General features: G+C 39.1%; 4 protein-coding genes across 5 annotated transcripts in view; 1 reads left to right on the top strand and 3 right to left on the bottom strand.

Annotated features, from left to right (window-relative positions):
• ccdc138 (coiled-coil domain containing 138) overlaps positions 1 to 3,095 on the bottom strand; it is a 19,246-nt gene extending 16,151 nt beyond the window's left edge. The window contains exons 1-7 of one of the 2 annotated variants that reach the window (XM_082508663.1): positions 2,479 to 2,833; positions 2,055 to 2,094; positions 1,178 to 1,280; positions 992 to 1,080; positions 699 to 862; positions 447 to 584; positions 142 to 261 (exon numbers count right to left, since the gene is read on the bottom strand). In XM_082508663.1, coding sequence (XP_082364789.1) covers positions 142 to 261; positions 447 to 584; positions 699 to 862; positions 992 to 1,080; positions 1,178 to 1,280; positions 2,055 to 2,094; positions 2,479 to 2,559 — 735 coding nt within the window. In that variant the 5' untranslated portion in view covers positions 2,560 to 2,833. Of the gene's footprint in view, positions 1 to 141; positions 262 to 446; positions 585 to 698; positions 863 to 991; positions 1,081 to 1,177; positions 1,281 to 2,054; positions 2,095 to 2,478; positions 2,834 to 2,965 lie in introns of those variants that run through there. The other variant, XM_082508664.1, reaches the window with a different exon arrangement.
• Positions 3,096 to 24,413: 21,318 nt separating this feature from the next.
• On the bottom strand, positions 24,414 to 27,672 carry vgll3 (vestigial-like family member 3). The gene is made up of 4 exons (XM_082507143.1): positions 27,171 to 27,672; positions 25,940 to 26,291; positions 25,254 to 25,793; positions 24,414 to 25,131 (listed from the first exon to the last, which is right to left on the bottom strand). The coding sequence occupies exons 1-4, from the start codon at positions 27,273 to 27,275 to the stop codon at positions 25,091 to 25,093; spliced, it is 1,038 nt and encodes a 345-aa protein (XP_082363269.1). The 5' UTR covers positions 27,276 to 27,672; the 3' UTR covers positions 24,414 to 25,090.
• Positions 27,673 to 40,376: 12,704 nt separating this feature from the next.
• chmp2ba (charged multivesicular body protein 2Ba) lies at positions 40,377 to 49,661 on the top strand. Its single transcript, XM_082507776.1, has 6 exons — positions 40,377 to 40,602; positions 43,320 to 43,411; positions 45,365 to 45,559; positions 46,478 to 46,580; positions 46,840 to 46,946; positions 47,996 to 49,661. Exons 1-6 carry the CDS (start codon positions 40,569 to 40,571, stop codon positions 48,107 to 48,109), a joined length of 645 nt encoding a protein of 214 aa, XP_082363902.1. The 5' UTR covers positions 40,377 to 40,568; the 3' UTR covers positions 48,110 to 49,661.
• Positions 49,662 to 51,887: 2,226 nt separating this feature from the next.
• pou1f1 (POU class 1 homeobox 1) lies at positions 51,888 to 60,848 on the bottom strand (the record flags this gene model as incomplete). Its single annotated transcript, XM_082508934.1, has 7 exons — positions 51,888 to 52,128; positions 52,227 to 52,287; positions 52,858 to 53,022; positions 53,168 to 53,428; positions 57,827 to 57,925; positions 58,781 to 58,942; positions 60,713 to 60,848. 7 exons carry the CDS (start codon positions 60,846 to 60,848, stop codon positions 51,888 to 51,890), a joined length of 1,125 nt encoding a protein of 374 aa, XP_082365060.1.
• Between the last annotated feature and the right edge of the window lie 11,241 nt (positions 60,849 to 72,089).

The following is a 72,089-nucleotide window of genomic DNA, read 5'->3' as shown; positions in this document are numbered from 1 at the left end:
CATTTTTGGGAACATTTGAATGGTAATTTTGAAGATGCCATCATCTTCATTTTGAATATGACATTCAAAAGTTGGAAATAATCATGCTTATGAAATGTTCAGACCTAGATTAGAAATTTTACAAATGCAACCAATTCCAACCTGCTTCTTCATGTTATCATTGAGCTCCTTGATTGTCTCGAAATTGCTTTTAAGCCTCTTGTTTTCTTTGTTTCTCTCTCGAAGAAGGTCCTGCAGCCGGCTCAGTTCATGCTGGTGTTTCTGGTGAGATGCACACATAACTGAACATTCACACAAAATGAAGATAGCAGTGACACCTTATGGAATAATCCATGACCTGTAAGTGCATGGATGGTTATGTAGAAGGTGGAAGGAAAGGGAACTATGTGTGGTGAAGAACACGTCCCTTCTTTTTAATGTAATATGATGTTTTATTCGTGTCAAACCTCCTCTATAGTCACAATGCGACTGTGGACCATCTCTTTCATCCCAGCCAGCTTCAGCAAAGCCTCTTCTTGCCGTTTTAGCCTCCTTTCTCTCTCATGCAATTCTCTCTCCCGCTGCTGCTGATTTTGTCGCTCTGCCTGTGAACACACAAATGCATGCTGAGTCTACAGCTTCAGCACAACAAAAACCGAAACAATTCTGGACATAGAGCTTTATTTATTCTATTATGAGAGGAAGAAATATGTGTAAACCTTTAGCTGTTTGTGTATGGTCATCATTTCATGGTAAATCTTGACTAGTGCAAAGGAAGATGAGTCACATGAGTTGGGAAACTGGAAATCCCACTGCAGCTCTCTGTCACTCTCAGCTTCCTGGGACCCAGAGCTACCATCCAGATAGGAAGGCAAGGTCACATCTGGACAAGAGTATCAAGTTATTAAAAGAAAACTTTAAATCAACTTAGGATATAATTTCAGCTTCTGAGTGAAGCAGAAAACATTTGCCTTGGCAACAAAGTGGACTACTACCTGTGAAACACACATACCCATTTCTGTAAACAGCACCTGAGACTCCTGAAGTGGGACTACTGTGGAGTCTGCACTCAGGTCCTCATTGTTGCCATGCAAACTACAACTGTGCCAAATTAAACCAAACACAACCACATACAGGTTTTGCTCAAAGAAGTCATCATTAACATGCAAACACTTCCATGGTGTTACTGATCACTTACTGCTCAGGATGATTGGCGACTGCTTTGAACAGTTCATGCAAAGCTCTGTTGTAGCATTTCAACTCTTTGGACCCACCAGTCAAAACAAGTCTTTGTGCAAAGTCTAAAAAAAAAAAATATTAAAAATAATAATTCTAGTCATTCAATAATTTCTTTAATTTGTGTAGCACTGTCCGTACATGTGATGTGGCAAGTGCAATATGTGGTCTAACTTTAGAAATGTGTCCAAAATGGAAAAACTAGCTCTCAGTGAGATTTTATATCAGCAATTGGCAATTTGTTTTCTCAAGGGCCTACATGAGATTGTTGTAGGCGGCCGCACTAACGAGCTGAACTCAATTCTGCTAAATATGAATTTTATCTCTTTATAAGCTTTCCCATGAATGCCTCCACAGCAGCGCCAGTTTCCCATGTGACCCTTGGGAAAATCAACCGCCCACTCCTGTTTTAGAGCTTCAGTAATTTGCTTAGACCAGTTCAATGTTTTTCAAAACACAAAATTTTTTGCAATGGGACAATTGCGCTTGAAATTTCTTTTAAAGAAAGCTGGGCTACCAGCTGCAGTAGCTCTATATACTTTGTTTCACTTAAAAAACAAACAAACAAGAAAACAAAAACAACAATGTAATTTCCCCAAGACTCTCTGAACTGCATTTTGTTATGTACAGAACATTGCAACCCACTGTGTCAACAGTAGCATTTGGGGCTTGCTTTTAAGCTTTTCACCATTTTTAAAATAGAAAAAAAGCTATAATTCAATAATATCATGTTAACCAGTGAAGACAAATGTGGTGTGACGTGCAATATTTAATAAATATATAACGCTTAAAGATCTGTTGGAACCCAAAAGGGCATGTGACACCCAGACTACACTTACCATCACTGGTTCCTGTGGTAGTTCCCTTTGGAGGTAGAACCTTAAAGACAGTGCAACATGTTTTAGAACATCGGTGCAAAAAGACAAAATGTCATATAACTATTTGTCAAATAACGTGGCGACTACTCTTACACGAAGCCTACATACACAGCTGGTAAACCAGAAATACAGAGGCTCGGTGTTCAACTAGCTACACGTTAACCTAGTCTGTTTCTTATGAATTTAGATACAGGGATGGGAGACCAGATATTAATGATTTAAACGCGTAGGTTAACGTACATTTAACCAGTAGTAACTATGTGAACAAGCTTGGTAAACGTCGGTCGGAGAACAAACAGAAGAATGGACAGGCAACTTTTGCACAGGGTAGCGTTTCCAAGATACTGCACCACAAAACTTAACTGTGTACTTCAAATTGTCAAACCTGCTTCCTCCTCTCCAAATATTGCTGCCCAGGCTTTTCCACTGTGTTATTCAAGTCGGCATCCTTGAAATGTTGGTTCATAGCTACTATTACTGTGATTAGAATCTTCCTCCTCTTCACTTTTATCCCACGAGTTTACGTAAAATAAAAAATAAAACCAACTTCCGGTTAAAACTTTCGAATTAAAACCTCTTCATATCATGGATAAAGGTACTTTTTCTGAGCTGGTATTCTGTAAAGTCGTAACATATTCGACATTACTGGTGGCATGTTGGAAAACTTTCTTAACCAACCGTGTTCGCTAACTTTAAAGCACCATCCAAAATTTGGCGGATGATTAATCACGTGATGCATTTTCTTCAACGCCACCAGCGCTGTTTAGTGGGGGACAATGGCGCCAGCTAGTGGCTTTTAAATGTAATCAATATGCAGACAGGTATAACAGCTGCAAGGAGCAGAGGCAGTGAAGGTGGATGAGTTTAAATACCTGGGGTCATCCAAGCAGGTGAAGGAGAGAGTGCAGGCAGGGAGGAGTGGAGAGGACAAAAGGAAGACCTATGAGGAGTCGCATGGATGTAGTGCTGAGGACATGCAGAGGGTTGGTGAAACAGAGGGGCATGCTAGGAATAGGGTAAAATGGAGGCAAATAATCCTCTGTGGTGATCTCTAAAGGGACCAGTCGAGAGAAGAAGAAGAAGAATATTGCTCCAAATAAAAAGAGAGAAGTACAGGACTATAAGTGACAGCAGGTGCGGAGGATGAATGTATGATTAGCATAGTCATCAGTGACTCTAATTTCTCCAGCAGTGTGTAGTCATTTGATCCACCCTTTCTGTGTTCACTAGTTTTAGGCTAATGCAAACAGTAAAGCACAATTTTTTCAGTAGCTTTAAAAAAAAAAATCAACAAAGCTTATCAAAGTTGTTTTAATTCAGCAATTTAGTGTAATCGTGTATAAGTCAATCCTCTAAAGCCCTTCAAAAATCAAGTACATTTGACATAACTCCTCTCTTATTACTTGCCTTTAAATCGCAATATTTGGCTTAAAAAGCTAAATTTTATACAGTGTACGTTTCATCTAGATTCAGTTTTGGATTGCCTGAGGTGAGATCTCTGCGACTGATGGATGAAATCTTACCGGCTCAGTTACAGTGTAGTTACACCAATCAGCCACTAAGTGTCAGTGCTTCATCAAAGACAATAGACACCATCAGCAAAGACAATAGACACCATCAGTCTTTAAGCTTGTCAAATCAGTGCACAACGTCAGACTGAGCAACTCAAACATCCCACTTTCACTTACAGTTCATTTACAGTTTTTCAACGGCTATCACAACATAAATATTTGTCTTTTATATTATTACTATCGGTGATAGCTTTGTTGCATGCATTCCCTAAAATCCTGAAAGGTCACCGAAAGCAGACACTGTGCAATACAAAACTTTACATTTTTAAACAACAACAACAAAAAATATTGCATATTGTTTTCTTTTCTTTTCTATCTGACTGTATGAGCTTTAAGAAATTAAAGCTCAGTAAATATGATGACTGAATAACAAATATCAGTTGAATTCTGTGGGTTTTTAATTGCAATTTTGTAATAAAGGTGTGAGAATTAAAAAAAATGCATAATGCATCACTATAAAGTCAATAAAAGTGCAGAGGTTAAAAAATAAAGATAAAAGAGAATCTTTATTGTGTATTTCCACAGATTAACCTTCCTGCAGCCCTTTAAGTACCCCTGTGACTCACAGTTTAGATTTTAGCCATTAGGCAGTGCCAAGTTTGCTTTAGACTTGAATAGTCTAAAATAGCCTTTAAGATTAATGTCCCCTCTCTCTGTTTGGCCAATTAGCAGCCTTCGCCATTAATACACATTCTCTTGATTCAGTCACTTTGTCCCTGCAGGCTTTTGCTTGATGCTGTGAGAAATTAGCCAGCACGCATAATAACACAGATCTTCATTAGAGCTTTTTCCTTTGTCCACTTTGTATGGAAATGACTCTTCCCATTATATTAATTGATCATAGACGTTCTTCATTCAGCGGTATTCTATCCATTTCGGCCAAAAAGAGACTGTATAAGGCAGTCAGTAGTGCGTGTAAATTTGTGAGTAGTTTTTGTTTGTGAAAGTTAAAGACTGCATAGTTGGGAGAAAAGTGCTCAGTACTTTAGTAATGTCCACTTTTGATTCATTTACATTCACTAAACAGTCCCCCCCCCCCCCCCCCCTATTTATGGATATTCTAACATCAACAGCTCTCATGGAAGCAAGCAGTTTGTACACAAATTTTATGAAGAGCAGTCATGAAATTCTGGGGACCCACTCAAGATACGATAATTGGGTTTCATTTTCACTAAACAGTGGGGCACTCATATAAAGAACAATTCTGCTCTTTATTATAGCAGAGTGTATGAACTCTCCAAGCTCATGTTTTAGCATGCGGCTCTATTTATTATTGGGAGGGAATATTTCTCTCTTTAGTGGGTGAGTGTAATGAGTGTGTGTGTGAGGCAGTAACAGATATAGCGCAGACAGTAAGAAAAGATGTGGCCAACATAAACACGTGTCACCCCATGGGACACAACTAGACAAAAGCAATCAGCTCTAATCATTGAATTACCAACATATTGCTGTGTTGTATTGCACAACCAATTATCTCCCGTCTCATGATACAAGGCAACGCACATAGACACCCAAGTACTCTCACACTCAATTAAAGTGGCGATGGCAGTGCTCTGCTGTGAAAATGATTGCTTTTCAATTGGCATGACTCGTTGAGTCCACAGAGCAGTATTATGTATGCTAATGCAAGCTGTAAAAATGGATTTGCAGTTCAGGGGGTGGACTCAGAGCAATTAGAGAGCCCCAGACAAGACACTGCTACCCAGGGCAAGCAAAGCAATTTTATGAGCTCTTCCATATTAAAAAATATATTTTTTTGAAACATTTATAGGGACACGCCTGTAAAAATGTGAAGGCCAGTAGATACTGTAGCAGTAGACTGATGCATAAAAGTAGCCTTTTCTTCAGTGGGAGAAGCATGACTTCTTCAGTCTCCTAGATAATTATCCAAGCCTAAGTTAGGGGTCAATGAGGAGTAATAACATATACATATGCTCTGGTCAGCGTGTTTTCAGTCATCTCCCAGCTCTCACATTAATTGGACTTGGAATAAGCATCTAACATGCACACGACCGAAAGATATGGCTCTTCAACTTTGAGCAGCAGCTCATTCTTAACTTGGAAAGAGCGATCCATTGTTCTCTATAAGAACATGTTCAACTCCAATGCACCCTGAAGGTCACATGTCAAATAAAGCCAGTGGAAGAAACCCAAAAAGCAGAGAGGAAACTCTAATGTTCTCAAACTGGAGGCTTGTCAGGCAGGAATGGTCGGCATGTATCATAAACCCAAAGTACTAAACACAAAACTCCCTAAGGAATGTGGTTGTAAGAATTCTCCATTTCCACAGAGCAGTCAAACCCACCCCTCGGTGGTGACCAGTTGGCCATTGGGCTCTTCTTTTTCACCCCAGTGTCCAAGCTTACACTCCACTTGAACTTTATGGCTATCTTTGCAGTTTCCGGCCTCACAGCGTTCCCACTGTGCCCCACAGGTAAAGGCCCAGCCGCCGGAAATTGACAGTAAGTGTCTCTTTCTCTCTCACTACAAGTTGGGGCCACTGTCTTTCTAAATTGGTCATAGAGACAGATCATAAGAGGCTATCTTATCTTACCAATGTTGGGGTTTTTTTGTGACTAAGTTTGAAATATTCCCACCCTCGCAGACTGAAGATCAGTCCCCAAATTTGAAAATGTTAATCTACATAAAAAAGGAATCAAAAGATCACTTAAAACTGCAGCGAGCTATCTAAGACAAAAAGAGTTCAATACTTCTAAAGTATGACACTGAAATTAAAGTAAATAATTTATTCATAGCTGAGAAGGGTCAGTGATACTACTTCCTTGTCCAGCCCTATACATTTGCATTTGTCAGAACTACTGCAATCAGCAGCCATAAAATGCCCTGCAGGATTTATCCTTATAATAACTTCTACTATTTAAGAGCCTGTAATAGCTTTGTCAGGTTATATTTATTAGATTAATTTCTACAGATTTAATTGATACATGAATATTTTAATGTTTACCCCTTACTTAGTCTAAAAGGCTCTTGGTTTCTCAGGAAACCAGGAGGAAAAGTAAAGTAAATCCACTTCTGGGGAAGCCCCTCGATAGCCACTTTTTTGTAATGGAAATGCATGAAAATGTTTTAATTATTCAAAGGATTCATAGTTTATTCGGACTTTTACATTTGTCTAATCATTATGGTGCTGAAACTGAAATGGGATTTAGTGATTATAGTAAAGTAGGTGACGATAAATCTGGATAAAGTCGGGCAGAATGTTACAGTATTTCAGAGAAACTGCCTTTCATTGTTCTCGCTGTAATGCACTTCCACTGATACTTTGGAAAAGTCAGCGGTGTATAGGAGTAAGAATCATTTTTTCAAATAAAATGCGGGCACATTTAGCATATATCTGCATATAATGTTTGCAGATCACTTTCTTATATTCATTTACCTATCCATCAGCGACCACGTGCACAAACAATAATATTAATGTCCTATCATTCCTATTTAAAAAAACAAAAAACAAATCACAACACTGAATGATCCTCACCCCAAAGTGGGTATGTGCAACGTCACAAGCATACGCAGGAGATGAGTGGAAGGTGATCGGCCCCTTTAAAATGCTTTAATGATCATTTAAGTTGCGTCAAAGGCCCTTAAGTGTCAGTGGCCCTATTTTCCAGCAGAATGAATGGAGCCACTGTTAAACAGCTAGCCTGCCTTAGACAGCCTGTATAGAAACCGAATACATCAACACAGTCCGTGATAGTGAAGTTTGACCTCAACTCCCACTCACAAACATTCCTCTAAGTGTGTGTGAGTGTGGTTGTGCACCAGTGTTTTTGAACGCCTGATGCAGACATTAATATCTGATAAGTTTACAGCACTGTGCAAAAGTCATGAGCCTGTCTACATTTCTTTATATTTTGCTTCCAAGGAGCCTGACTTTGTTGTGGACTTGAGCAATAGTACCCCAGGCTTTCTAAAGGGCTGTCAGAGTTTTTCCTTGGACACTGGCTTCTTTTACCTGACTCGTTTCAGAAGATTTATTAAGCCACTCAACAGTGACCTAGAAATCATTCAAGCACAAGTGTGCCCTGCAAAGATTTGAGAAGACGGGATGATTAGAAAACAAAAAGTGGTAGGCCTTAAAAATCTATCGACAACAGATGAAGAGGATCTAAAATTCATGACTGCAAGAAACAGGGGAAAAAACTGAGAAATGACCTGACACGTGACCTTAGAGATGTATTTGACCCCTCAGTTTATCAATTTTTTCTGTTTAGCGAGAACTCATCAGAAACGGTTTTAGTGGATCTCCTGTTTTCCTTAAGGAAGGAAACAAACAAGATTTTCCTTAAGGAAGGCAGAAAAGGCAGACGTATGGCAACTGACACAAGACTGAACTGTAATCATTGGCAACAGGTGTTGGGAGGTGATGAATCCAAACTTGAAGTTTTTGGGTAAACTCATTGCCAGTATATACAGTGGAGGTCAGAAGAGAAATACAACAGTGAGTCTCCACTGTCATCTGTAAAACGTGCATGCCCGTGCATTTCAGTCAGTAGTGTTGGGCCTCTTGTTGAAACTGATGGAATTGTGATTGCAGAAAGATGTAGTGAGATGCGATCGGCCACAGCTTCATTTTTCAGTATGACAATGAGCTCAAACATACTGTTACTGCAGTAAGGAAGCATACCTGGATAGAAAAACACACAATGGAACACTATCAATCATGAACTGGCCTTCCCAGAGTCCTCACGATTGTTGAAGCAATGTGTTCTTGAGAAAGAACAAAACAAAAGACCTCCAACATCCAAAGAAGAGCTTTGGGTGTCCTTCAAGAAGCCTGGAGAACTATTGGTGAAGATTACTTAGAGAAAGGACAAGGTTGCTTAAGAATAAAAGTGAGTATACTGAATATATCAAAATATCAAGAAATAAGGAGTGGCTCAAAGCACAAGACTGATTTTTATGTCAGAAAATCATTTGAAAAAATTTATAAACATTAATCATACTCTAATAGAGCTTATGTTTTTTACAGTGGTTAATAAAACATCCCACCCTATTTCTGGGGTGGAAGGGGGGTGGGGGTGGATTTTATCTATATTAGACATAGTTCTGCAACTGCCCCACAAGCGACCAAATAAGTTGAGCAGATTAAGCCATCATATGTTTTAAACCAACTGATAAGGGAGCAATCTTAATGCACCCAATCTAACCACAAAATTAAATAGCTGCTCTCAGATTGATATTAAATTTTCATGGGTACAGGAGGCCTATTTGACATTTGATAAGGAGAGTTAGGGTGGGAGACTCCACTCCTTTCCCTTGTGGGCTCAATATTCACTCATTCAATTTAAAGCTGTAAAGTACATCCTTCTCTCCTCATCAGATTTAACTGCAGGCTGACCAGGTTTGTGACCGATGTATAGAATTATCACTGGCCCATAAATTAATTTAGGAAACAAGTCCTGCAGATATCTTAAAAACTTCCCTGTGTCAAAATCAAACCAAACCATCTTATGTCCTTTTTTGGAAATGTTCCAGAAGGAAGACAATTAAAGGGTTAGGGGATTATTGCTTTTACTATACTATTGGCACACTGCCTGATACTTCTGAGATGAAAGGAGGCTGTTACATCCACATCACTTACTGGATTAAGAATCTAATCTCAAATCTGACACTTAAAAAAGAAAATCTGATGCACTCTCCAGACTTCTGAGCAGAAATCCTCATTCGATTGCAGAGGTACTCTTGAGGAAGCCCCTAAAAACGTGACTACACCAAACAAAAGAACATATATTACAAGTGATGATTATTTAATATGTGAGATAGTATTATTAAACAGAGGCTGAAGGACAAAAATAGCGAGAGTAAAGGATTGCAGAGGGAGTGTATCTATGAGAGAACCTTCATCAGCGACCCTGGCGATGCTGTAATTCCTGCAGGGTTAAGTCATGTGGGATGTTTCTGGGTAGTCTCAGGGCCCAGCAGCCCTTTTTTGGGAATGTCATGTTTTAACAACTCCAATGCCTTTTAATTCCTGCTTCTGAAAGTCTGTCTGGATGTATTGGAATGTGTGTGAGGCAGCAGGCCAGACGCTAGTGTTTGGAAATAAACTGTCTATCCAGTCTGATTGGCCTCGTTCTCAGGGACGTGGGAGCAGCAAGTCTGCCAATACGCAGCGCACTCATGCACGCATAGATAAACAAGGACGGAAACGCTTCCAAACACACCTTACAGCGACGCCTTTATTTTGCATTCCCATGTGCTCGCGCGCCCTAAAACATGCACATGTAGCCCTGTTGGACACACAAGATGAAACCTTTGGGATAATAATGACAACAATAAACAGTGCACAAAGACAGACAGACAGACACACAGAACACGGACAGTGCAGAAGCAAGGGAATACTTTGATCTGAGATCGAGTGTGTGTGTGTGTCTATGTTGAAAGAAGGGAAAGAGGCCGACAGAACGGCTAATTCTTTTTTTTGTTAATATTATTCCCACAGCACTGCCTGATGAGCCTGATGGCTGCAATTGAACTGAGAGAAGCTCCTGGGAGACTGGTAGAGTTAATGGACCATATGTGTTCATATTATCGCGTGTGTGCGTGCGTGTATGCGTGTGTGTGTTTCTGGTTAAAAGGGAGGAGCAGTGGAGGAGTGTGATGAAATAAGCTACAACAACATAAAAGGAACGTAATTGTTCCCTGAAGGCACAGTGTTAGGAAAGTGACAAGAATAACTCAACCTCCCACATCTGAGAAAAGACACTGGCATCCAATAAGACTGAAGTTTTCTATTTTTACTTTTATTTTTTTTTAAAGGTTGAACAATGAAATGTAACTTAAAACAAAGAAAAATAAGGGACTGAGACTTGAGGAACAGGAAGCTTGTAAAAGAGCTATTTTGCTCTCTAAAATGGGATTTCAAATAGAACTATTTAAAACAGACATTTTTTGACCACAGTTGTTTTATCCTGCTCTTACTGACCTCAGTATGAGGCAAGAAGTGGAAAAATTCATTTATGGAGTAGATATGTGATTATGTTCTTATTATACATACATTACAGGTTTTTACAACTTCAGTCTTTCTATGGGGATCGTACTTTCACATTGTTTGACACTTAAAAAAAAAGATTTTAAATGATTTTATGTGTGCAGAGAGCTGAATATGGAGACCCTCTAACAATGAGAAATGTATCATCCACCTCTAATCTAGAAGCACATAATTTGAGTTAATAAGTGCTCCTGCTAACACCCCACCAAAAATCAGTGTCTTGTTTAAAAATAGCTTGACTTAAAGCTACAAATGTGAGGTCCTTTTTTATGCCACCTATATTTTACATATTAATTAAAGCTCAACTTCAATGGCACAGATTATAGAGGGCATTTCCTACCCTTCCAGGTGATCGCTCAAGATCTAGGCAAGGGCAAGTGTACTAGAGACAGACATTTAAGATGCAGTTCTTAGCCTAATGTAGCAGTTTAGCAAGTAGTAGTATTCATATAATTTATTTTAAAAAAAACTTGAAGTAAACAAACAAATGTGCATTTTCCATCTGGAAGTTCAAACTTCCTGAAATGAATAGGGATTATAACTCTAAAGGACAATATTGCGCAAGCTGGTCTAATTCTACTCAAAACTGCTGATGCATTGCTGCTGCCAAGCCTCTGCTACGTCCATGAAACCTCATGTAAACACATAAAACACAACCCCTGGCATGGAAATGCAGATATACAGCTGTGTGCGTGTGTGAGTTTATGTGCATAAACTGGCCAACTTCTGCACATGTGGGCACCATACCAGTGTTAAGATGAGGATCAGGCATCTTGGCAGAAACTGCTATGTTTGTGTGAGAGCTGGAAGTAACTGCATGATTACTGACACCAGAAAGAAGAATGATGTTCTCAGCAACATACTATTTCACAGCCTGGCTATTAGATAAACAGAGTGATGAGAGAGAAGCATTAGATGGAAAATAAGGGAAGAAAGTCTGAAATTTGGAACAACCTGCCTGAATAGTTGAGTCTTCAGTACCGTTTCTCCAATCACTGCTCAAAAATGAAGTTTTATTGACTTGCTTTCATGTATTTTACTAGATTATTGGTTTGGCAAAAAGAGCAGAAGGCACAGCTGCCCACCAGCCCAAGAGGTCAGTCTGTCCTTGAAGTTAAGCAAGTCTGATAATGGAAAGCATGCAGAACCAAGGATTACCTGTGTAACCATGACTATATGAATAAAGAGATGACCTTTCAAGCTTAAGCCCACCAAATCATTTTTCAATCAGGGAAGTCTGCTCACATTGGGATACTTGGGTTTCGCAAAATTATTCAGTTTTAAATATTGTAATTCTGAGTATTGTTTACCTGGCAATAAAATTATTCTTTAAGAGAATCCATGCCAAGTGATCAATTCTTCCAGATTTAACCAAACAGATGCCTTGGTGTCACTGCATCGTGTCACGTTTTTCTGTGTTTTCTTCCTCAGCAGCTAAAAAAGAAGTTGTCCGAGAGAGAAGTGGGTCCCTCCATGTGGAATTTGCATGTTGTCTCTGAAACCTTTACGTATTCCCACAGTCCAAAGCCATGCTTGTTAGGATAACTGGTTATTTTAAATTGGCTGTAAATGTGAATGTGAATACCAATTGCTGTATGCTTCTATATAGTAGCCCTGCCATGGACTTGCAAACTGTCCAGGATCTGCACCACCCTTTGCTTCATGACAAATGGAATAGACCATAGCACCACTGCAATCCTGAACTGGACAAGAAGAAAACAATGGCTGTATATATTCATTTACCCAGCCTCCAAGCTCTGCAGATCCCTATCAGAACAAGCATCTTTGGGATTCACCACAACCACTTCAGCAAGGCCCTACCAAAAAACACAGGAACCAAAGTAAGGACACCTCTGACCTTAAGGGTTCAGAGGTGTTTTGGCTGCACGAGGTAGACCTACAGTTTTGGACACTCCACCTTGCCTGATAAGTCTTTATGTGACTGAATCATTTTCCTAAGTGTTGTATGTGCAAACTGCATCTTTTGTTATGAATTTAGCAAAAATGAATGGTGTTGTGTGCATTGACACGTGTACCATCAACACCACTTATTCAAGAAATCAGCCCCTACATCACCATTACTATAATCATTATTATCCTTCTTTGTTACCAGTAACCAGTTGTTTTTGAGTTCTTTTGTTTAAAAGCACAATACAAACCCATGTTAGCCATCTACTTAAGACTGCTGAAAACTCTAGCAGCCAAACTGATCCAGTTGTGTTGAGATATGTAATCTAACAGAAAGTCTGTTCTGTTCCATGGCTCATTAGCATTTTCCTTGTTGGTGTTAGCAACTCTGTGCCACAAACTCTTTCCCTCACTTGCACACATACTGGGGGTGTGCGTGGGCAGATCGAGAGCAGAGGAATCCCTGATAAGCCAGTGGTCTGGCGGACGACACAGAGAGAGGAATGGCAGCTATGTCGGGCATTCACAACACTCTGTGGTGTCACCAAACAAAGCCTTCCCTTCTCCCGCCTGTCAAAGACGCCATTGTGTCACGAGGAGAGAGCCTTTATATCACACACATTCCATGCATGCTGTCCCTCAACATGCATACACGTTCATACACACACATTCACACGTATAAAAGCCGACAGCTTTTACAGGATATAGGGAAAATACGGAAATACAAAAAATAACAGACACCTTGCATTTTTAATTATCATATTAAAAATATTAAGAACAAAACCCTAAACTATGAAGATAAAATAAAACAAATGGGCACAAACGTATATGCCAATAATATATATGCAGTGTTTTATAAACATACATACAGAAATGACCTCTCTTTCATTTTCATTCTCCTGCCTTTGCCTGTTTAGGTTGTCAGGTCCAATATTCCCAGCACAGAGTCTGGGCATTCCCAGCATGCAGCCCCTAGTGAAAGTCACCTGCGAGTGGGAGGGAACAAAGGGGAAGCTCCCCTGCACACTGGAAGTCTGGGAAGTTAATGACAGCTGACATACTCACAGGGGGGTTGACAGTGAGTGTGTCTGACGGTTGGTGCTGTAAGAGAGAGGGAATCTGTGTGCGTGTGAGAGTGCTAGCCTCTTCCTGTTGCTCTGACAAGCTCCTGACTGCTCCTGCCACCTGCACCTCAGCCACAAAGGACTCATGGGAAGGTGGACATGACAGGAGGGTGGGACTCCCATATGTCTCATGTCTGACTATCCAGTGTGGCTCTGCAAACACCTGTCAATCACTGTCAGGCTGGGGACTACAGTACAGCTGAAATCCACGTGTTTGTATGTTTAAGATTGTGAAGTAGAATGAGAACAGGCTTAACACGTTAAAAGACTTGGGATGTGTGGGGATTAACTTGGGATATGCGGCAGTGAGAGAGAAACCCTGTGTTTTCTTAACATCAGAATAGAAAACACAGTCATTGGTGTTTGCTGGCGCTCCTTCTAGCAAACCAAATGAAACCGAAAACACCTACAAAATCATTTAAACACATTAATATTTCTTGTTGTAAATACATTGACGTGATTTTTAATTGATGGTCTCTAACTGAGGGTAAGACATGACGAACACTCCTCAATAAAGACACATGTCAGCCATTAAATCTGTGTTATTGTTGTATTTACAATACTTCATGATTTTTGGAAGGAGTAGTTGGTGACAGGTTGAAAGTATTTGGGGCCGGCACTCCTGTCAGCCCTGTGGAGATCTTCCCAGCATGGGGGTTACCATGAAAGAGGAAGCTCCCAACTTCACTTCCCCAGTTTACAGTGACAGTGCACACTGGGTTTCTGGGCTTAGACAAGAGGTCCTGCTGAGTGACTCTTTGTCTACTGGGTGACTGGTAAGATTGGAGGATAAAGAGCCAGACAGTAGGGGTAGTAGTAGAGTACACGGACAATACAAAGTGACAGCAGCCGGCCAGTAGGGGAGAGGAGAATTACCTGCCAATTAGGCAAAGGTAATGTGGAGAATGATGAGTGTCAATCTGTCAGAACCCGGGGTGGTGAGGGATCAGCTGGATAAGCATCATGTTATCCCTCAGATTACACTGTCTACTGACATGCTCACACGCACACACATAAAAACACACAATCCCTCACACAGGCGCATACTGCAACACCATTTATGTACATTTGTGATTCCTACAAATTAAACGATACATGTATTGATGTAATCTAAAATATGGAGTGTGCTAAAAAAATGTGAAACTTAAGAGATTTCCAGAAAGGTGCTAACAGAATAAATAGTTTTATGTTTATTTTTCATACTGAATGTTTCTCGTTGGAGGTGTCACAGCAGATAGAAGATAACGATAATCATCCATAAGCAAAAGATATATATGTTCCAAAACATTGGATTAAATAAGGAGAGAACAAGACACAAAAAGAATGTCTTAGAGGTGCATTAACTGAATTCCAAGCTACATGGGACGTCAGGGATAAGCTCAAAAAGTTGGGCAAAATAACTTGTTAATATTGCACTCAGTGAGAACTTTAATAGCTACACCTTGCTAGTATTGAAGCCCTTTTGCCTTCAAAACTGCCTTAATTGATGGTTGTTAAGATTCAACAAGGTGCTGGAAACATTCTTCAGAGATGTCCATACTGGTCCATCCTGACATGGTAGATTTAAACATATTTGTTGGCTCCACATCCATCCAGATGTGCTCTATTGGATCTAAAATGTAGTAACTCTGAAATGCATTTAAGTAGCTCTAAGCGTTTTTCATTACAGCATTTTCCTGTTGAAAGCAGCCACCAGAACATCAGTACTGTGGTCATAAAGGAATGAACATATTCAGCAAAAATACTCAGGTAGGCTGTGGCATTTAAACAATGCTCAGTTGGCACTAAGCAAGTCAAAGTGTGCCAAAAAATATCCCACACACTATTACACCATCAGCAGCAGCAGCCTGAATCTTTGATACGAGGCAGGATGGATTAATGCTTTCGTATTGTTTGCACAAAATTCAGATGGTAGGGTCAGAAACTCAGACAAGGCATTAGATCAGCCAAGTTTGGTTAGCCACGTGCTAATTGTAGCCTCAGGTTCCCATTCTTAGCTGATAGCAGTGACACTTAGTGTGATCTTTTTCTGCTGTAGTCCATGTGTTGTGTGTTCAGAGATGTTCTTATGGATACCTTGCTTTAACAAGTAGTTATTTAATTTTACTGTTGCTTTCCTATCAGCTCAAAGCAGTCTGGACACTCCCATCTCAACAATTCAGTGAATCTCTGCTCACTGGATATTTTCTCTTTTTCTGATAATTGACTGGAAATTCAATTCTTGGTCAAAAATTGTAAGAATATCTATTTAGTTCAGGCAAAATATAAAGTTTTCTTGATGAATAAATGATAAGTAGAATATATTGTATATATTTGTTATGTTTGTTTTTAGAGAGATTGTGGAAGGAAATGCTGGTGTCCTTATTCTCCCTAGCTAAATATATAAATGCAAAGTAAACTGGCTGGAAAGTTTTCACACAATATCATAAAATCTTAACAATACTCTAAATCCTAATTGGTGCCCCTGTTGTCATTATGCAGCTTGATGCAATTGAAATCCATCCATTCATCCATCCAGCCAGTTGTCCATCCATTTTCGATTTTCTTTAACCACTTATTCGTGGCCGCGGTGGGCTGGAGTCTGTCCCAGCTGACATTGGGTGAAAGGCAGGATAACCTGGCAGGCTGCCAGTCCATCACAGGGCAAACGTATCATCATAAGCAAAATCATTAATCATTCATTCATTGCTGTGTCTACTCCAAAGACATAATGCAGGGTAAAAAGCTAACTCTAGCCACCAATCATTTAAAAATGCTACCCTCATACTGGGGGTTTTCATTTAATGTTTGCTGTGTAGATGATCCCTTTCCAAAAGCTGAAACTCATGGAAAAAATGGATCACTGGAAACGTTTAAAATCATAACAAACCTTTAATAATTGCATATTTATCATCACATTCTTCCAGCCTTTGTTGTGACGCTACATCTCCTTTGGGAATCGATCCATTAGTTGCTTTTATCTTCAGTGGAAAGCTGCTTCCACTGACAGCTAGGAAGTAAGAAACAATCTGGGTCAATGGAGCGGGAATGCCCCTGTGTGGCTCTGGTATGTGTGGTATGGTCATTATGGAGAGCATGGGACAGTAGCAGCAGGTAGGGTCAAATAACAGAAGCCTGGATGATTGACAAGCAGGTGGGAAAGCAAAGGATTCCTCACTGCTGAGTAACTGTGTGTTTTCAGGCTCTTTTCAGATGACTTGGCACAAAAACAGAAGAATTTGTGTGGAATTGTTGTCATTTTATGCATTTAAGTTAAATGCTATTTATAGTCTGCTATTACTGAGGACTCTTTTCAGAACTGTATTTTTCTTTATTACATTTAAAAGGCTTTTTATTAATATAATGTAAATCAAAGGGTTGTGTCATTGCTCTTGATAAAATGCCTCAAGATATTTTTCTTTGAATGTTCTTTATAAAATATGATTAGCTTTTGACGTTTTATGTAGATGGTAGCAATTAGCAAACTGACAAGTCAGTGATAGATTGTAGCTGAAAGCTCAAAGCTGCGTTGACCTAAATACGTGTTTGACAAAACTAATGGGTACAGATTTTAGTAAAAAGTGTGGCATACAGACAGAGTGTAAGTTTAAGATTATAGTGAGACTCTAAAGACTGACCAGTAACCTAGCCACTGGATAAAAAACACTCCACTTGAATAATGCTTTACTTGAGCAATGCTCTTCAATAAGCATTTGCCCTGTTACCTTAAGAAATCCAAGTTTCCCAAGCTGACCTCTGATCTGCATTGTTCGAAAAGAAAGCTTCAATATCAGTGACGTCTGCAGTTATTTCTCTGCAGTACTAATCAGTGTACTGTGTTAATTTGGAAAGGATGGTGTGTAAAACCGGAAATATGGCTGATAAAATGCAAATGATGCAATTTTCCTTAATCTAATCCCTTAGATTAGTTTATATCTGAATGTATGCAGATTAATCAGGTTAAAAACTGTCTAACTCTTCATTTGGAAAACATTCCCCTTTCCTGTGAACTGTATTGACTGCTGCAACAACTCATTCAAAACATGAATTATTCCTGTATGGAACTGCTACTAATCCACACCCACACCTGTGTTTATTAACCTGAATGTGAATGAAATGAAAAGTAAATATGAGCTATTTTTACAGAGCAATCAATCCTCAGTATTTGCTTTTTATAGAATGTTATACAGGTTCCAGAGCAAAGTGTTGAACTGTCATTGAATGATTTGCTGCCAATGCTTGTCTAACTGTAAGCGATGGCAATAAAAATAGTATCATAGCTGCATTCCACAAATAGCAGAATTGTTGAGTATGAGCTGAATCCTCACTCCTCTAGATGCAGGCGGGGCTGTATTGGAGCAGCTTACAGTGGAGACTAAGCAGGGGAAACAGGTGTTGGTTGCTAAATGTGCTTCCAGTGAACACAGGAATGACAGCTATGTACTGGCCTCTGTGGTTGCTGGCACATTATCCACGCTGGAGCTTATAGACACAGGCTATTGCTGCTCCTACTTTGGTCTTTATGAATGGAGTGCCTTTGCCTCTGATTATTATTGTATTTTATTTTATTTTTTTCCTTTTGCAAACATTGTACCAACCTTTATTTGTTTTTTTAAAATATAGCAGTTAAAGTTATTATTTTACTAGTTTACTGCCACGTCAAGTGTCACTAATGGTAACAGTTGGTGTCAGAGCCCCTTGAAACTCTACTGGTAGCAAACTTAAATATATATTTATTTTTACTTTTACTTTATATGTCAATGTTTGTTTTTTTCATTCTACTTTTTTAATATTGAAAAGAAATTTGAGAGAACTATTATCAGATTTCCGAATATTGGCTTCCCTGTGTGTGGGCAAACACAGGAATGCTGCTGGCCAGTGTTACGGGTGGGCGTTCTTGTTGTACGCTATAAACAGCCACAAATGTTGATCTTGCCCTGTGATCTATTTATTGATTTTCATTTAGGATTTGAATCATGGTTAGGATAAAATACAGGACTTACCCAACTTTTCAAACTTTGACTTCCTGGTTGACATGGTAACACTTCCCGCTTTCTGTAAAAAACACCAGTGTTTGCAACATTATTTACATTTCATATGGAAATGCATTAATCATTAGGTATGTGTTCAAATGATGATCAATGTTATGAAACAGGTGAGTACTCATAGCGGCCAAATCCATTTTTTTTCAATCAGCAACTTCACCATTATCCTTCCCGCATGTGGACAAACAATTAATTAGTACAGTTTTAAAATGTTTTCTTTTTCAAAGACAGCCAATTAAACCAAAGTTTCTTGAGTAATAATGTGAAAACGCCTCATTGCAACCTTTTCTAAAAAAAAGTGAGTAGAAAATGTTACATGTTTGGGCATTCGCCGTGCTGTTGTCCTTCAGCAGTTACATATTACCTTCTCTATACTGCTGTGACTCTTCTCCATGGTATCATTAGAGTTTAATCGAATCTAAACAAAATTAAATTAAGCTGTAATGATCTAATCCAATCTAAATTTGATGAGAAAGCTTATAGAATTTTAATGTTAGTCGTGTTCGAACCTCCATTACGTGGCTTGTTCATTTGACCTGCTGCATTAAGGAAATAATTGGCAGTTAAGAAGGAAAGACTGCAAATATTTTACTGCAAATATTGATCTGAACCCAATGTTAATAAATATACTAAGGCTTGAGAAGCAGAACACGAGGTTCCCGGCTCCTTGGGTGTTCCTTGTCATTTGTTAAACAGGAATCAGGTATCACTTGAAACACAGAGGACTTGGTAAATCAAGTGTAATCAGCAGGACAAGTGTTCTGCGACAGTCCCAGCACGCTTCATTAGGCTGCCCTGTTGACACAAACAGAACGGTGAAAGCTGAGCCTTTCGCTAATACCCCTAACACCCGTAATACTTGTTCAAGGAGGGCAAATTAGCTCTAATTACCCCAGTGATTTGTAGACACTGAGCGGACTTGTGGAAGTGAGGAAAAAATGTTTGAATGGAAAAGGGAAGCAAAAAACAGTGAGGAGGATGTGATGAGGGATTATGACTACCATATGCTTTACTTTCCATTTCTTTTTCTAGCTAGATCTTCTCTCTTCTCCTAACCATCCTCATCTCTGTATTTATATAGTTTTGTGTTCAGACAGCTGGTGTTGTGTTGCTGATTGTAAAACTAATCATCCGCTCAATTACTCTGGAATGTGTAGCTGGGCTGTGTTATGACCGATCAACTTTCCCTCTTCTACTCTTTTTTTCATCTCTTTTCTGTGGACTCTCTCCAGTCTGCTAATCTAAACATGTGTTTTCTATCTCCACTTTCTCTTCTTCACTTGGGCTGAATTAATTCAGTTCAGTCCAAATTCACTTTTACGACACAATATGAACAAAAAGCAAAGCAAATAAAGAAAATGCCAAATTAGACTATGTCCACAATCATCTATCTTTTAATGTTGTTAATATATCATGTGTGGCAATAAGGTTAATTAGCTTTTTTTTAAGAGGTTTCAAGCTTAAAGACAGATTATGGTTGAGACTTAGCTGTGTTTCAAAAGAAGACAACCTGCTAGAGATGGGAGCATTGATCCAAACATCAGTAGTATCAATACCAATGCTGGTATTAGTATTGGATCAATACTAGCATTTTGATAGCGTATTGATTACTTTCTTGGTAATGAAAAAAATAAACCTCAAAAATGCACTATGCCAAATTTTGGAACCTTTAGAGATATGAACATTAAAAAAATCCCCAAAATTGCTTTTCAAGCTTTGAAAAGCCGTGGAAAAGCTGAGAGGTGTGTTTTGCTGTGTTAAAAAATTATTGTGGAAAGTGATTTAGTGATCATTAAAATTTGTTAAGAATTTGTTTCAGTATTGGTGTCAGCATCGGCACTGGCAAAATTTGCCCTGTATTTACTAGTTATACGACACTACTACAAAAGTTTGACTCAGTACCTTTTCAGTAACAAATAGTTACAGCTTGCAAAAGCTTTATTTTACCAGTAAAGACACTGGTTAACATGCTTATAACAGAGTACAACGGTTTTGCATTACCAGCGATAATAAAAGTGCACACAGTATGGGATGATGATATAGTGATGTCTGAGCAACATACAGCTTAACAAATTAAATGGATAACAAACAGGCTGAGGTTTAGAGGATAGCAATGATAGAATTATGAGTATGAGTTCATTATGAGTTGGAAGATCCAAAAGGTGCACCCCAGGTTGGAGGAAAATGTGAATGCTGAGAAAATAAAAGAGAAAATAGAACAATTTACTTTCTTTTCTTAAAATAAATGCATTTGTCTGCCACAGAAAGGATGAGGAGATTGGTCATGGAAGAGGCAATCATGGCAATGAGGAGATGAAGAGCTATAGCCCTAGATTGGCTCAGCACTTATCCTTTTCTCATTTGGTATCTTTTGTCCAGTGAAGCACAGTTCTGTGTGTGCATGCATATGTGTGTGTATTTGTGTGTGTGTGTGTGTGTGTGTGTGTGTAGTTGGGCTTGCAATAAGTTCTTCTGGTGAATGTAAGTGCAACTTTGAACTTGAGTGCAAATAAGATTCAAGGATAAAATTGATTCATTTTGGAAAGAAAAATTTAGAACAGGAAATCCACATGAAATAAAAATTGCTTTATTAACTTACATATTTAATCTAATCAGCTATGTTAAGCAGCAAAGAAAAAGTGGTAATGTAATCATTTACTGTTTGGGATATATTTATTGTAACATCAGCACAAAGCATAAGCTTTAAACTTTTAATAACAATCTAATGCTACATTTCCTGAAACTGTTTAACCCCATGGTAATTTTATAACAGACAAATTAATTCACTTTCATTTAACTTCCATTTCTGTGTATCTGTATTTTTTCTCCTTCCTGCAGTGGAAGTGCCTGCAGTGATTCTCCAAGGCTGCCAGCGGGATGCCTGTTTGCATGTAACTACACTACATGCTGATGTGGAGGCTGTATGCTAATGCAAATGAAGAGCTTACTTGCAAATTGTGGCCTTTCATTTTCCACCATATAATGAACCCAAACATCAATATCTTCAGCAAGCATGGGAGACACAACCAGAACTCCAGTCGATGAATGCTCCAAAGTGGTGCAGTGCTTGGTGACAAAGCTGTGTTGTGCAAAACAAAAGAAGAGCTAAAAACATAGATAAATGTGATCATGTTATTTAAGTAGCTAGCGTTAATTGCATGCATGTGTAATAAATGTAATTTCTTGCATAAAAAGTAATATATAATTACATTTCTTTTTACATTTTGCATCGTAAGAGATCTTTTGAAGTCATTTTCTTACAATTATTTGTTACTGCTAGGCTGGACAATTGCAATTCTTGATGATCAGGCTGTTCTGAAAGCTCCCTTAAGACTTGTCAGTTGAGCCACATTGGCGGCAATTGGCTTAACGTTGCTTAGACTGCAGGCTCTTTGTGGTTCCTAGAGTTTTTAAAAGTTGAATGGGAATAAGCTCAATAACCCTCTCTAGTTTTAAGATTAAGCCTAAATTGTTCTTTTTTTAAAATAATTTTTATAATTAGGATTGAGTCACGTGACCCTGAACCACTCTTTAATTACGCTACCATAGGATTAGGCAGCTAGAGAATTTTCCATGATGCTCTGAGTGTTTCTTCTCCACTCTTTTCACTCATCATCTGCTTTACCACTGCACACTATAAAATTTTGTCTTCTCTTTTTGATACATTGTGTTTTGTCTTCTTGGGCTTTCCTTTTTTTGTACTTCTCTTTCCCCTCATCCCCAAAACCATGGCAGATACCTGCTCCTCCCTTCTCTTTCATCTCTTCCTTAAAAAAGGGGAGTTCTTGTTCCCTGCTCTTGCCAAGTGCTTGCTGTGATGGTTGGGATTTTCTCTCTAATGCTGCAAGATCTTTACCTACAGCGTAGTGCCTGGAGGCAACTATTGTTGAGAACTGGTGCTATATAAATAAAATATAAACTACTTAAAAATAAAGTATATAAAGTAAAAATGTTAGCTTTCTAAAGGCCTATCTGTAAAAAACAAAAAGAAAAACAACTCAACACAAAACAAAGATAAAAATAATACAAAGTAACAATTTATTTCGCCTCATTTACATTTTTTTCAGGTTGCAGGAACTCATGTGTTACGTCTTTCAATGAACCATAGACCAGCTAACGTAAACAGACAAGTGAATGAAATGATAGTGAAACAAACATTCAGTTCTGATTAAATAAGTGTTTCTCCGTTGGGCTTTTCTTTTCTATGCGTCATAATTTGTTGATAGTTTAGATGGAAACGCAGCTGCTGTGCTCCAGATTTAAAGTCCTGCTGTTTAGTCGAGATGGAGAGTGAGATACGTGGGAGCGGAGCAGGAATGTTAGTGGGCTGGTACTGCTGATCATACCACCTGGTCAGACCACTCACCCCACACACACACACACACACACACACACACACACACACACACACACACACACACACACACACGGACAAGTGTGTTTCTATTAGTTCAGAGGACATTACATTGACTTGCGATTATTTCCTATGAGCTCAACCTTTAAACCAAGCCTTTACTTTAAAAATGAAGCATATGCTTTAGGGGAATATAGGATATGACCCTACAATGTGACACATGTGTATATATTTGTTCTGTCACATCATGTGTAATACAAGTACACTCACACACATAAACATACACACACTATTTGTGTAATCAGTTCTTGATTGTAAAAATTAGATTTTAGTCATATTATAAACATGTCTGCATTTGGTCAGTCAGTTCATTCTACAAGCTGAAATCAACCAAGACTTCCATTCAAGTGATTGATGAATCTGATATAAACATATCAAACTCAACTGTGGTACGTAAGGTCAGAATTTCTGTGTGTGTGCCTGCCCCCGTCCGACAAACTTCCTGTCCAGACGGAAATGCATTCCTCGGTGTGTATTTGTCAGTCTGGCGGTGTCTGTTTTTAAATGTGCGTTTGTGTGGAAACAGACAACAGACATTTCATGGTATCAAACAATAACGGTCTGTGGAATGTAAACCACTTCCCTTGGTACTGCAGCACAGATCCTGTTGGCTGAATAACATAACATATATGCTCACAGCTGAAGCGCTCAAATTTTTTCCTTTCTTATGTGGTTGTGTTTGAATTTTATAGTATATATGTGCAGCTTCTACTCAAGTAAGTCTTATCTTTAAAGATTCTGATTCAGCATATTAACATGATAAACTTCTGTTTTATTAATTCAGTAGTTATTGAAGTCATTTCTCTTTTAAAATGTGTAGATTTCAGAAGTTATTCTACCTTTATGACATATGTGAAAGAAGGTCTTGTACATGAGATGTACTGTTAAAATACAAGGCTTCTGTGGCTCAGGTGGTAGAGTGGCTTGTCTATCAATTGGAAGGTTGGGGAATAGGCTAGGCTCCTCCAGTCTGCATACTGAAGTAGTGACCAAGGGTTGACCTCGATGCATCTATCTGTATGTGTTTGTAAATGTTAGAAAACGGTCAGACATCTGTAAAAGCTGCATGAATGTTTGTGTGATTGAGTGAATGAGACTTGTAGTGGACTATGCTTTGATTTGAAAGATGCTGTATATGTACCAGTCCTTTTAAAAATAGAGAAAATGCCAGCATCAAATCAACATGGATGCTTTTCTTTATTAAAGACATTTCCTACATTTGGAAACAACAAACTAACACATAATGGGAACAGCAACAGAGTGCCGCCTAAAATAAACTGATCCTTTTCTAAACTTTGCTTTGGATTAGTGCATCGTGGTCTTGATTTCTACATATCTGCAAGTTTCTGTCAGAGAAAACAAAGCACCTGCAAAGGTTTTGCTTTTCAGATGTTGAATTTATTCCTTAAACATACAGTATCAATATTTACACTACAAATTCCCCGAAAGGCAAAATTGAAAGGCAGCTTCCAAACAACAGTTTTAGCAGAGGTCATCCAGCAAATGACAATATAGCATGGCTTAAATGAACACAGACACATAAGCAATTTATAGTCATCATCAAACATTTTACTGTACAAAACAAAATGGGGGTCAAAATCAAGCTCTTGAAACAGAACCACTTAGTCACGCATCACATGGAAAGTAAATTGGTGTTTTGTGCTGACAGAAAAGAGACCTTCCATTCTTAAAGCTAGTAGTCTTTTTTTTTATTGTTCTTCGAGGGCCTTGACGTGCAGCCAAAGCATACTGATCACTGTCATTTAAGTCCAATCCTGAGTTCATATCAGTAATTGTGTGGACAGTGCAGGACTCGTAGATTAAGCTACAGTTAGCATTCTATAGCTACATTTTGAATTACAGTGCTGGTGTTGCAGCCATACATTGATAAGCCACATAGTAAGTCCTTTTTGGCATAAGTTGAGCTTTTTGCCAGTCCATCAGTTAGAACCAAACTGATGTCTTTGCTTTGGTTTGATCAAGAGCTGCAAAGAGAAACAAACAGGGTTAAAATGTTATTGTGAGTTTAAGATTTAATGGCGCAGTAAAAAAAAAACATGTGAACTTTGACCAAGGCTTGTCAGAGTTACTGAGCCGTTATATCTACCTGTGTCATATGCCTCTAAAGATCCATGGAGACCAGAAGGAGTCCAAGTGGCAGAGGTAGCCGTGACATTGTTGTTGCTGCTGGGTTCGATCCCTGCCTTCACCCCCTTGCCGTGTGGGGAACCCCCTGTGTTGGTGGATGTCTGACTTTGGCTCCTAACACCAGGCAGCACGAGTGAATTGAATCTGGAATCCAATGCCGTGCTGTGAGCTGGGTATGTATGAAGCATGGGGTGATGGTGCCGAGTGTGGATGTGGGGGTGGGAATGGTAGACGTCATGAACATTTGGGTAACCGCTTGTGCTCTGGTGGTTCAGGCTGTAGGTCCAGCTATCAGGAAGGGTAGCTGCAGGTGAGAGGCTGGCCTGGGAAAGCATGTGGCCGGCCCACAGAGCTCCATCCTGTTGGTTGAATGAAACAGGGCTGGAGGAAAAGCCTGGGTGGACTGAAACAGAAACAGCGGGGATACAGGAGCTGCTCTGGGATGGATAAGTGTTGTTCCAAGCTGAGCTTCCCTGACCTTCAGTGAGAGAGCCACCATCTGAAACAATCACATCACAAAGACTTAAAAGACTGACACAAGCTATTTTTCACAATTTTTTGATTTAATTTTTAGGGGTTTTGTAACTATTTGGATAGTTAAACCAAGTCAGTGCATCAATACATAGGCAAGTGTTGCCTACTCACCTTTCCATAGGCCAGCGGTGGTTGAAGCCAAAGGCTGAGTCACTCTAATGGGCTTGGTATCGCCACTGAAGGTGCTGGACTGACTGAGAGCACGAGAGAAGTGCTCATCTACCACATCACCAATGTTTCCTTGGAAGTAGGTAAACAATACACACCGGGAACTCAAGTACTCTGTCTCTGCTGGCTGAGTACCATCCTTTAACTCGGAATCAGATGAAGATCTGCTGCCTGATTCAGCACCTGCTGCTGCAGGACCCTGCTGTAGGACCTCTTCTCTGGGCAGTATCCCTCTTCCTCCTCCTTGGTGTTGGTCCATGCACTCCTGCATCTTACTGTAAACACTCAGCTTTCTCTGGAATGAGATACAAATAGAGATTAAATGAAAGTTTAAAAGAACAGTAGCTCAAGTTTATTAGAATTTAAATTTTAAAATAATGACCATCTTTGTGTTGGTTTTGAATAGATATAATACAGAAGACAATAATTTCTCACATGTTGGTGGTGCTAACAGTTACACAGAGTTCTAAATGTCATAAATAAATGACATGGAGTCACACTGTACCACTAATTATTTGATGTGGAAGCTGACTGGGAATCGTGTGAAACTAAGATTCTTTTCGCCTCCATTTTGCATTCAAACTATTTGTAAAGCTCAGTGTGCCTGATCCACATTCCTCAGTGACTGACTGACTGTCATTACATCACCGTTTGACCGCAGGATTAATAGTTCCGTGTCATTACGCCTGACCTGTGTTGAATACCAATCTCCAGACTGGAATTTAATCACACAAAAAGGAAATTTAAGGTAAAAGTTATTAAAGCAATTGAAGGATAAAGACTTTGGAACAGAAACAAATTGAAATCGATTGTTCACCAAGGACATTTTATAAATCATCTTAAAACTTTCCTCCGTTGATGATATTTAACAACTTTTTTCTGCTATAATATTTTAATTCCAAACTCAGTTTTAGTTATTTTTTTGTCTTCTGCCAGGTACTTAATTATTATACATTTAGTTTTATAAATCTTTTGCTTGTAGTATGCTTATAAATTGAATACGAATTTCGATTATCTTGTGAAAATAGAAAAGTCACGCGTCCCCCTGTAGGGCACACGAGCCCTCAAATGGGAAAAAATAAGCTTATTTTCAAGCAAAAAGGAAAGCCTCGAGCTGAGATCTCGGTGTCTGCCCCTCTTAGTGCCTTCAAAAGTTTTGCGATGAATGTCTCACCTGTTGTTGTTGGTGATGGTGGTTATAGTAAGTTGCCTTGTACGCCGCTGCTGGGAGGTAGTGCGCTCCATAGCTTTGGTGGTACATCACATCCAGGCAACTCATCGCGACGGAGCGAAACGGATAAGGAGAAGAGGGAAGCCGAAGGAGAGAAACTGGCGAAACACAGCCGAGGGGTACTCTCCTTGAAACTTCAGACGGGCTGTGTCTTCTGAGCCATCAGTGTCTCCATATATGCCCAAACGCATACAATAGCCATGTCGCCCAGTTTGCATAGAAACAATGCGCCTCCCGTTGCGCGCTCCACCAGCACCACCCGGGGCCACAAAATAGTTCAAAACGGTATGAGACGCACACAATATCCGGAAAAAAAACCTATCCCCTGACAAGTTTTCAGATAGTTCTTGATTGGACAAGCATCATCTTCTCTTGTTTTTCCCCTCTTTCTGTTTTGGAGGGGAGTTATATATTTAGAGAGGGCTGGGGCCGTTACGCACGCCCACCGGGGAAGGGCCTCTATGGCGCAGAGTTTAGTAATGTAGTATTATTGCCGAAAGTCTGAGGGTTTGTCGAGGTTTCCCTACAGTAAAGTTTAACACTGAGCGCTTGTGTGGCATGCCACTATTAATATCTGAACAAAGATTAGATTAGAGAGAGACTACAAATCCTAAACTTAAATCACCATTATCGACAAAGAAGTTTAATTTATTACGTGTCATTTCTTATTTTCAGCCGTTTTCATTGGTCTGATTACAAATGTCTTTATTTTCTAAGTACGGGTCTATCAAAATATTCTCCACAGTGTCAAAGCTTGTTAACCATTAATAATTGTAGTAACTGAATCACAGTCAGATTAGTCTAAAAATACTGCAGCAGGCTCATTTAAAACTCCTAATATAAAATTAACACTGTCAGGTTAGTCATTATAGGAAAGGCTGCTTTGAAATTTGCCATGAGAGGAGGGACTTTAATTTAAAAAAACCCTTGACCCTTTTCTTGTGGTCAAACAGCCTCGTCTGTAGGTCGTCTGTGAGCAACGGCTGGTGCGTTACAATGACTAAAATAATGTGAAGGATAAGTAATGAACGGTTTTTTTTAGCATCGAGATGAAGACCTCAGAATCTCAAAACAGCAGCAAAATATCTTTTTAAAAATCGTGGCAACTAAAACTCAGTAGGGCCTCGCTCTTCATTACAAACAGTGCCTGCTAATCATCATTTCCCCCTCAGCGCTTTGATTGGGAGATCTGAGCTGTTTGCTGCCATCTATTGACAAGGATAATAACATCACATGGTTATCAGTTTGTCCCATAGTGAAGCAGCCAGCTAAAGACATTTTGCCATCATGGTTATGAAGCCAAACATGTGATTATATATTAATGTTATTGAGGCAAGAAAAAAAAAGCTCCAGAAATCCCATATATACATGACGAAACTTGCTTCAATAGTTGTTCAAAACATTAAAAAATAATAATAATAATTTTCATCACTTTTTTTCCCAGTGAACACGTGACTGCTCCTAACCCATCATTACATTGATTTTTATTTACAATGAGGCTGTGTCACTCTTGCATCTTTTCTTATGGTATCATAGTATTCCATATCTGTTTTGTCTGATTGACTCAGTCCAAAAGCAAACTTTGAAATTTGAAAATGTTTACATATATTTAATGCAGTTCATTAACAACAACAGGAAACACAAGAACGTGTAAGTACATTCATTGTGAACTGAAACAAAAAAGTGTGTTTTGTCCCAGTTCCAAATGAACACTTACATAAAATTGCTTCTGATCTCATTGAATGCATAGAATGCTAACCAGGTGGTAAGCCAGGTGTTGTGATTTTAAAGAAAGCAACTGCCCCACAGTCCACAGCAAAGGAGATGAGAAACAAAAAAAACAGACAGTCCCTCAAAATCTACTAGTTTCTATTAAAAAAAGATAGAAAATCAGTTATGCTGTGTCAAAAATAATGGTTATATGTAATTTTAAAAAGTAGAAAGGGTGGGAATGACACTAAAACAATTGGTCTAAAAACCCGAGAGCTTATATCTTATCACACTAATTAGCCTTTTCTAATTCCTGCTGAGTTAACACTATATTGTAACTAAAGCACTTCCTTATTCTGCAGTTTTTTTCTGCAAAAATGCTGCTGCTTAAAAAAACAGGCTGTATTTGGGCTAATGACACCTAGCTCCTCCTCTCCTTCAAGTATCTGGCTTATATGCAGCATGCCTGTTCTTCCCTGTGGTTCAGTAAATTTAAAATATGACGATGAGGTCTGAGAGCTTTGTTACTGCCAGCATATTTCTTTGCAGACATGTCTAATGAAAAAATATTTATAACATACATGAATCCAGTACTTCTGACCTGAATGCTGAAGAGCTTTGGAGCACTGTGGATGTTGTTTGAAAGCTTGGCACATGCATATATACACCCACAGTGTATGTATGCATGTATAGTATGGATTTACAGTAGGTGTCCTGTTCATTTTCCCAGTAAAACAAGCCAACAGGCACAACACCAGGGTATTGAAACCAGTGAATGTTATTCACAAAGAACTTTTCCTACTTCCCTTCTGCACGTGTCAAAATGTGAAAAGGGGTACTATCACATGCCATTTCATTAGGTACGCTTGCTCAAATGTAAAATTGCTTTCTGGTCTTATGAGTCTTGATTTTATTGCAGGTGGTAGGGCAAGAAATTGGTGCAAACAACATGAAAGTATGGTTCCATCCTCCTTTATATCAAAGGCTCAGGCTGATGGTGGTGTAATGGTTTGGGATATATTTTCTGGGCACACGTTGTGCCTTTTAATACCAACTGAACATCATTTAAATGCATTGCTGCTGACCATGTCCATCCCTTTATGCCAACAGTTTATGCATGTTCTTATGGCTGCTTCCAGCAGGATAACACATGATAACATCACGTCAGCTCAGATCATCTCAGACTGGTTTCTTGAACATAACAATGAGCTCACAGAACAGTCAGTTCTGAAGGTAAAAGGGGGGTTCCAGCTCAGTACTGACAAGGTGTAATTCATGAAGTGGCCAGTGAGTATATCACTTACAGTGCTTTGAAAAAGCATTCCCCCCCTTCTTGATTGTTTTTTATTTTTGCATATTTGTTGGACTTAAATGTTTCACATCATCAAATAAATTTCAGTGTTAGACCAAGACAACACAAGTAAATGTAAAATGCAATTTTTAAATTATGATTTCGTTTATTTGGGGAAAAAAGCTGGACAACTCTACCTGGCCCTGTGTGAAAAAGCTGTTGTCCCTAAACCTAATAACTGGTTGTGCCACACTTGCCAGCAAGGACTGCAATGAAGCTTTTGCAATAACTGGCAATGTGTTTTTTTTTATTTCACTGAGGAATTTTAGCCCACTCTTCTTTGCAGAATTATTTTAATTTACACACTTGAGGATTTTCAAGCATGAATGGAACTCAGATTTTCCGAAAGGTTCAACTATTGTCTCGTCAGTTTACAGAATATTTTCCCAAAAATCATCAAAATGTTGAGATGAGCCTTTGTGTTCCTTTTGGTCAGCAGGGATTTTTGTCTTGTAACTCTGTCATAGATGTAATTTAAGGCCAGTTTATTTCTTATTTTTGAATCTTGAACGCTGACCTTAACTGAGGCAAGTAGGGAATGACGTTCTTTAGATGTTATTCTGGGTTCTTTTGTGACCTTCTGGATGAACTGCTGATCCCCTCTTGTCGTAAGTACTTCGGCCACTTCTGAGATAGTTCATTGCAATTTCAAGTTTTCTCCTTTCGTGGAGAATGGCTCTTACTGTGGTTCAAAACCTTAGAAATGACTTTGCAACCCTTCCCAGACCGGCAAATGTCAATGATTTTGTTTTTCTCTTTTTCGTTCCTTCAAATTGTGGCATGATGTGTTGCTTCTCTCTTCTTGAGATCTTTTAGCCTACTTTGTCAGAAAGTTTTCATTTAAGTTACGTCTTGATTCATCAGGTCTGGTAGTCATCAAAGCTGGGTGTGGCTTGTCAAACTGATCTCAGCTTTGTTGTTTAATATTAAAAGTTTTTGATGATCTAAAACATGTAAGTCTGACAAATATGCAACAAACTAATAAATCAGGGAGGGTGCAAATACTGTTTCACAACATTATATAATCAATTGCCTGATCCATTTTGGCTAACTCAAGGATATCATAGGCTTCTTCATACTTAACCTTTTTACACAGAATATATATGTTTCATGTAAAGAAAGCACGTGTTTAGCCCAAATATCCCTTTGAAAGTGCATATAACAAATGCATGTACCATTCATCTTTCTCACTTTATGCACACCTTTAATCAGTGTGCAACTCTCCCACCCACAAACATGAGCGCATGAAAAACGAATGTCTGAGAAACACAACAGGAAGATTTATTATTAATTTTTCTCATCCTGCCTCACTGCATGTTGTTACCAGATATGATGGCACTTCGGGGACTGTGGCAAGAGAGTAAGTGTCATTATTTTCACTCATTTTTCATTCACTTTGATGTCACAATGAGAGTGTGACTTATTCCCTCATAAGCAGAAGGTGCTAAAGTGGGGCAGAGCTGTTGAGAAAAACAATACAATATACAGGAACATTTTCAGGATTTTATATTATTTCAGAACAACTCCACTTTTTATTAACATTGCCAAAGGGTAGTCAAAGGAGCTTGCAAAGGAAAGCGTCTGGACTTCTTTAAGTTGCTTGAAGACGTTTCACCTCTCATCCGAGTGGCTTCTTCAGTTCTAAGGTCAAATGGCGGAGAGTCCCAGATTTAAACCCAGTGGGAGTATTCCCCCAAAGAGGGACAAAAGGACCCCCTGATGATCCTCTAATCACCTGAACCAAGGTGTGAAAATGGATGTGGGTCCCAATCAGCCAGGGTTTCGGGTGACCCACAGCTCCTTTGACTACGATGACCTGGATGACTGAGAACCTTCACAGACATTGCCAAAGGGTGGAAAGCCAAATTATCATGGGGAGGATATTTTGAGCTTTTTTTTTTAAATGAATATCTTAATTAAGTTCTAATAACTTAATTGCCAAATGTGTATATACTAATTTCCGTCCCCTGAATTAATAACATTTAATTAGAACCACCGAAACGACAATTATCTAATCAGTTATACAGTGGATAAAACAATATCGCTCAGTCTTATTCAATACAACAAAGATAGTGATCGGTAACTGGGACAGTTTGACACATTACTCAGTGTGACAACACTAGCAGCCAAAGACTGATTATACAATTGTGCAGAGATGGCAGAGTTTATCCATATCTCCAGCTAGTGTTGTATAGGAAAACTCACAGACTGGCTTTGGAAGTGGGGCAGTGGAACACGCGGATGCCGGGAGACAGTGCAAGTATTCAAACTTTATGATGGTATTCCATACACATTCATGCACACATGCTGCACAGTTCAGAGCATATTACAACAGACACATACACACAAGCTCTCTGACACAGGCAGTGAACCTCAGGGGCTTTCTGCCAAACATCTGGAGAAGCCCGTGCCTCCGCTGCTCTGCTCCTTAATGAGGCACAGAGATGATTATTAGTGGCTGTTTTAGAGGGGGAAATTGAGGGAGGAGAGGGGAAGGGATAGAAATTAAAGTGAAATTGGATAACTGTTTGCTTTTTACCCAAAAAAAAAGAAAAAAGAAAAAATGAGCGGAACCTCCAGTGCTTTAGATCTAAAGACATTCCACATCCCTATTAAAACTTCACCGTCAGAGAAACATGAACAGGGTTTGAGGGGGTACATCCCAAGAAACCAAAAGAAAAAAGAAGTCACAAGTGTAATGTCCTACATTAGAGTCTGAGACATAATTATTAAGGCCCCCACAATATGAAAAGCATTTTTAGAAGTGATTTTAGAACAAGATTTTGCACCAGTCTACTTTTGCAGGATTTTACCAAATGGTTTGGCTTTTTTGTTAGCTTCACCCCGTGAGCCTTATGAAGCAGGTGTGACATAATGCTGAGTGCTGCTGATGATATGTCACATTAAGCAGACTGCAACATCATGAGTTTTGAAGTGAGGTTGCCATCCTTCTTTTCCCCCAGAGATTCTATGGAAACACACACCTGCCTAAGCTGGACATATAGATGACCTTATAGAGCGATGATGATGATGAAGCTGATGAGGTGATAACATTGACTGTAATAAATGCAAATAACCTGCAGGCTGCAAATAAATGCTGGTTCTTTAGAGTGTAAATTCTATTTTAGAACAAATATCCTCAAGATGCACTTGACCTGAGGTTCATATTTTTTTACAGTGTAAAAGTTTTTTAATATTATACTTTAATTTTTTATTCTTAGTGGTAAACCTGTGTAAATATGACTAAATTAAATAGATCACATCACCATATAGCATCTCATTGTCATATATCTAATTTAATTACTAAAAGAACTACTTGTACAATTGCAAGCATTACCCGCTGACTATTATGATGGAGATGGATAAACTCCTGCTCCATCTCTAACTGGTGACCGGTTGAAGGTGTAACACGCCCGTCATTCAAATGGGCTGGCTCCATCCGAGTTGTGACCTTAGTTGGACAAGCAGTTAAAATAAATGAAAAAATAAAATAGAGCAGGCATGCCAACCACACAGTTCATATTCAGCCATGTTGTGTTATTATAATAGCTAATAACTGCTCACTTCATTTTAGATGAAGATGAGCAATAGGCTTTATTGCACCTCTCTTTCCTTTTCCACAAAAAACATCAAGAGAAGCTCAATTGTCCATCTAAGGCCAAGAAACCTAAATTGCATCTGTTAAATTTCTTCCATCACACACTTCTTCTTTTACACATTTGATGTGATTTCAACAGGATATTTAGTTTGGTGGTAGATGTTGGAATTCTTTAGTTAAAAACATGCTACATGGTATGTGTATGTGCCTGTATACTCAAGGTGGATATTGCACTCTATGTTGCTGTAGTAATGCTGTAAAATGCTGTAAACTACTCTTCATAGAGTGCGTGTAAGAGGTGGGGGAGGAGTGGAGACTAAGTCTAATTAAAGATCCATTAGTGCTTCTCCAAGCACATGTATATGAGTGGATTCCTGTTCATTATTAGCCATTTTCAGACTTAAAAAGTAACTACTTACTGTACTTGGACACATATTTTCCTCTCATTTAACGTGAGATTGTGAACATAGATGCATAATTCAGTTTAAGTGAGACACAAAGCAACACAGTGGAATCATTTGCACTGTAGCGCCCTGCTAATGAGGAGCAGCCATTCATTTGTGAGTTAATGGAAATGTAATTTACATGTTAATCCAAAGAAAAAGAAACTGTTAGAACTGTTTTTTCTTCTAAAAGCCCACACTTGTGCTTCTTCATTATCTATTTCCATTGTTCTTGCCATTTTTGCACATTTTATAAATGGAAATGAGACTTTTTAATTGCAAAGTCTAGACAAAGAAAAGCACTTCCTCCACTGTGCTTGCTAGAGTGAGAGTGTCCACAAATAGTTTGTCTGTTACAAAGTGACCAGTGGATTTTAGGTTCGCAGTAAGCATGCTGACCTTGCTTAAAAAGCAGATAATTGCCCAATCCTCAAGTTTTAGCTCATATTCTGCATGTATGAAGATAATGGGAACTGCCCAGGCATCCCTGCAGAAGTTAATGAGATGACAGAGACTCAAAAGCAGGGTCAGGTGGATGGAGGGCAATACACATGAGAGATGTGGCTCTCCTTTAGAGGATCACGCTGGGAAATATGTTCCTTTCAAGCTAAATGGACAAGGATTTCAAAGCTGAATGAGAGAATCCACACCAAATTGGAAAGCAGGGTAGTAATATAACATTGTTTATGTATAATATTTGGACTCTACAGTAGATATGTGTGAAATTAAGCACTTAAGGTTAAGAAATGTGTTTAAATAACACTATTTTTGCACTAGTACCTTTCAAAGCTAAATTTTGTTTCCTAGTTTAACAAATTACATGGGGAATTACACAGAAGACATTCATATTATATTTGACAGTAACAAAATGCTCTCCATAAAAATAAAAAACACAAGGGAAGAGAAACCTCTTTTACTGTGCTGTCACCCTGAAAAAAACAGTTTTGCGCATATCAGCTAAATATGTCTCCTTTTTAATCTTTAATGAAACACACAAAAGGGTTGTAAGATACGGGGACAAAAATCAAACCCATCCCCAAGATGCAAATACATGTGAACTGCATCAATACATACAACACCTTTCTCAGCTATCTGTTCCATAAACTCTCTCATTTTGTCTGATGCCTCCTTTGCTTAACTTTACAAATTTCCTCCCTCCTTTTGCAGAGTGAAGGACTTGTCCTCCATTGCCCTTCCAGCTGTAATGCTAATGGTGTGTCTGAGCCTGAGCTCCTGCTGGGACCACCAGCCCACTTCTTGTGGTCACAGCTTGGCCCTAAGGCAAGAAGGCCCGTGGACTGGAGAGACAGACGAGAAAGACAGAGAGAAAAAGAGAGGAAGGGCAAAAGATGGTTCTGGTTTGATGCATGTAGAGCATACCCTCAGACAGATTGGCATCCCCAGGCAAAAAGGACCTGTGGATAAAAGAGGGTTTGACTGAATTGTGTGTATGTGTGTGTTTCACTAAGTGTGACATCTAAAATTGGTGCCAGCAGCAGATTTAAACAATAACACCTCACTGTTTGACCTTACTCACAAAACCAGCAGCCTGTGAGATGTCTTCGTGTGTGTGTGTGTGTGTGTGTGTGTGTGTGTGTGTGTGTGTCTGTCTGTCTGTATATGCATGTATCCCTTTCATTGATTTTTATACATCATAAATCATGTACATCATGCAGCTCCACACCTGCATCTTAGTGTTGTTTCTTCCAGCTTGTATGCTGTGGTGTATGTGTGCGTATGTGTAGGCGTGCTTCCTGGGAGGCTCGGGAGGTCGGGGCAGGCAATGATGATGAGCACACACTACAGGGGAAAATAATCTCTCATTACCCAGAATTCCCTGATGCTACGATGCGCTGGTGAGCGCGACTAGATTTGTCCCACAGGCAAAAACGAGTGGAGTCACTCACTCGATTTATTAGACCATTCCAAACTCCCCTGCCCTCTGCCTCCCCTGCTGTTACCACCCTGTTCAACTCCTTCCTATCATCACTCCGTCTCGCACTCTCTCAGTCACCTGCTGTCTTCCATATGTTCTTAGTCCCTTGCCGGCTTCGCACTTTTTTTGGGAACTGGATGGAAATATCTTATTAAATACTTATCTTAAAAGTTTGTCTTTAAAGTGTGTCATCTGGAACTCTTACTTTGAAGAGTTTGACAGTTTTAACTTTAGCATTCATTTGTGTTCTTGCAGAGTTAGATAAGAAAATCAATGCCTCTCTTACATGTGCTCAACTCGAACCTGCAGTCTTGCTGAGTACAGCATAAAGACTGGAAACATGAAACTTCTAGACATCTAGTGTGGCTCTCACGGTGATGAAATAAGCCTATAGAAGCACCTTTAAACTTACTGTCTATAAATTTTCTTTTAATTTTAATGGGTAGAAAAACTACAGAAAATGAACAACACTTTATTTTATGAAGGGTTATGGAAGATCTTTTGTCTGCACACTCACATCCAAACTCAAACCCAAGAAAAGGTCTACACATTTATGATATCCTCCGTTCATTTGTTAACTCCCATCTTAAAACCCTGAATTTAGCATTAACGTTGGTACCTTTGTTTTTATTGAGCTAGAACTATAAAATTTCAATTAGAAAGTTATGAGGCAGTTTTAGTAAGCGTGACTATCAGTGTGCATCCAGTGTTAGCATACAAATGCATACAGAAACTCACTCCCCACATCTGGGCAGCCTTCTGGTACAATTTACAAAGTAAGCCATATTTTTTTGTAAGATAATTGATAAAAATGCTTCACAAACAACCAACGCTAAAGACGCAATATCTAGTTCAGTGAATGAAATTAGCTTAGGGTATGTCATCAACTTGTGGCCTTGTCGATACACACATTACAGAAAGTTACCTTGCCCAATGCAACTTTAACCCTTATTATAACAGGGTGAGTTATTGAAAAATCTCTGCCTGTAAAGTTGTGAGAAAAAGACAGCCAAAACCATTTATGTATCACAGGATAAACATGTTTATTTATAAAGTCTGGTATTTTAAAATGGGACCATATAGCCTCAAGTGGACATTAGAGGAACAGTTTTCTTTTTTTTTTTTTTAAACCTCATTGTTATCTTCATTTTTCAAGTTGCTGATTGATAAAATCTGATTTTTTTTTTGTACCAGTGGTGGTTCCACACTCTACTCAAGTGGCGATGCTAATCAGTGTTTCTATGACCAAAGGATACAGCTTCAATTGCATTCCTATTTCCCTAAGAAGGTTCTTTAAAAAATAAAATCCTCTGTGCATAGTGTATCTGAAGCTTGGGTTGCATGAATGATGTCGTTATTTATTTATTAGTTTTTTAGAGAGAAATTGTTCGTGTGCAGCTTAAAGACACATATTTATACATATATGTGTGTATTTGTTGTATGTATTGAGATTTGACCCAGATTTGTACACTTTTGTTTTAGGGGTTTAAGATAAAATGTTTCGGAATGGCAGTTCAAACATCATCACTGATCACCTGCTGTGCTAATCCCTTGATTTTGCCACGCATTCTCCTCCTGTGTCTGTGCCCTTTTCTCTCTTTCTCTGTCGGTCGTTCTCTCCATCCATCTGGGTATCACTGATCCATCCAACAGAGTGAAGAAGAGCTGTGGAAATCCCACCTCACCCATCATAGCCCCTTGACTTTCTTTATTTGCATACAAACATATTTCAGCTTGTAGTTAGATGTCAGGGGTTTATAGAAGAATACAGAGTATAATCACGTCTTATATCCTACAGTGATTCAAGATTTATGCTTGGCAAATAGGAGAATGAGATGCATAGATTCTGGAGTCCTGTGGGAGATTTGGTGACAATCTATTGCAAATGATACAGCATTAAAAAAAATCATTGTTCTGCTGGTGTATTTGATAGATTATAGTGCTCTATTGTAAAAATGAGATATTCCTGAGCCAGAACTATCTGCCTTGTTGTGCAGGATATAAGGCTCATGACTATGATTACTAATAAGTCACTGTGTAATTTTTCTAAGCTAAAATAAAGTTGAAATTAATAACTGTTTAAAAATTTTGTAACGTGTGGCTAAATCACAGGCTGCAAGACTAAAAAGGTCGATTGAATCGCGGCAACATTTGGGGTTTGTTGAGGCACGCTTGGCTTCATGACTTCTTGGGTTTATCTGTGAAGAGAAGACATAAAAAAAACCCGACACACAGTTGTTACTAGACTGCAACAGCTTCACAATCACCCCATGAAGGGATTTGTGCAATTTTTTCCGTGTTGCTACCTTAAAGCTGTAAAGCTTGATGTGCTTTATGGCTGCGACTCCCACTGATTGTGCTGAGATCTCATTTCACACATGAACGTCTCTCTCTGCTGTGTGTGTGTCCATACACTCCGTAGTTAGTGCCTTAACATTACACTTCTGCTCGCCCTGGGCTACATCACACAGTGAAGGAAGGGAATGGGATAGACAGATAAATGAAAATGTAGGGGAGAAAGTGGTGCAGGAAACCACTGAAAATGAAAAAGAAGAGAGAGGCCTTTTCCCCCACACTTTTTTCATGCTTAATTCTATTTTAAATCATAATTAAATGCACTTCTGTATGTAGAATATGTTGCACAAGCATGAACTACTTGTGGACAGAAATCTTTAGACTTTTTTTTGTTAATTTAGTGTGATTTTAAATTATTAGTACTGAAAATCTTTGCTTTGCAGCTATATTAAGCCATATTTCTATGCAATCCAGTCTTATCACAATAAGCTTGATTTCACGTTTATTGTAACTAATTACAGTGATGGTAATTAGTTACAATTAACTTGAAATGAATTGCCAAAACAGCAACATCAGAAGTAGAAAAAAATTGCAAATTTGATCCCTAAATATTGAGTTATGGTGCATTCAACTCGTTTGTACCTACAAAGCTGGAGACAGTAAAAGTCGGCCCTCTGGGTGCTTGGAGCTAGATTTATCACCACTGGGGCCCTCTGATGATGAGGCCGTTTAGTGGGGTCCCTGTAGTCCTCTGCTGATTAGCGCCAAACATCTTCCCTAATAACCTAACAAGAACAACGCCTCAGGACCACATGCCGATGCACACAGGCAACTGTGCACATGCACAGATACACATCCACACCTCCGCTGAGATTAAAAAAAAAAAAAGAGCTAAGGGTTACCCATCCTCCTCTTCTTTTCCTCAAAGTCACCGGTCTCTCCTCTGCTCCAGCCATCATTTGGCATCCCTTGCTATTTCTGGGATGAGACCCCCTCCCACCTTATGTCTTCTCCTCCACTCCGTATCGCTGCCCTCCTATGTACTGACACTATGAACAAAATTGAGTTGGTTATGGTTCAAGAGTCCCGCCACCCTACATAAAGTTGGTCTCAACATTAATATGATATAAGACAATATGAATATATGAATACAAACAGGAGAGTATGCGATACCAGTCTTCTGGGGATAAAGAGGAGAGGAATGAAATTGAGAACAGAATTTATGACGCAGTGTTTTAAGCAGTGGGGTTGATGTTATAGACAGAAATCAACTCTGAGGATTGTTTCCCTGTAGTAGTTTACACATTTGTATGTTTTGGTTTTTTGAGTAGTTTATATTTTGTTTATATGTATAACTGAAAAGCATGAAAGGAAGTGCAAAAAATAAAATCAGATAAAAAGTAAAACCCCTGCATTCGAGGATGCAGTCCCCTGATTTGCTAGCTTAGGCTTATCATTGCACAAAAATAAATGTCATTTTATTTAAACTTTACTCACCATTTTTTAGTTTTAATAGGACAGATTGAAGGCTAGGATAAAACACAGCATTCACTGTGTTTAAAATCCTACAACTAGAGACGTTTATGCAACAAAAACAGTGTGGAATTTTTTAAAGCTGACAGTGCAGAGGCAGTGAGAGTCCGACAGTAATGGACCTGCTGTGCACACCCGCGATACTATTCCTACTACACCGAAGCGCCCATATTTCTAATATTTGAGTTCCAGACTCAATTTTAATTTACTAGTTTTTATTCAAGTTTACGAAAGGCTATTTTACGGAGCACAAGTGAATGCAACGCGAGAGTCCCGCCGTGACGTCACGTGGAGCCTTTGAGTCATGTCAGCTGAGGGAGGAACTTCGACAACAGAAAATCAACCAGGAAACAGAGGCTGCCAAACATCCACCGTCTCGGTCTGACGGATAAACGGCGGCGTTAACAACAGGCATCACACAACACATTAGTACAGGATTTATATTTTGTAATTAGGTTTGATACACAGCAGCAACATGGCTTCCCTGTTCAAGAAGAAGACTGTCGACGGTAAGTTTGCTCAGGGTGAAAAGCTAGCTAACTTGTTTTTAGCCCGGTTGGTCGTACAGCTTGTTCTGTTGTTCCCGTGTTAGATGAGACGTCCCAATTTAACTTGTTTTACCTGTTCTGAGTCGAGCTGAGTCACACTGCAGCCCTCGACGCGCTGCTGAACTTAATGTATATATGTAGCTGTTTTACAATGTAACCTTTAAAGAAAAAAATGCGGTGTTAATTGTTACAAGTATCCTCTTGGTTTCTTTCCTTTGAACTTCACCTGTAATCGTTAGAGTTACAGGCTGTGTAAAGGTCTGTGTATACACTCCGTTACACCATGGTTTCCAATGACTTAGAAACGGCAAACATAAGCCTTAGTTGTCATTAAGTGTACATGATATTTTTCCCTGTATGATTACTTTGCGTGTGTCGTAAATACGCCTATAAACTTTAATTTGGTTAACTTACTGTCAGTTTGTATCCTACACACAGACTGAAACTAATGCCTCATTGTGCTGTGACTAAAATGACGTCAGTTTTGTGACAAAGAGTGCAATAAAATTGTGCAATGGAAAGTGAAGCTGTTATCATATGAAGTTAAGTCATTTAAAGTGGGCTATATTCAGTTACAAAAAATGTCAAAATTCTGAATAGCCTTTCAGTCTAAAAAAGTGAGTATTTCCCCCCCAGGCTAGGTAACCACCTCAGAAGGTCAGAATGGAAAATCAGTCAAACTTACATCAAAATTAATGAATCAATTATTCACTCTCGGATACTAATTATATTAACTCCTAGGGCTGGATTTCAAGAGAAAAGGCGGACCGTGCCTCAGCTCTTTGGACCTGAAACTTATTCTTGTGGAGAATTACAAAGAAAAAATTATCAACTTTGTATTTTTGGGTTTAAAAATAGACTCTACTGGTTAAGGCAAATCTTTTCAGAGCACTCCCTGTTTACTCCTCCCATTGTTGTCATTCTAGTTTCACCCATACCGATCATCTGCATACTGTACTCACAGTGCTCTCCTGCCTCCACTCCATTTCAAGGCGCTGTCAGGTCTTCTCAGCCGTCCCCCATCCAGTACATTTCTTTCTTTTCTTTTTGTTTGACATCTTTTGCGCTCTGGACACAGGTTTCTCGTTGATGCCCTGGGTTTGGATGTGGGTCGTAGTTTCTGGTTATTTGGCAAATTTAGTAAAGGGGGGGTGGGTTGATCACCCATATTTGTAGGACGATATCCCTCCCTCTTTGAGACGTTGGCGGCACGTCACCTTATACGTATACAAGCATCGTTCTCTTAAGTGGTCCAGCATATTGACGTATCTCGATCAAGTTTGTGGGTGTTGAACTTTTCAGCAAGAATAAGGTTTTTGGGTTTTTTTGTTTTTTTTTTCTGAAAGTGGTCAATGTTTTTTTTTTTTCTTCCCAAAGTAGGACATTTCCTATTATATAGTAGCTCATGAATATAGACCGGAGTTAGCTATTTAGAAGTTTTCTTCTTTTTTGTTGTTGAGTTTTTTTTTTATAATTCTTTCATTCATTCATTTATTTAATGAATAAATGAATCCAGTGCACATCTGTCTTTCCTGGATGAGGGATCCACCCTTTTCTGTTTTTTCAGAGTTTTTCTTTTTTTGTTTTTCTTTTAGTTTTTCCTCATTGAAGCCTCATTGAGGCTTGAACTCTAAAAATAGAAACCAGTTCAAAGCCCTTTGAGGCAAGTTTGTAATTTTGAGCTATATGAATAAGACTGATTGAGAATTCTTTGATTCATTTATTCATTACTCTATTTATTCTTGATTCTCACCTTTTCTGTTCTTAAGGATTTATTTAGTTTTAGAATTACTAAAAGCTTCCTGCGTTTTAATAACAGAAAAATGGAATGGATAAATCTCAAAACTATATTTAAGTCTTGAAGTAAGGTTATTGTTACACTGATTAACTGGGTCATCCCTCAGTCACACAGATTACTGCCTGACTTCATAGTCATAAATTATGTCACATGATGCCACTTTGTGTTTGTGTGGGTGGTATAGAGCTGACACTGTATTGGCATGAGCTGTCCAAGCATTTCCACAGTTGGCAGTGTCAGCATGCTCTCAGTGTGTTACTGCTCTGAGATATTTCACGTGCATCTGGGCGCAGGGTCAAACATGATTACTATTGAGGCAGTGGCTGGATGTTTGAGATTTCTTCCAATATTTGGCAGCTGCTCGGGAACCATCCTTTCTAATGTTCCAACAGCGTTGATGTTGAACAGAAAGACAAAAAAGATACCACACATGACACATACTGAGGGCATAGGTGAATATAAATAGATTTTCTTTTAGAAAGAAAATATGTTTGTCTTAAATTTTTTTGTTGAACAAAGATCGTTGTAAAATCACACATATTGATAGTCAGTCAGAGAGGGTACGTTTACATTGGAAGTTCAGTGGTTTGAGCCACAGCTGCTCTAGTTTGCATATCTTGCATCCTTAGGGCAAGATACTAAACCCCGAATTGCTACGAGTGCATCAAAAGTGTGTAGGTTATGAGTAAAATGCACCTAATTGCATAGAAAAGGCATAAAATGAGTGCTTAATAAGAGTAGAAAAACACTATATGCTGTATGTTTCATCCAACTTATCAGACATTTTTTTTCTTTTCATTTTGTAAGTCAAAGGATTGTGGGGTGTTGTACCATCACCAAAATTCTCGCTCTCTTAAACCTTTCTAATTCTTTTCTGAAGATATAATCAAGGAGCAGAATAAGGAGCTGCGCGGCACACAGAGGCAGATCACCAGAGACAGAACAGCGCTGGAGAAACAAGAAAAACAACTGGTAGGAAGCATGCAGACAATTAAATATAAAAGCTATGAGGAACAAAACTATGTGCATTCATAGCATTTCTTTTTTTTTTGTAGATTTCTACATATTGCATCAAAGCCCTTTTAGGACCCTCTGATTCCCCAACCGACACAATCCCAGCCCCAGATGCATATTAGATTGTCTTTCTACAATCTATGATTGTGCCTGATTGGCTAATGGGGTTAAATGAATAGACAAGCGATTTGGTGAGGTGGCTCTGCCTCAGGCAAGTGAGCCTATCTCTCATACACTCTCACAGAGTTAAACAATTAGGCTACATTCATCGTCGCACATAATCTAGAAGATGAAAGAAGCTGACTGTGTCCTCTCCTCAGTTGTGTTAAGTAAATATCATACAGGACATAATTACCTCCCTGGGGAACGAACATTCTTATTCTACATTAATGTCTTCCGTTAATTAGTCTCATTTTAAAAGCTTTGTTGCAGATTCTGAATAAAAGATTAAGACAAAAAAATGGAAATGACCTATATCTGCATTTTTTAGCACGATAGAATCTTTTTTTATTTTTAAAATATTTGTGCTGCACAGCATTTGGCCGCCTGAAATGTTACTAACAGCTGGATTGAGGCTCCTTTAGCAGCACACTGTGCATCTGTTGTTCAGAAAAATCTTCAGCACTGGGCCTTGTTAATGCATTAAGGTTCCCATTTGCTAGCATGCAAAGCCCAACAGCCTCACAGTTGTTCCTGCACTATCTATCCATCACAGCCCCACCTCCTCCACCCTACCCTGACAGGCCAGTAAATAAGACATTATAAGCTTCCCGTCAGCATCAGTTCGTCGTACTCGTCTCTCTTTCCCCCGTTAATGCATTCTTAGTCTTTCTTTTTTCTTTCAGATAACACTGCAGCTGACAATATTATTGCCTTTTTTTTGAACTAGGTCTGCTCTTTTCCCCCATGGCATTATTTGAATTGTTTACAAGCAGGGAGATACAGGTTGAACTCAAATGACCTGCTGAAGGTGTGTCTGCATTAGAGAAAGGCACAGATGCATACAGCTGAGCGAGGAAAGCCTTTAGCTTTATCAAACATTAATAATTGATTGTAATTTCCTGAAGAGAATGCTTTCAGCACATGTACGATAACTAAAAGACATATTGGCTGGCTCATCGTAACCTGGAGCTTCTCCGTTGTCTCTCGGGAATCGTGCCCACACACAGGATCCCTGTGGGGCTCGGAGTATTTTTGGCTGTGTACTGAAGCTAAAAGTGTATATGAGTAACAACTGATCTGGATGATTGTGTTTACAAACACAATGGTTTCTCTGGGACTCGGTGGATGTATTTGTTTTATGCATAAATATATATTTTTAATATGAAGAGTATCCCTAAAGTCCAATAAAATGTTTTATTTAGTGTATTATCAATGTGTTCTATATTAAAAATAAAAGCTTCTGAGAGAAATTGCAGGTGCCTAAAAGCTCCGTCTTCCCCGTATTTTCATTTTCCTGAACCTCGGGCTGGCTGTGGTGTTGAAGGTGTCGGGAAATCAGTGGCATTAATTGACATTTCTCAAAACAAAGTAGTTTCCTGGCTTCAGCTAATCTGCAGCATGTTGTTTTAGAAAGGCCATCCCTGAACACTCAATTTTACTCAATTTATATGGGCAAACACAAGCACATCAGCTCTAAATATAATGCTTATTTACAATATTAGGCAGATAACCAGGAGACAATGGTGCATTTCAGCAGCCTCAATCAATTAGTTCCAGATGTGGACAGTATATCTTAATGAGAATTTTTGATTCCCTGTTTTCTGCCAGTTCTTAGAATTTTCTTTTATGTTATGTCTATACTCACGCTTGGTAAATTTGCACATTGACCATGCATACACACACTCATAATGCCAAAAAAAAAAAAGACAGAGGTGAGGAGTCATATCGTATTCTTCTTTCCTTCTCCAGGAAGCAGAGATCAAGAAAATGGCAAAGAGCGGTAACAGGGAGGCTTGTAAGATTCTCGCCAAGCAATTAGTTCAGCTGAGGAAGCAGAAGACCCGGACGTACGCTGTCAGCTCCAAGGTCACCTCCATGTCTACGCAGACAAAGCTCATGAACTCCCAAATGAAGATGGCCGGTGCCATGTCTACCTCAGCCAAGGTAAAATGCTAAACCCTGTCAATCAGTACAGCTCATTTTGAATTAGAAATATGGATACAGTGCAGCATATACAAAGTGAACAAGTCCCTACTTCAACATACTTTGTGCCATTGCTGTTAGACAGTCTGTATGAACAAGGTGTTGCTATCTAATGGAAAAGTTAAATTTGTTTTCCACACAAGCTAAGTTCAGTGTGTACACACATTAATATTCTAGTGTGGCAATTAAAGTATTAATGTGGGGTCTGTTCATGTTTAAAACCCGAGCCTTGTAGCACTGTTGTTAATGAAGTATGAGAGGTACTAATTGGCCAGGAGCGATGTACTGTACAGAGTCACACTGAGCAAACATAGACAGGTCAAATATAATTAGGCTTTAAATTAATGGCGTGTGTTCAAGTTTACGCGAGGCTGTGGCTATGTCACAAAGAATGTGTTAATTATATTCTGTCAGATACACATTTTGTTTAGACACAGACGCACACAGGAAAGTTGCAGCTTTGATGTGTCTTCAGTAGAAAGTGATGCATTCTCCATCACCTTTCTCCTGAGCTTTAGATTTGCATGATTTTGAGAAGCTTGTCAGTTGAGACGTTGATGTATCAGGTATTGTGTCAGACTCAGGTCTGAAAGTAGGCCATGTTTGTGCTGATCTTTCACAGGAAGTTGGTCTGTCTTTAGGACTCGCATAATTCTGTGATGATAAATGATATCAAAGCAAATTTACTTGAGGTTGAGGATCGAATATTTTGTGAAATGTCTAAAGTTTAAAAGGTAAATTACCTCGAATAGTTTGTGCAACTAAAGTTCATGCTATCATGTTGAGCATAATTAGAGGTTTCTACATCGTGAAGAGTGTTATTTCTTGGCAGTAGCACCTAAAAAGATAGATTCTCATACGTTCCTTAAATGTTTGCAGACAATGCAAGCAGTGAATAAAAAGATGGATCCACAGAAGACACTGAAAACCATGCAGGACTTCCAGAAGGAGAACATGAAGATGGGCATGACAGAGGATATGAGTAAGAACACAATGCACTTGGCAAAACAAGTTTGGGAAGATATATGGGAATAGTGTGAGAAGTGATGTGTGCTGCAAAATATGCAGCAAAGGCAAAATATGTTTGTGGGATGTTTTTCAGAAGAAACACTGACGCTTGTTTTTGTTTTTTTTTGTATGCAGCAGCCGTCTTGCTCTAAAGTCCAAACTTGTGACTGGAAATCAATTTGACTGACTTTTCTGTCCTTATCTTCTTCCTTCCTGTCTCACTATCTGTTCAGTCAATGACACTTTGGATGAGATCTTTGAAGAATCTGGAGATGAAGAGGAATCTCAGGACATTGTCAACCAGGTTCTGGATGAGATTGGCATTGAGATCTCAGGGAAGGTAAGAAATTCAAAAACCACATCTCTCCTACATCCATCAACTTTATAGACATCACAATAGCGCATAATGCCCAAGTAGAAAAACAATCTTAACATTTTACCATTTAGTCTCAGATTTAACTGCACATTTTCAGATGTAGATGCACTTAATGGAGCACACAGCCCCTAGCAAGATGAACAATAAATGGTCCACATGGCTTTTACTCTGCTTTTAAAATGTATTCCAGCTGCCACATGGTGGGGCTAGCCCTCAGCTCTTCTAGCTCTGTTCCTTGTTTTTTTCCCTCTTTGTAACTGCCAGGCTGTCCGTCTGCCGTGTGTCTGGCTCCCCCTGGGGTGCTGCATGAGTTATTACCTCACACAAAACAATGCACAAACCGACAAATCTCCCAAAAAAGCCCCCAGCAGGAGTGGCAGTTTTTAAAAAAAAAAAAGCTCATCAGACTGTCTCAGGGTTTTTTGGGTGGGGTTTTTGTTTTGTTTTGTTTTTGTGGGTTTTTTTGGGAGGGATAGAGACACACAGGATGCTCTTTAAAAAGTAAAAGTAATCCAACGGCTTCATAAAATAACAAGATTCACAAACTACGGTAGTTTGGAAAATCTACCATAATAAAATAATCATCCATATGTTACTTCTATTGTTACTGGGATAATTATGTGTCTACTGATAGTAAGTAGTCAGCTGGGAAGCTAACAAAGGCTGTGAATAGTTTCAGTTTTTTTCTGCAAATAAAAAGTAACCGGCATAAAATTAATCATGCCTTTTGGTGTCGAGTACCAGATTGTTTCAGCATCTTTTATAGGATGCAGTAATTGATCTTTAACAAACCCAAACAACTGCACTTTTTATGTAAAGTAAACTTTACAGTTAATTGACAAAATTGTGACTCAGTTTGAACAGTTTTTTTTTTTTTTCTTTGTTTTTGAGTGTCAGCAAGCAGCTGTACATCGTAGACGGTCTCGAAACAAGTAGCAGCTCTGCGATTGAACGTGTGTATTTTGAAGTTGATGTGGCTGCTAATGGGGTTTTCTACCCATGTGTGATTCCAGATGGTGAAAGCTCCAGCTGCAGGAAAAAGTGTCCCCGGTGCTGCTGCCTCCTCCAAAGCCACCATCTCTGACGACGAGATTGAAAGACAGCTCCGAGCTCTGGGAGTCGACTAGGTTTCGTCTTCGTATTAATGTTCAAATTGTTAGAAACACTGGTTTTGTCATGGTTCGAGCGTACACACTCACACACTTACACACACGCACACACATACACATACGTTTATTAACACATACATATTGTCACATTCGCCTTAGAGATCATTATGGCAGAACATGTGATCTATTTATGTGAAAATAATATTTATTACAACATCGAAGAGGCCACATCACAAAGGTGGACCAGCAGTTGATGTTTCACCTGAAAAACTGATTACGCTGTTGTTTACCACCCATCTGTCTTTATAAGGGCTACAAGTGTATGAGATCTTGGAATTGGCTTTTCCCTTCTGGTGTTTTGGTCAATCTTGAATTAGTCCTATAATCTCGGTCTGCTTTTATACGATTGAAGAAGGATGGTCTTTCTTCAGGAAGTTTTAATGAATAAAACATGGTAATTAAAAAGCAGCTTTGGGGATGTCAATAAGCAGATGGAACTTGTATTTTTTTCCAACTCAGACTATTAAAACCAATTGAATCCACTTTCTCTGAGGCAAACTTTCCATTTTAAGGCATTCTTTTGTCAAATTTGCAATGTTTTATGGATAAAATGCCTCTGTTTGATTTCTTTCTCATCCTGAGATATTCGAGATAAGACAGACACTTAATCATGCTAACTAGCTAAATCATTACCAAGATTTTTTAGGTTTGCCACCATAGGTACTGCAGACAGACATATGCATGTGAAACATGTAACTAATATCTTCGGGCTGGGGTCAGGCTTTCAATTTACGTGCATGAAATGAAAAGACAAATTGATCCGAGAGCAAACTGGCTAGCATTTTTGTGATATTGTACAGATTATAAAATTAAATAAAGTTGAGATTAAAAACACAATTTAGGGCTAATGAAAGACTGGCATGTCAAAGAGATTTCAATCCATAATTAAAGCCAGAGGCTTCTGGGTTGACGTTTGATTTACACAGAGATCGTAAGGTGGTACTGATCCTGCAGTCCCTCTACTCTTTCAGCTGCTGTGCAGTTGCTGTCATTTGTTTTTTTTTTGTTTTTAAGCTGCCTCACTCACAGAAACACAGACACTAAAGGAACGAAATGATGGAAACGTTTGCTAATATAACACTGTGATTGAGGAGATTTCTTCTCTTCTCCAGCTGAAGCAGGTTTTTCCTTTACAGTAATTTGTCAGCGTCAGCCGTTCCAGGCTTCGTGACAGTGACAGCCATATCTGCTCAACGTTTTATCTGTTTGTGCCCCCTCGTTTAGACTCCCTTTGCCAAAATAAACCGAATAAGATTCATTCTTGCGTATGTCTGAAATCGACAAGTCATAATTCTTTGAATTTTTGTCAAAAAAATTTGTTCCTTAACCTTACACCAATCTGTTGTGATTGAGAACAGAATCAGTTAACAGACATTTTTTGAGTGCAGTTCTACAATAGGATATTACCATGCATTTTGTGTATGTATACTCATTTTGTTTCCTTCTTATTGTAAAGTGTAAAGGGTGTATGGCTTTTATAAGGAATAAAGTTTCCTCAGGTATGATCGGATCTTTTTTCATTTTCAGTCTCCACTTTATCCCCCCCCCCCCCCTTCTTTTTCATTAAAGTTGTATTCAAGGTTTTTTAAGGCTTCGCTTCAAACCGAGCAACACAAAGAGGTATATATCTTTTTTGCTGTCTTTAAAGACAGACATCAGTTTCCATTCATTTCCATATAAATGACAGACTCAGACAATAGTTTGCTGAAATTCTTTTTTTTTTTTAAAACCCCCCCCCCCCCCCCCAAACGGAGAACAGTTTAAAAAAAAAAAGTGCATGGTAATGCAATATAAGTGCATTATCAGGCAATGAAAAGTAACTTATTATTTTGGAGCCAAATAAATTTTGACTGTTAAATGATGCATGATGATCCATCTGATGAAGAGTTGAATAGAGTATCAAACAGAAGCGCAAACACACCGACACATAACACATGCATATATTTTAGCCACGTTTATGGATTTACTTATATAAAAATTACATGGTACCCATTCAGCTCTCTGAATACATGAACTGTGGGGGGAAAAGGAGTAGATATGAGAAAAACTTTAAGGCTAAATGCATCTGGACGACTGCCTTCAGAAGCTTCTTAGTAGTTTTATAGTAAGCATGCTGTGCCTGTAACTTTGCTGTGTAGACACTCAGAGGAGTGACAGCAGTCGGTGTGACCCTGCAGCATTTATTTCCCCTGGCAGCGCTCCCGTTATACAGCCTTACATTAGTCACAGTGAAAACCACTCATTTCTGAATTTAAGTGTCTTGTATGTTTATTTATGAATCTCCAGTGAGACATTCACAACATAATATTATGTAGTACTACAGTAAAAATGAGAGACGGCACTCGTACTGTAGTTATGAATTGTGGGTTACTGCTTGCTACATATGCAGTGAATTGACTGAGCTTTGAGTGCCTGGGAACTGAAAGGAGCAATTTGATAAAGAAAAGGGCAGATATTTGCCATATTTTTATATTTTCAGTATAATAAACACCCTTTAAATCAGTCTGTTGCCAGTCCTATATCACATTTTCTAGTTTTTTTTTTTACAATAATTATTGGCTTCTGATGCAAATTTAAAAGAATAAAAACATCCTTATACTTTTAGGTGCTTTCTTCTTCTTACGAAAGGCGTGGCGTTTCCGTTTCTTTCCCATCAGTCACCTCAACCAGGTCAGAGTTGTGACTGGCTGGTGTTCTTCTTTGTATGACACTTTATCAAGGCAGCAACGACAAAAGCAAAAACATCAACATCTATCTTACATCAGGGAAACAGAAGACTGCATATCCATTTGCTGTCAAAAAGTTTCCTATGTCCCTGGCTTCATCCCATAAATCACAGAGCTTGTGCAGAGTAAAGTAGCCTGACATAATAAATTAGCTCTCAAATAAATAGGTTGTTGTAAAGTTTTTAAATATATTACTGTTTTGACTGCAACTACATTCATTTGGCTAAAGCATTTTTCTTAAGACTGACAGCTAATAAAAAAAAGGGACATAAAGGCACCAAAAAATACACAAACACAACTACAACAGGGAGTTCTGTGGTTAAATATAGATGTAAATGTAGAACACTTCATTTCATCAACAATAAAACTTCTTTTTGTAGGAAAAAAAGGACAAAATCAATAATGGTATTGCTTTCTTTCAGAAAGGTACAGAGCTGATCTTTATGAGCACTTGTCTGTACTCTGATGCTGATGTATTAAATGAGATTTGGTTTGTGTGGTTAATATACTTTCAGCAGTTGTATAGCAAACAAGGCACAGCCAATATTCAGTACATTTAAATGTCAAGACTGGCAGGTGCAGCATCAAGACAGCAGTTCATATGCAGTTATTGAAAACCTTTTATCTTCACAGTTTCAACTTCAAACAACAAGGAAATAATGGCCGGGCTGCTCTTTGACATTTATGTCTCCTGTTTAAAATTGCAATTTTAAATAAAAACAGACATTTATATATTACATTCAGAAAATCTAACAGAGAGACATATCTGTGCAAAGACAACAGACAAAGATAAACTTTTTATGGCAAACTTGGTCTTATATAAATTCTCTTGTCAGTATTAAGTCAGTGAAGCAGCCGCTTAACACTGGGCAAAAGAAGCTTTATCTGTTTTCAGCAGGGTAAAATTCTCCTGTGGCATTTGGAATAATTGCTATTGGACATGTCAGATTTGAAAAGAGCACATTTTTAACCACGGTCACAAACGAGCCTCTCTCACATTGAACCTCGAATTATGTCATTGCTCTTTGCGTTTTACTCATCTGTGCTATGCAGTTCGGACTGATTTTGGTCAAACACGAGCTGAGGTTAAGGCTGGTTTTAACACGTTTTTCCCTTTGGCGTCGGTTGCAGAACCAAACTCTGACCACTTCCTTCTCCAGATGGAGGCTTTTGGCTATCCGGGCTATTTCCTGAGAGGATGGCTTACTTTTCTCCACAAAGCTGTGCTCAAGGGCCTCCTTAGCTCCAAGGCTACAGAGTGAAACAAGGGAGAGGGGGAATAAAAAAAAAGATTATGAGTTCACTTGGTAAATGGCATATTTTGTACGTTTGATCTTTACAGTACACACCTGATAGTTGTTCTCCTTTTTCTCTTCCGTTCATTCATTCCTATTTTGTCATTGTACAAAGCTGCAAGAAACAACAGTAGGTTCTGTAAGGACATAAGGATACATCTTTCTGGCTGATTGCTAGTGTAACCCATAACTTTCCCTAGACTGATTTAGCGTGTCACCACATCAAATATCATTATATGACCTTGGTCATAAAATAAATCTGGTGTTGAGGAGGCCACTAATATGACAGAAAAACACTTCTTTGACACACACGGTGCATCTGTTTATTTGAAATTCTTTTTCTTTGTTGTAATCTGGAAAGTTGTAGCTCTTTACACCTAAGTAATCAGATAAAATGTGAGACTAAAAAATCAATCTGATGTATGCATCATGTGATGAGCATTACAAGCGATTCGTTTGAAAAGGATGTAAGACTAAAAGTGTTGGCAAACACTGTCCAAGATGAGGCACAACTAATTAGATCTTAGTAATCACCCAAGAAAGCATTACTTTCAAATATTTTTTTTAAGAGACATTAAAAGAGACTGAATCCGAAGGATACATTTTACCTTGCTGAATAGATAAACGCTACCCTCAAATAAATACTCTCAAAGGGTTGTGAGTTGAGTGGATACGTGTGACTCACCACCCGCCAGCTCAGCTTCATCAAGCCATTTAGCCAGAATGGCCTTGAGTTTGCAGGCGTTCTTAAAGCTCAGCTGCAAATTTTCAAAACGGCAGATCGTGGTCTGGCTGAACTCTGAACCATGCACGGCAGCGAGCGCCTCCCCTACATTAGTCTGAGTGTACCCTGCGGGTCAAAATGAAACAGAAATACTTTATAAAATACACGCAGCACAGAGGAGTAGAGGAGTGGGAAAAAAAGATAAAACCATCTGTAGTGAAGCGTCTCATTGCTGCAGCTGAACAGTGAGATAAATTTGTATTAATCATACCGAGTTTGATCCTCCGTATTTTGAAGTCATTTGCAAACATCTCCAACTCTCGTATCTGCGGTGAATCCATGGCAGGCGCGTCCTCTGGGTCCCGCATACTCTTCCTTTGGCCGTCACTTTTTATCTCTCCGCTTGGGCCCCCTGGGGCCTCATCAGTTGAAAGAAGGGCCGAGGGCAGTGAAGAGAAACCGTGGCTTAATGCACAAGAGCCGCTGCTTAGGCCATGATCCGGAAACTTGTACAAGCAAGAAGTAAGAGATCCTAGCAAAACAGAGAGTGACAGAGAGCAGAAAGAGAGGGGAAATTTGTTGGTAGGGAACAACGGAACAGCTGGGATGTGGAAATTAATATTTTAATGTGAGTTTTTTTTCAATCTTTTTGCTACGATAGACAATATTGGATAACAGTAACTCTTTGAAAAAATGAAGGTTTAAATGTAATCAGAACATTTTCCTTCTATAAATAAAAAGTCTTCATAGTGTGAAGCACCGTGTAGATCATGTATAACTTTACCTCTCCAGTGAAACATCATTGAAGTTGCCCTTATTAGTACATCTGCAGACTGGCAGGCGCAAACAGTTTTATGTCAGTGCATATTTGTGGTGTATGGAATAAAAGTAAAGGTTTCTTTTTGAAGTCCCACACTTGGTTGGTATGATGACACCTGAGCCAGTTCCATTTACTGATAAAAGCTGTAAGATTTAAAAAAAAGAAGGAAAAAAACCCTCCTATGTGACATGAGTGCTTAAATAAGCGAATGTGTTTTCAGGGGCTTGGTGAATAGATATTCTTTTAACTGTCACTTAAAACAATAAATTGCAGTGTAGCCATAATTTAATGAACTCGTCTTTCCGCAGTCCCCTCGTCCTTGGCTTTGGTGTTGCGGCACGAAGCCGGCTTTCCTTCATATACCTTTTTTAAAGGCTCGCTGCTCAGCTGTGAGCAAACATCTCACAACCATCTGACAAGAGGTTTGTATTTACTTGTGTTACAATTTTCAAGATGATTCATTATTGCTACAGGTGGCTGTTAGTGTTAAGTGGTAAGCTGGAGTGGAGCTCTTGCTGCTAATCACTAATGACAGATTAATGACAGATGACTGCCACGGTACCTCATGGGTGGATGACTAATTGTAATTTCTAATGTGATTCTGTCCTTTGCGTCACAAATCTGCACAGCTGCAGAGAAAAGAAAACAACCACTAATTAACAGCACTAAAAATATGTCAGTCTGCGTGTCGCATTTAGCATCCAAGAGGAGACGTTAAGCGAGTTAGGCATGTGCAAAACAGGACTGTCTTCGCTCATGAGGGACACCGTTTTCCTTAACTGCTATCCATATTGCTGGTAATGTAAGTGAGTAATGCAACACTCCCCTCTTGTGTTACTGCAGTTGTAGTGCAAACTATATATAACTATTTTTAGACAATAATAGGATCTAATATAATAAAGGTCAGTTGGTAAGTCTCAGTTAGTTAGTTTATAATATCTGTACCCTTAGTATCCTTTTTCTTTTCACATAAACTAAATGGTAAAATATTTCTTGACAGTGAACATTCACTCGGCTGACGATTTATTGGGTACACTTAAGTGTCTAATACATCCTTGCAACAAACCCTTGGCTTTGTGAAGAGTACCGTTTCGCTTTGGTTTAAACTGTTTCAGAGGTGCTGATTTAAATTTTTGGTCTTTTTGGTGTTATTGCATGCCAAATATGTTTTGTTGCGGAAGCTAGGTAAGCATGGTATTTTCAGTATTTTTACCTACTCCATTAATATTACCCAAGGTAGGCTAAAATGATTTATTAATGTGAAATTGAATCTCAGTCAATAAACATATTTGTGATCCTTTGGCTAAACTTTTCGTCAACTTTGAGCAACACTTCTTCTCTTTTTCTGCTCATCCAGTAAGGATGAGCTGCCGCTACTTTCCAAAGCAGCACATAGCAACATCTTTTCTTTTTAAACCTGACGTGACACACTGAAACAAAAGCTTCTACAGAAACTCGGATTTTAGCTCAGCTAAAATGTTGCCTGACAACAGCAGTGGTTGAGCCATTTTGGACTAGATAGAATTCACTAACCGAAATACTGACAACAGTTACAGCTGTCACGAGCCCTGTGCATGAAGTGGTGGCGAAAATAACAGCACCATCGACCCATTGCATTGTTCAGCTGGATCTATAAATCAGCTGGAGAGCAGTATGGCAGATTCTTCTCCAAAACTGTATGCATCAGTGATCTTCTCTTGTACCGAAGGTGTCAGGCAGAGGTTGGAGTTCCTCTCTCTGTTGAAATTGCTTCTTTAGGCTGCATGTACAGTATGTGTCTGCATTTGTAGCTGTAGCCTTTAGATTTCAGAGCTTTTTCCACCTAACTGCAGACGCCTCTTAAAATCAACATCCCAAAAGTGAGTGCTCCGTGTGCAGTATGCACCTTGCAGTTGTTTAGCATAGGTAAGAGGGCGTTTGGGGCTAATACTATATCCCTGAGAACAACAACAGTTTTTGGATTATTCAGCTGGAGGCATCCTGTTTTTCCCACTGAGCTGGCAAAAGGGAGAGGAATCTTCGTTGTCTCGCCCTGATGTATGCACTGATGTTCTCTGGGGAGCTTACATGCAGCTATGCTGCAGTGAACACAGCCGTTGTTTGTGTGGCAGGGAGGCAGACTGGGCAGCAAGCCCTGGTCCTTGCACATGTGGGCTTACTGACTTTGTGAAAGCACCTCACAAGCCTTTGTGTACATGGCCTTGGACCTCCCAGCAGCTATACATGTGCACCATCCAAAAAGCTTCAACAGATTTAAGCTAAATGTGGACAGAAAGCAAACAAACACTGATTTGATGCTGTATTAAAAGCTGCTTCAACAATGTTTTGTAGTCTGAACAAGCTGGAATCCCAGAGTTGCCTTTTAGTCAAACGCAATATAATAAAGTTATGTCTTGGAAAACAGTTAACCGTTTACACATCTAGCGTATAGTGACCAACCTTACCTTCTGAAGCTCTATTTTAGTGCTCTATTCGCTTTTATTTCATGTCTCTTTTGATTTAAAACCAGCTGCAGTGAGGGAATTCTGGGACTTTAGTTTTTAAATGTGCTATTTGCTGCTGGGCAGGGGGTGTACTGTGGGTGTACCAGAGTGCTGTTGCTGAAAAATGTCACCATTTGCAGCTGAACACGAGGTTGATGAGACGAAAGAGACCAACTGAGGGTAACTGCAGAGTTGATAAATCACCGTGGGTTTGTAGGGCAGCACCTTTCACATCACACTTATTTGATCCACTGTTAATATAAAAATGGATTAATGCAGCTTTAAAAAATGAAAGAGGGTGTCCTTCTGCTGTCGAATGCTTTCAGCTAGTCTCATTTTATGATTCAGACGGATTTTTTACCATCAGTTTCACCGCACACATGAGATTTTTTTTTTCCTGTCTCTGCCTGGCATTGCATTGCTCTTTTCAAGCGATACAGCCTCCCTTTTTTATCATCCCACATAATTTATGTCACCTCATGTCAGTCTTGTCAAACATTGCTGTCAGAAGCTTGACACCAGTCTCAGGCAAGCTTACAGCTGTACTTTTTAAGCTGTCAGTCAGACATTTGATCATTCAGCAGTTGAGGAACAGACATCATTAAGGTGACAAATTACCTCCTGGTGGTAATAAGTGTGGGCACTTGCTGTTTAATTAATCCTAATGTACATCAGTGCAGTCTTTGACACCATAGTTCATATAATTTTTGTCAGGCCGTTTGCAGAAGTGGGCCGATGTCACCGGGTCTCTGCCCAGGTGATTAAAATCCAAACAGAGAAGTCTGTAAAAAGAAACTTCTTTATTTCTTCAGCAAAACTCTTGGGTTCATTTAGGGTTGAGTTCTTTTTTTTGTACTCTCACATGGTTATATGATATAGAATAATTCAGTTATACTTTGTCTAACTAAAAAAAATGGATCAAATCTGATATGCTTCTCTCTTTTTATCGGCTTAAGACTTTGAAGGGTTGTTTATGTTCTTTTTGTTTCTGTGTCCTTTTTCATTATTTCATATTATTCAAAAGAATCAGCATGCAGGACCTAAAGTCTGAAAGAGTGAAACTTTGATAAGGTGTCATGTTTCTTGAGGTCTGTGCTCATGTCTGGAATACAGAAACGGCAGAACTCTTTAAAATCTGGTTGGTTTACAATATCAGTTTGGCATGTTTTATATGATAAAATGATACAAACTAATAAAGGCTATAAGAACAGTATGCATTAAGGGAAATAGTGTTTTTTTTTGTTAAAGATAACTGCTATTAACTACAGTTATTAATTACATTCATGAAAAATGGCAGTTTTTCTGAAGTTTAATCACGACTAATTCGATTCCCATCCACCACAATTGTAGCAACAATCGTGACAGTGTGCAACTCCCACTCCTGACAGCAGGACAGGGAATTGGGGAGTAATCTTTGACAGTTACACTTAACAAGTGCTCTAAAAAGCTCAAGTAAGTGCGCTAAAGAGTCCACGCGAGATAATCAAGGTTGAAATTGATTTTAACTGGCAGCAGATTTAAAATTAAATGGAACATAAACACATTTTCTGCTCAATTTACTGTGTTTAACTACAGGCAAGTAGAGGGAAGGAGCAAGCGAGCGTGTGTGTGTGTGTCTGATCTTTACCTTGCAATGCATTTGCACCGCTCACCATGTTAGGGTGAGGGACACCACAGGTCTGCAAGATACGAGTCTGAGAAATACTGGCAGAGAGCATCTCCTGTGCTGCAGAGAGAGAGAGAGAGACAGAGGCCTTTATTATCGACACCACCATCGCAATTACTGTATAGTGTAATTGTCACTGCCTGCACTATACTCATCATCATCTAAACCTCTATGATAGCCATCGCTGTTAGTGTGACATTGTAATTTCAGCCTTGCTATAATCAGCATGAGTCCTGCTTTTCAGTGTCACCCTTCAATACGACAGCTGACTTTTTCCTTCAGAAACTTGCCTAAAAGTCTCGACTCTGCCGATTTATCCGCACCTGACACTTTGTGAACTTGTCTTCAGTTAGCCACACCTGTCGTTTCTAAATGCATGGCAGCACTTTCAGTTTGCAGATCGTGACTACATAATGCCCACACATGACTGAAACAGAATAATTTTGCAAATTTGAGGCTCGATTTCAGTGCTTCCAAAACCTGGCATAGTTAGAATCGATTGTCCTTGTCCTCATCATCATAACCAACAGCACAGATCAATACTGCTCCCTCCCCCATGAGTCTTCATCAGCTTCAGTTTTTTTGTTTTTAATGTTGGCTTTGGAAATGCTGCAAAATAACATTTCCACCAGAAACAAATGTGAATCTAGTGCTGTAAAAATGATGAGATATCATTAAAGAGAATGCTACAATTTATCTTCAACCCCAAACCCACACAGTATAAAACGGAGAGATGAAGAGTAAAAGTCAAGGTTATATTAAATATCATATATTAAACACAGGCCATCCACTATTTGATAAAGCTGGTGCTTAAGACATACAAAACACACTGATAGATTTTATTGACCAACTCAACTCGTGGTTTGCCTTTTTAGTTTTCACAAATTTTTCTTCCCTAGCATCATCTCTGCTTACCTGCCATCATGCCATAGGTGGCCTGCTGGTTTGTGTAGTGACAGGGGGTGACTGGATAATGTAAGCTTGCGGGGGTGTTGCTGAGAGCATTGCCCAGGGAGGAAGTCGGGAGGTGCATGTGGGAACGCTTGGAGGGCTGACCCAGGGACAGCCCAGATGACACTGACAGAGACAAACAAAGACATTTTTTAAGTCAGGATCTGATCCGTGTGCAGTTCAATTTTAAAGCATTCCCAGACAAGTAAAGCATCTTTCTTTAACATCTTTAAGTTTGATTTCATATCAAGTGGAAGCATTTTAATGACTTGCCTACTGCAGGATGTGCACTGACTAGATGTGCACTGACAACCCTCATCACATCACATATGGAGTCAGTAGCTTTGGTTAGTTTTCAGTGAGTTCTTTTCTTTCCTTTCTTTCCTTTAATTAGACACTAAAAGGAAATCACTTACTATTAGATGCTGATAAAATAACCTTGCATAACTTTCTAAAGCACAAACTTAAATGAGTCTGTTAGGAAGAGTGGCAGAACAAAGAACACACATCAGTGCTAACTTTTCTTTAAAACTACTGCTTTACGTGCTGCTGTGATTCTAAGTGTGAGGGGGCTTGTTGTTTGTCTTCTCTAGCTGCTTTTCTTGTCTGTCCTTGCCACTTGTTGTAGCAGATGGCTCCCCTCCTTGAGTCTGGTGCTGCCCAGGGGTTCTTGTTGTTCCTGTTGGGGACTTTTTCCTTTTCTTTTTCCTTCCCACTGTAGCCAAGTACTCACTCAAAGGGATTTGTTGGGTTTCTCTCTGTATTGTTGTGAAGTGATTATTTTACAATACGGAGCACCCTGAAATGACTTTTATTGTGAACCTGCACTCCATAAATAAAACCGAATTAAATGAAGTGTATTTAAAAAAATCAAAAATAGTATTGCCTTCTAATTAAATAATTATTCATGTGTTCTGCTTCTTATGCAGTTTGGAGTTCACTCCAAGCTTTAATGAATGCTTAGTGGTATTATTAGGATGCGCTCTTGAAGTCGGTCTCGCACATAAACAATAACACTGTACAACTGAGAAGAATCAAAGCCTTGTTTATGAGTTTTCCTCCTCCTGTTATGGCTGGGTTTTATTAGCATTCTGTGACCATATTTCAAGTCATTCATAGACACACTAGAAGACAAGGCAGGTCAATGTGTTTTGGAGCAACGGCCTCAAAATCTCACAAGTACTTGGCAGAAAAATAAATAAATATTTTTTCAAAATATGTTTACTCTGCTGTTATCTAAATGGTTGAATCGTGTCTTGCATGATCTAATCTTGTCTATTCTTAGCTATAACCGTCAGGAGGTTTTAAGACCCCTGGAAGTTTTCTCCACAACACTTCATCGTGGAAAAAAAAAGAATACCTTGGGGAGTTTATCATACTGATAACATATCCTCAAAGCAATTATCCACTGAGTAGAGACAGCTGGGCCAAACTATGTAGCTGATTAGATACATTTACATAATTTGGATTAGATTTGAATAAATGTATTTTTTAATTCAATCCGTTTTGCCTGTCGCCTAGACGCAGCCTTATCGGGGCACAGTTGTGTTCTGCGCCTTGATAAGGGTGATCTATGCTACGACTGCACACAGTTAGGTCATCTCTACATTTCTATGCATACATAATCTGTCACAAATGAACCCTTCCAGGATTTGTTCATGTACAGTTTCATCGCAGTGGAGAATGCCACAATACTGAATCTTCCCTTAAAAGACTCTAACAGGCCTCTCTGGTGGCCCATCTTCCTAAAGCACAGATTAAGTTTTATGACATGATGATGATAGTTTAAATCAATGAGACACACACACACAAAAAAAACAATTTTCCACTTTGCAAAACAAACAACGAAAACAATTATAACAAGTTTTACAAGATAACTGAATACGTTTGCTTTACCTGCAGCGACCATGCTTTGAGCATGGGACGTGGTTGGCAGGCAGTCGGTGGTAGAGCCATGGTGCATAATGATAGGCAGGGGTGAATCTCCCGTCAGTGAGGCGAAGGAGTCACTACCAAATGCCTGACAGGCCATTTTCAACACAGCTCATCGATTGGTTTCTTGTCTTCGCTTCTCTGTCTCTTGCCTATTTTGCCCTATTTCCCATGTTGCTTTGCTTGCCCTTTGCCTTCTCTATTTGTTTCCTTACCTTCCTCTCGTGTGACTTGTTATGGATACCTTGTCTTGCCTTCTGCCTTTCGTCTTGTCTTCTTTGGCCTTCTGTAGTTCTGCTTTGTCTTTTTCTAGCTGCGTTCTAGTCTTCTTTCACTTCATGTATCGCCTCCTTGTTTTTTCCTCTTTCACTCGGGCTCATTCAAGCATACTTCTTCCCTGAGTCCCTTGGGAATATTCAGGTAGAAAACTGTGATAGGTTTCCTTTTTTTTCTTAGAGAAGTGGATGTCAGCACTTCATCCAGAACACTTCACAGTTTTAGTCACAACTCTACCCTCAGCCAAGACTCTTGAAGATGAATATTCAGGAGCTTCAAGCTCAAGATAAATTACTGGTACATTTTCTGAAATGTGTTTCTCAGCTACACAGATTTCCCTCATTAAGGCTTCTCGTCTTTTCTCGCTGTTATAGTTGCAGGTAAGCCGGCGTCTGTCATACCCTCGGCATTTTTCTGTCCTTGTCTACTGCAGGTATTTATATCCAACCTACAACTAACCGCCCACTCTCAACCTATGAGATTCCCTATTTCCCATCGAGCTCCTCACCCCCACCTTCCAATTCCATGTCAGTGCTGTAATTGCTTGTGTTTGTACTTACCTGTGTTCTTCTCATCCTGTTTTCAAATCCAGGATTAGGGTACAGAGCGGCTGAGAAACCTGATCCTCTCCTCTCCTCTTCCTCGCTTGCTCTCTCCCTGTGTCTCTTCCTGATTACGGGATTGTGAGGAAGCAATGAGAAAATAAAGTGAAAACATAAAATGCTCATTAAAATAAAAAAGAGAAAAAAATAATAGATACAAAAGATTCACATGGAGCACCAAGAAATACAGCCTAGAACGTTGAACTGTGCTGCAGCATCTTTCAGCTGTAAATTGATTTGTTTTTTTTAAGGTTCAACCAGGTTATCACGGAGGTCAGCAATGCTGCTTCCACCCTATTTACTGCTGATCTCTCAGAAACAAAAACTCTCATGTACCATCATCTCAGCATTAGTGAAAGAAAGGGCTGCTGTTGTGTCAGGATGGTGTCTATATTGTGTTGGATGCAGAGTGCTCCAGGTAAAGACAATAGGACTCAACGGGATGGACAGAAGTTAATCTGAAGAGTGTGGCCACCATGTGCACTTTGTTGTGTCTGTACTTGTGTTTATCCTCAGCTCTGCTTCACTATTGTTGATATAGGTGGGCAGCAGGTGGAAAATAGCTTGTGGGTGGCAGGCAGGATTCAGCTTGCCTAAGCACAGTGTAAATTTGGACTGGATGCACTGAGCACATCGGACAATGTCTTAGCTTGACGTGGATTTTAAACCTAAGTTTGTGAGCTTGTTTATTCACAGTGTCATTACAATAGAGAAAAAAGGAATGAAAATTGTTTCTGCCTTCTGATGGTTTGGTGACTTCGCTTTGCTCCATTTTCTTGTAAGAGTACTAAATAGGCCTTAAAAGTAATTATCTCAAAGGCAATATAATCATAGTCTAAGCCCAAACTCTGATAGCATGAAGTTACTTTAGCCATCCTCCCTTCAATATGCAATCTTTCAAAGACTGATTAAGCAAAATGCAACAAGACTGACCACTGGAAAAATGAAAGTCTTGGTGACAAATAGCTATGCAAATGAAAATGGACTTTGACAAATCTCATTCTAGAAGTTTCAGATTTGAAACAGAAAACAAGTCTACAAAATTACTAAGACAACTGAATGTAATGGTGTGTGACAACAGAAAAAAAAAGTCTCACCAGCAACAATATTATTCTCAAAATACTTTTCATAGTCTTTCATTCCTGCCAACAACTCCCACTCAGGCAGAAGACCATCTTCCCAGCTGGTGAAAGCAGGACTATTTTCACACAGAGAGACTCAACCACCTCTGTTTTAAAGCAATCTCTGTGTTAGTGTGAAAAACAAGTCTCCAACAATTCAGACCGCCCTGATAAAAATCAGTCCAATAAGTCTTAGTAACTGCTAAATAGTAAATAATGCTCAATAATAATGAATGGAAATGTAGAAATAGAAGTTATTTTATGTTTGACTTGTGAGCTGTGCCTAACCTGCTCAGCATCTGTGTGGGTAGATGGTAAATGCAGTCATACAATCATAAGATGAGACAGTGAAGGTTTATATGTTTAAAATAATACCTTTGATTTCTAGATTTAAGTTATTGATCAGACATGGTGTAGGCAAGGTGTTTGCCTTTGATATGCATATGGTACATTGTGACTGTAAATGGCAATTGACATTTGATAAGCACGTGAAAGAACGCATTGTTGAAAATTACAAATATACCCCAACTCTTGGCATATTGGAAATATCGTAAATGCCATAATTGAATGGATTTGCATGTTTTAAAATAAAGGTAAATGCCAGCTTCAAAGGGCTTTGATCAAACCTGGGCAGTCTGAATGTGGTTTTAGACAAATACAAAAAAAATCAAAGGATGAGGGAACGAAAAAAGGAAAGCTTTCCCACACATACACACACCCACAGACACGCAAGCACACATACATATGCACATAAAGAACCTAAACTTAATTAGTGAAAAGACCCTGAGTCAAATGGGTACTCTTAAAGCACCTGTTCAAGATCCCCCTCCTCGTCCCCCTTCATGCACACACACACACACACACACACACACACACACCACAAAAATTTTATTTTAAATGTTCACAGGCAGACTATCACCCTAACCTCTTAACAGATGACAAAAAATGTAAGCAATAACACGTTTAAATACAATTAATCTTCCACCACACACATGAAAACACACACAGACATGCACACATACACACAGACACACACACACACACACAGCAAAGATCACTGATCCACCCGTGGATGCAGTGGGAACAGTGCAAGGTGACACATTCTCACAGGTATCACATCCATATACACGCCGTGTACCAGGTGTGTTCGCCAGTGTCTGTGTGCACAGGAACAACAGAGCGTGCAAATGAGCTGGCACATTTCGGGTGGTTTATTCTGATGTGTAATAAACTTGCCTTTGTGCGTGTGCGGATGTGCATGTGCAAGCTTCGGCAAAATGACACGACCCTTCTCACCACATAAACAAAGTACAGCATTGCATTTTGTATAAAACTTAATTGCATGCTCATTAGCAGCTTTTTGTGTTTGAGTCTGTGCATCTCCGTGTAGTAAATTACACTGAATAATGTTAGCAAGACATGAGAATAATATGCTACGAGGCAAGTACTCGTGGTGACCACAAATACATCATGTGCAGAAGAATAGAAAATGAAGCACAGTACATACAGTACTAACTATTTATAATGTCCTTCCTCTGAAAAGTGAACACAGAGGACATTGCTGAGAAAGTCACTCAGCAACACTAATATAAAAAAATACATTTGGTTTTCAAATGTATAATATTTTAATTCTCCATCCATTTTCTTCCACTTCCACTTTCTTTCCTTCCCTCAACCCCAACTGTGGTGGATGGCTGCCCCTCCTTCAGCCTGATTCTGTTGGAGGTTTTTTCCTGCTAACAGGGAGTTTTTCCTTCCCACTGTCACCAAGTGCTTGCTCAAAGAGGGTCGTTTGATTGTTTGAACCTAATCAGGTCAGGGCCCAGGGGCGTAATTTCCAGGGGGGGTTATGACCCCCCCCCCCTCAATAATCAGACCCAACCAATGTAAGCCCCCCAATATAATTATGAATTATCTTGCATAAATAGGCTGTTCATTTTCTTTACTCGTTTCAGGTATTACCAGCAAAATAGTTGCATGTTTAATTATCTGGAAATTTACCCAGATTTATTTATTTATTTAGACAGAGATCTTGACTCCCCCAATGTTCAGCACAACGTTACGCCCCAACTGGGACAGGTTGCCAGCGTTTCTCGTCAACACAGAAAGACATTCACTGTGGCTAATTTAGAATTGCCACTTAACCTAACATCCATGTCTCTGGACTATGGAAATAACCTATGGAACCCTTCTTGGTGTAAGGTGACAATTCTAACCACATTATCATTGTAACACCCCCATTTCAATAATCTCAAAATGTAATTAACTGCAATTTAACAATTCAATTATTCATTTTTAATTATTACTGCAATTCTGTGCTATGGTCTAACTTTCTAAGGTTTATAGTTCACAAAAAATGTGACGGTTGAGTGTCGGTGCATACATTTTTTTAAAATAATACATTCTGAACTTTGCACACCGACCCTGCCCCTCATTGTTCAAACAATCATCAGCACCAGTGTTCTCATTTTCCAGAACCACATAAATATTAAACTGCATTTTGTCAGAACATGCCCATCGTTCTCCAGTCAACCATGAGAGAGATGAGGAGGGTGAGGTGAGGAGCTTGGATAGAAAAAAACAACAACTTTCTTCTTGTTTTTTAATTTCTGTATTCATTAATTATGCAGGGATGAACACTGAGTGAGGTTTGTCGGTTGCTTGAATACATCATGGCGGAGGTCAGGTCCGCTGATGAATATCAAGCAAACCTTATGCACCACTCCGACCACCATCTGCCCAGAGCTGGGCCTGACTCACAAACCGCTGCACAAACACCGGTCAAACGCATTCAGGAAGGCTAATTTCATCAACATATTCAAAAAACCCTCTATTCAAACAGCAAAGGTTAACTGTGTATTTGAGGAAACTAGAGCGGGTCCTGAATCTGCTCTCCTAGTCTCTCCCAGATTGCTATCTCTCTTCATTAAGTAAATGTCAGCTTCAAAAATGTGCTAGTTCAACGACAGTACTCCCAACTTCTTTTTACAGCTCTCTGCTTTAGTAAAAAAAAAAGGATCACTTCACTGTGGTTTCTCTCATCATCTTCAGACTGTTTTTCTCTGCATGTGTCTGATTTTGTTTCCTATTTAAAACCAGGTGGATGAATACAAAGTGAAATGACAGCTCTGTTAAAAAGAAAATTGAGTAGAGCAGAGGACGTTTTTAAAGCCTTCTGCAAATGAGTTTATTTGTTAATGCAATCCAGGAAGAAGTATGAAGAGCTTTCAGCCGTACCGCATCCTTATTAACCTAAACTTTAGCCTGATTAAAATAAGCAAAATGGCAAGCATTTTAAATTGGCAGTTAACCTTTAAGTCACATTAAGTTCTTCAAGTCTTATCTCCTCAGTAAATGAAAGGCTCCATATGCTGTAACAGAATTAATCAGAAGTTTAAAAATTGTCCTTGAAAACAGCACCATACGAGTGCTTACTGGCATTTGGTAACAATAATGCTCTGCAAAGACTCGGTAGGCACTGCAATACTGTAAAGAAAGAAGCAAGATTATGGCACAAACCTCCTGTGAAACTCCAGCTGTCCACATCCCTTGAACCCAAAAGCCACATTTCAGCTGCTGAGCCTCTGCTGTGAGCACACACTGTCCCTGTATTCCTTCTGAAAAATACACAAACATTATTGGACTTGCTAAATATATTTATTGCACAGCATGCTGAATGTTTAAAGAGACTTTTATTTTACAATCCATATACAATTGTGGCACCGGACGAGTTTCGCCCTCAGTCTTTACATAGTAAACACGACTAACAGTGCTGCTGCTGCACACTGCTCTTTGTGGCTCTGTTCTTGTCATTCTTCTCCTCTGCTCTTTGCAGTGCTCACAGTTTGAAGGACAAATCAACTGAATGCCGCAGAGGGATAAGTAAAACTAACAGAGAGATAACTCTGTTGAAAACCACAGACAGGAATAAAGAAGAGAGAACAGAAGCAGAGTTTGACAGAGCAGATTGTAGAATAATAATAAAACTGACAGCTGTATGTGGGGTTGACACTGCTTTACATTCAAGAAATATGTGAAAGTAACACTCATCTAGTGGTGAGGCGTCATTTTAATGCCTATGAAATCTGTTGTATCAGGCTGCAGTGTGCTCGCCTTGTTTTACAGCGTGAAAAATAAAAACTGTCTCATCACATAAAGGTCAACATTTGCCTTTATGTGCTCTGCATCAGCAGTACTTTAAAACTTAGCCTGTCTCTGATGCCTCGTGTTATCTTGTCTTGAGGCCGTGATCTAAAAACCTTCTTATAGATCTGTAGTAAATGGGAGCATTAAGAGGGGAACAAAAGAGGAAGAAGGAAAAATAACATAAGGAGATGTGCAGTACCTGAGGCGTACGTGTACACTTGCTTGCAGCGCAATCAGCCTTATTCAAGCCAAGGCTCTGCACGTGGAAGGAAAAATGAGAAAAAGAAACAAACTAGAAATTTCTTTTTACACAGGATGGATAGGCAGTAGCTAGGCAACAGGCACCGAGGCAGGGCAGTTTACTCTTCTGCCCCGTAAGTCTACAGGCTTTATGAGTTTCCATTTATTTCTTCATTTGCTGAAAAAGGCTGTGCCCCAAATGAAAGCTGCTAGGGAGAGAAACCCATTTTTTCTGCATGTCATGCTCAGTTACTGTTATTAGTAAACCTATGAGGTGGAATAAATGTCTCCACTGCCATAAGTTGTACCACTTTGACACTAATTTCTATAGATTGACAAACTGAGAGGATAACTTCAATACGACGATCTATGGACTCTAAGGGTTGCCACATCTGCTGTACTGTTACCTGTCTGTCTTCTTAATGTATGGATCACTGCTTGTAGGCCAAATTAAATCTTGCAGACATTGAAGTTTATTTGACTTTATGTATATCTTTTTTTAGACATATTATCTACTTAAACCTAAGGTCTACTTACAACCCATCAGATGAAGCATCTGCAGCAAGACTTAAAATTGCATATCACCGTCTGCTTCCTTGTGATTTTGCTTTACCTGACCACCAGGAGGCCACAACAAGCACAGGGGCAATCACAACACTGAGAGAGATGCTCTGACCCCACCCCACATGCAGGTCTAGCCCCAGAGTCCTTTAAGCCATGTTCTGTTCAATATGTTCACAGCCCCAGCTGCAAATTTAGCAGAGACACTCTTCCCCTCTTGAGTGCAGCCTCATTTGCATTACACAGATAAATTAAAGCTGGTGTTGGGGGGGAAATCGTTACATGGGATCAAGGCATTCATTGTTGCCAGGCTGAAGCTGAATTCATTTCAGCTGATGACAGGCTCCTGACAGTCTGGCAGATAAGCTGGTTAGCGTCATATTGGGTTATTTATTTATGTGGATTCACTCAGGCTTGTAACTTACCTGGCAGCTGTTCACATGCAATAAAAGACAATGCAATAGGTACAGGTAGGAGCATTAAAGTTAAGCATAAAACAAGGCTTAACAGTTTCCCAGCCATGCCTATCCATCCCTGTTAGACTCCCACAACACAGTCTGACACAGCTGTAAGAGCTGATTACCTGTCTTACCTGCTGTCATTCTGCTGAGCTACATAGAAACAAGTGCATGTGTGGAAAAAACAGTTCAGCAGTGCTAAAAGTGCTACCCTGCATTTTCAGCACCTTTAAAAAAACAACCCCCCCCCCTCCAACATCTCAATTATTATGAGCTGTTTGAACATTTTTGGCTTTGGAGTGAATAGACCGCAGGCAGAAAATGGGAAGGCTCCTTTTCTTTATACACCAGCTGAGCCGTCAACTTATTTTCTAACTTTTTTTGAAAACTAACCACTAAATTATCCCACTACAAACTTTGTATTAATGGAAAACTATTAATGCACTTATAAAAAGTGCTTCAAAATAAATGTACCACAAGCAATTTGTGAGGGAAGGCAATGGGAAAAAGCAGATCATGGCGACTGCATGTCAAATGCTAACCATAATAATTTCATAAAAGAGTATTGGTTACTGTGTCCATAGTGTAAATTAGCATGGGCGTGTCCTCTAGTGGGATATGCTAGAAAAGACTGTGTCAGTACTTTAGATTGAGATTAGATAGATTGTTAATGAAGCTGTACCTTTACACATGCTAAGAAGAAGTACAGCTTGTAGGTAAAAAGTATTTTGAACCATATTTTGTGGTAATAATACAAATGTTTTTAAGTTGCATTTTATGAGTATTTCACTGGTGATTAGGTGGGTGTTATTTTTGTCCCAGTGACTGCTAAAAGGAAAGCTATGGCTCTCTCCTTATGCTTTTAAATAGGCAGATGCATTTATTTGCACGTATATTTCTCCCCCAGTGACTGGATCTGCATATTTGATTTGGCACAGATTTTTACACATTTGTCTTGGGATCAACACTGAGAGTACACTAGCTTGTGACACCTGATGCTGGATTTGTGTCTCCCTCTGGAATTTAACAAGAGTCCTTATTCATTAGGATAGGGACTCCTTAAATAAGTACCCAGAGGCATTACCAAGATGGTAATAAACCCGATTCTTTGATCCCCGTGATAGCACAGAGAAACCCCGACTCAGGAGTGGTCAAAACATTTATAAATCTTTATTCAATCATCTTCCTACCAAGTGGGGATGATTTTAGTACATCAAGGGGAGCTGGCATTTTGAACCTAATTCTTTTCCAGTTTATTTATAAATTAAATGATATTATTAAGGTCTCTAAAACACCTTAATAATGTCTAGGCCCTTACAGAAACCTTTTTAATCTTTTTAAATCCCTTCAGATTCTCCAATTCAGAAGTTAATCCTCACTAAGCAGAACAACCCAAGAAAATTTGTTAAAACCTGAAAAGCTGACCTTTCTAAAAATAAAGTATTTTTTTTCTTTTAACTGACAGCATCAATAAAAGAACCAGCAGAGGATTTAAGGGAAACCAACATTAATTAAGCCAGTGGGCCTATAGGCCATTTATGCTCCTGGCTGTCTTTGATGGTGCCAAGGGAGCAGATCAAATACGAAAGGACGACACTGACAAGCACTGGGTCTGTCACTGGTACGCTGATAAGCACCAGACAAGACAGAGTAGTAGGACATTTCTGGGTGTGCTATCCAGGCCTGCTCTTGCCTGTAGTGACAAAGGGAACAGGAATGAATAACAAAGTATTATGCTTTGTTTGTACTCTCACCACAATTCAAAGAGCTGATATGATTAAAGCAGCACAACAAGTAAATTGAAAGGTGTGATAATTGTGCCCATGACAACACAAATATCTGTAGATAAATGGGCAGCATAGTAAAAAAAGACTATGCTCTTTCTCATCCTCCCCCCCCCCCCCCCCCCCCCCCTCTCTTTCTGTTTTGTAAAGACCAGATCTCAGCAGCGCAGATCAAACGGTCGTAGTGATGAAAAGAGCAGGTCTCTGAGGGCTGACACGGAGAGGAAAGGACGAGCCACCAAGATCAGAGAGAAGGAACAAATAAAGGCTAATTTGCGCTGATGATCTAGACCGTACCTAAAAAGCTTCAAAGAGTGGCAACGTGAACTCGAGATCATTGGTCAGATTGTGTGATTGTACACAGATAATCGGGGTGCACCACAGAAGGGCCTGGACAATAAACTGCATCTTTGCCTTTGAAGATATTTTCATATTAGTCACAGACTTACATATTCCAGTTCAGTTACTTTTCATTGCTGCTGTCAGCTTGAAGGCCGCCTCTGCAAAACTGTGTTTCAAAGTAACTGATTTGAATGGCTGGAATGCACTAAAGCTGTTGACTGCAAAGTGTTGGATAACCCGAGAACTTTAGAATACGACTGCAATGTTACTGCACAGGCACTGATAGATTTGGTCAAGCATCATGTGCTTGGAAGAATATTTCCAGACGTCCAGTATTTGGTTGTGATTTGTGAAGAAGACAGACAGAGAATCACTCTGAGCTCTTGCATCAGTGTGAGTTCAGAGAATGAATGCAGCACAGACTACACCCATCTGCTGTAGTATGTTTTAACCAGCATGTGAAAGAAATATATAAAATGATGAATTTAGAACCTACTAACTGCTTTTTTTTCTTTTTGTCACAGCAGCTAACAGCAAACACGGCTCCTCCTACGCACATTTGTGCACTGCATACCAGTAAATACAGAATTGTTCAGGATTTTTTTCTTTTTCTTTGTTTTTGCAGGCACAAAAGAAATATGGAAATAATTTGCATATTTATTTTCAAACAAATCCCTTTGTATTTTCCAGTTGTGGTATTTTACAAACATAAGAAGTTTTTTGGTTGTTTTCACAGTTGAATTGCTTTGTACTGACGGCGAAAGGGGCAGTTTGTTTATTGTTTTAAAAAAACGTTTTCAATGAAGTTGTTTTCACAAGAATGTTAGTGATGGTTTTGTCTTTTTTCGTTAATACAAAATAGGAAATAAATGCAGCAATTTATTGAAACATTTACAAACATACATGGAACAGTATATAAAGAAGAAAGAGGGTTGTACAATTCCAATGAGCTTGAAAGTCAATTGTTAGTAAGGCCAACACAACCTGAACTCTCTAGGGGAAGCTTTCTTCTTTCAGTAGTCTTCAGGAATAGTTCTCCAGGCTTCCTGGAAGAATTTCAAAGCTCTTCTTTGGATGTTGGCTGCCTTTCATTGCTTTCTCTTTCGAGATGATCCCACCTTGCTTCAATAATAATGCTTTATAACATGGTCCAGGCTGTGGAGTGGCCAATCCATGATTGATACTGTTCTATTGTGTGTTTTTCTATTCAGGTATGCGTTCACTGTATTGACAGTGTGTCTAGGATCACTGTCATGCTGAAAAATGAAGCCTGTCAGACACATTCCAGATGGTACTGCATTGTAGATTTTCTACATTCATACTTCCGTCAGTTTTGACAAGATCTCCACACCACTGGTTGGAATGCAGCCCAAAACCATGACAGAGCTGTCACCGTGTTTTGCAGACGGTTTCAAACACTCACTGTAGTACCTTTCTCCTGATATTTCTGTACATGTCGGTGTTGATCTGAACCATAAATTTTACATTTGTATTTATCACTCCATGAGACCTGTGGCCAATGATTTTCAGTCCATTTTTTATGTAATTTGGCATACCTCTTGCTCTTCTCCCTGTTTCCCTTCCACTGAGACCATTTCTGATGCTTAAATTGATCGACTGTGGGGGGAGATGCATCTTTCAGGTCCTGTTTCTGAGATATGTTAGGTTTTTGGTTAATGGCTCTTGGGAAACTTCTTACAGTGCAAAAATAATATTTTAAGCTTTTAACCTGTGTTATCTTTGGCCTTTTTTTCCATTGATTCAGCTAAATCAACTGGAACGAATTATGTGTTTCTGTGACAAGGCTGCTA

Source organism: Aulonocara stuartgranti (genome assembly GCF_965226115.1).
Source record: "Aulonocara stuartgranti genome assembly, chromosome: 16".
Classification (NCBI taxonomy): domain Eukaryota; kingdom Metazoa; phylum Chordata; class Actinopteri; order Cichliformes; family Cichlidae; genus Aulonocara; species Aulonocara stuartgranti.
This window is presented reverse-complemented; position numbering and strand designations above follow the sequence as displayed.

Coding starts and splice junctions, on each gene's coding strand:
- chmp2ba (XM_082507776.1), top strand. CDS start 40,569: ATGGCTTCCCTGTTCAAGAAGAAGACTGTCGACG. Junction 43,412..45,364: donor AGAAACAAGAAAAACAACTG/GTAGGAAGCATG, acceptor TTCCTTCTCCAG/GAAGCAGAGATCAAGAAAAT. Junction 46,947..47,995: donor GCATTGAGATCTCAGGGAAG/GTAAGAAATTCA, acceptor GTGTGATTCCAG/ATGGTGAAAGCTCCAGCTGC.
- vgll3 (XM_082507143.1), bottom strand. CDS start 27,275: ATGAGTTGCCTGGATGTGATGTACCACCAAAGCTATGGAGCGCACTAC. Junction 26,292..27,170: donor ACCATCACCAACAACAACAG/GTGAGACATTCA, acceptor ATCTCATTCCAG/AGAAAGCTGAGTGTTTACAG. Junction 25,132..25,253: donor TTTAGAGGCATATGACACAG/GTAGATATAACG, acceptor TTCTCTTTGCAG/CTCTTGATCAAACCAAAGCA.